At 40.1% G+C, this 72089-nt stretch overlaps 1 protein-coding gene across 8 annotated transcripts; it reads left to right on the plus strand.

The window, feature by feature from the left end:
• Positions 1–12392: 12392 nt before the first annotated feature.
• SLC35B3 (solute carrier family 35 member B3) lies at positions 12393–47441 on the plus strand. 8 transcript variants are annotated; one of them, XR_006279015.1, is made up of 11 exons: positions 12522–12640; positions 21201–21482; positions 23461–23582; positions 25936–26090; positions 27897–28004; positions 32286–32383; positions 39793–39885; positions 40290–40401; positions 40550–40705; positions 45260–45329; positions 46783–46848. XR_006279015.1 is itself a non-coding variant. In XM_038391602.2 (10 exons), the coding sequence occupies exons 2-10, from the start codon at positions 21282–21284 to the stop codon at positions 46931–46933; spliced, it is 1110 nt and encodes a 369-aa protein (XP_038247530.1). In that variant the 5' UTR covers positions 12393–12537; positions 21201–21281; the 3' UTR covers positions 46934–47441. The 8 variants fall into 8 exon arrangements, 6 of the variants coding, with proteins under 6 accessions (XP_038247530.1, XP_038247529.1, XP_043364280.1 ...); XM_038391602.2 differs by lacking the exon at positions 40550–40705 and having other exon boundaries at positions 12393–12537; positions 46783–47441; XM_038391601.2 differs by lacking the exon at positions 40550–40705 and having other exon boundaries at positions 12439–12640; positions 46783–47441.
• Positions 47442–72089: the final 24648 nt, after the last annotated feature.

Raw genomic sequence — 72089 nt, forward strand, 5'->3', positions numbered from 1 at the left:
CTTTCGACTCATCGGGATGGTTTGTCCCTGTAACCTCAACAGGGATTCCTTGAAATACAGCCAGCTCTCCTGGACTCCCTTCCCCTTCATGTTAGTCCCCCAGGGGATCCTGGCCATCTGTTCCCTGAGGGAGTCAAAGTCTGCTTTCCTGAAGTCCAGGGTCCGTATCCTGCTGCTTACCTTTCTTCCCTGCGTCAGGATCCGAACTCAACCAACTCATGGTCACTGCCTCCCAGATTCCCATCCACTTTTGCTTCCCCCACTAATTCTACCCGGTTTGTGAGCAGCAGGTCAAGAAAAGCGCTCCCCCTAGTTGGCTCCCCTAGCACTTGCACCAGGAAATTGTCCCCTACGCTTTCCAAAAACTTCCTGGATTGTCTATGCACCGCTGTATTGCTCTCCCAGCAGATATCAGGAAAATTAAAGTCACCCATGAGAATCAGGGCATGCGATCTAGTAGCTTCCGTGAGTTGCCGGAAGAAAGCCTCATCCACCTCATCCCCCTGGTCCGGTGGTCTATAGCAGACTCCCACCATGACATCACTCTTGTTGCACACACTTCTAAACTTAATCCAGAGACACTCAGGTTTTTCCACAGTTTCGTACCGGAGCTCTGAGCAGTCATACTGCTCCCTTACATACAGTGCTACTCCCCCACCTTTTCTGCCCTGCCTGTCCTCCTGAACAGTTTATAACCATCCATGACTGTACTCCAGTCATGTGAGTTATCCCACCAAGTCTCTGTTATTCCAATCACGTCATAATTCCTTGACATCACCAGGACCTCCAGTTCTCCCTGCTTGTTTCCAAGGCTTTGTGCATTTGTATATAAGCACTTGAGATAACCTGTTGATCGCCCCTCTTTCCCAGTATGAGGCAGGAGCCCTCCCCTCACAGACCTTCCTGCCTGTGCTTCCTCCCGGTATCCCGCTTTCCCACTTACCTCAGGGCTTTGGTCTCCTTCCCCCGGTGAACCTAGTTTAAAGCCCTCCTCACTAGGTTAGCCAGCCTGCTGGCAAAGATGTTCTTCCCTCTCTTCGTAAGATGGAGCCCGTCTCTGCCCAGCACTCCTCCTTAAAAATGATAAACAAAAGAAATAGTGAGGAGTGGCACCTTAAAGACTAACAGATTTATTTGGGCATAAGCTTTTGTGGGTAAAAAAACCACTTCTTCAAATGCATGGAGTGCCAGATATGCTAAACATTAATATACCCCGTCGTGCTTCAGCCACCATGCCAGAGGCCATGCTTCCATGCTGATGACGCTCATTAAAAAAATAATGCGTTAATTAAATTTGTGACTGAACTCCTTGGGGGGAGGGAGAAAATGCATGTCCTCTGGTCTGTTTTACCCACATTCTGCCATATATTTCATGTTATAGCAGTCTCAGATGATGACCCAGCACATGTTGTTCATTTTAAAAACACTTTCACTGCAGATTTCACAAAATGCAAAGAAGGTACCAAGTGAGATTTCTAAAGATAGTTACAGCACTCGGCCCAAGGTTTAAGAATCTAAAGTGCCTTCCAAAATCTGAGGGACAAGGTGAGGAGCATGCTATCAGAAGTCTTAAAAGAGCAACACTCCGATGCGGAAATTATAGAACCAGAACCATCAAAAAAGAAAATCAACCTTCTGCTGGTGGTATCTGACTCAGATAATGAAAATGAACATGCGTTGGTCTGCACTGCTTCAGATTGTTATCGAGCAGAACCTATCATCAGCATGGACACATGTCCCCTGGAACGATGGTTGAAGCATGAAGGGACACATGAATCTTTAGCGCATCTGGCAGGTAAATATCTTGCAATGCTGGCTACAACAGTGCCATGAGAATGCCTGTTCTCACTTTCAGGTGACACTGTAAACAAGAAATGGGCAGCATTATCTCCTGCAAAGGTAAACAAACTTGTTTGTCTGAGCAATTGTCTTAACAAGAAGTAGGACTGAGTGGACTTTGTTTTATTTTTGAATGCAGTTTTTTGTACATAATTGTACATTTGTAAATTCAATGTTCATGATAAAGAGATTGCATTACCGTACTTGTATTAGATTAATTGAAAAATACTATTTTTTTAAAACAGTGCATATGTAACGCCGACAGACTCCAGTCGTCCGCAGGTAGGATCGAACCGGGGACCTCTAGAGTTTAGTGCATGACCCTCTACCACATGAGCTAAAAGACAATTCCCTCTTAGTTAAGGCTGTAGAGCAGACTCATTTTATTTCTCTCTCTAAGTGGTCTCAATACCGATAGATGGGATAGAACACCACACCCAGGCAGTGTGTCGGTTACACACACACTTGTAATCAAAAATAGATATAAAGCGAGCACTGTACACTTTGTATTCTGTGTTGTAATTTAAATCAATATATTTGAAAATGTAGAAAACATCCAAAATATGTAAATAAATTGTATTTTATTATTTTTTAACAGTGCGATTAATCTCAATTAATTTTTTAATCGCTTGCAGTCCTACAACAAACCAATAATAGCTTTGCTTTGCCTTATTTGCTACCCGTTGACTAGGATGTGTGCAGTTGATGAGTTTATAACATTTTATAACCAAGGAATGAGAAACACACAAGCGATGAGAAATATGAGTGAATGGTTTTGAATCTCAGTACTATGTCATTTAGTCCCTTGTAAATTACATTTTAGGTATCAATTTCTCTCCTTAAATGCAAATAATTTAGAAACATATGTCATTCAAAAACATTCACTCACACTTTTCATTGCGACAGGTTTCAGAGTAGCAGCCGTGTTAGTCTGTATTCGCAAAAGAAAAGGAGTACTTGTGGCACTTTAGAGACTAACAAATTTATTAGAGCATAAGCTTTCGTGAGCTACAGCTCACTTCATCGGATGCATTTCATCGAATGCATCCGATGAAGTGAGCTGTAGCTCACGAAAGCTTATGCTCTAATAAATTTGTTAGTCTCTAAGGTGCCACAAGTACTCCTTTATTTTCATTGCTTGCCTGTTTCTAATCCCTCAGTTATAACATGGTATGAACCCATCAACTACATACATCATATTCAATGGGTAACAAATTAACTAAAGCAAAGCTATTACTGGTTTTTTCAACCATAGGCATATACAGAATGTTCATATCAAGCCTATGATATGCACAAGTTAGGATCTGGCCCAGGCCATGTGAATTTGGCATTCTCTATCCTAATCCTAATGGACAAAAATTCATATCACTAATGCCACCTTCTCCGTTAGCACCCTTGCTAGCAATTTCAGCAGGGAGACCAAGAAATGAACATGCGCAGAGACTGAGCTAACCACTTATCTCTTGAGTTGGCATTTCCAAGCCAAGAATGAGGCACACTGGTTGACAGTGTGGGAACTTGCAGAGCTTTAATACTTCCACTGCCGTTGCTTGTGCTGTACAATATCCATTTTACAAATAAAAAGAGAACTTTGCTCTCCAGAGGTGTGAATACAGTGACTTTCATAAACCCTAACTTCGTTTTAAAAAACTATAAGAGAAAATGTAATTTGCTTTCTGGCTTTATCAGTACTCTATATCTGTGTTCATATTGCAGACAGCAAAAGCATCTGTGAGATCAATAACAAACATCTTACTTGTGGTTCACACTTGGACTCCATTTAAAGAAAACGTCCTGCAGCATATGCCTATTTTACCTTACAATTTCCAGTTTGGGTGAAATTTTCAGAGTGAAAAAATAGTATGTTCCTAAAAGATAGACAGGGCACCGAAGGTTTGTTCTTATATGACAATGTACAAAATTAGGCTGATTGTTCATTTTGGTCTAAAGTCTACATTAAAAGAATGTTAAAATGGCAAAGTCAAACACTCAAAAGTTAGGAAATACCAGAATTTAGCTTGCCTGTGTATCCCTCCTCATCCCAGTCTCCCTCTTCTGCACCAGGCTCCTAGTTCCAATCCGAGCCTCCTGGCCTAGCCAGTTCCAGTCTCTAACCCCCTCAAGGCTTCTCATCCCAGCCCAGCCAGTCCCAGTTTTCCCCCATAACCTGCTCCACCAGCTCCCAGTCTGCCCCCAACAGGTTTCTTCTCCCAATCTGTCACCCATCCTAGGTCTGGCTCTTGTCCCCTCTGCAATTGAATGAGAGTTTCCTCTCCCATGCTGCATGAGTGGCAAAAGCAGGAGAATTGAGAGCATAGGCTAGTCTCCCTGCTCAGCACCTGCACCTGCACCCTCTGGATAAAGCAATATCAATAAAGATTAAGTCTTTGGAGTCATAGTACAAAGTGTCAGACAACCTTAACTATGGGGGTGGGGAGAAGTCACTACCAGTTCCACATCAAATACACATTGATTTATTAGACTTGTTTGATTCAAAGAAAAAAAGCCTTTAAAATAACATTTTAAATATAAAAAATTAGAAAAATATTTTCCAAGCAGTACAGCAGTTAGTTACATAATTTCTAAAAACAAATTAATTTCCCACATTTGAAAATGTACACCTAATCTCTTTCTCAAATCAGTTTGCTATTGTAGATTGACAGCTTAGAGACATATTCTATGCAACACTGCAGCAACTACTAAACTACCAAACAAAAGCCTCTATACTACAATTATAGTACTTTAATAACAGTTTAGGTTGAGTCTGGTCACACAACATCCACCTAATATCTGAAAAGCATAGAAATAAGTAAAGGGAAAAGACATGTGCGCTCTCTTCTACTTTCATAACACCTACAATGCTTTTAATAATGCACTTGAACCCTCCATAAGGCTTTTGCTTCCATCTCCAGCAGTATATACCCCAATTTCATCAATCTTGCACTTTGGTGCAAATCCTTAACAGTTCTCATGTGTTTAAATTAATTAAATCAGATCAGCACATCTGTTAGACATTCCAGGCATTTGGGAAGTTCTTCTGTTTTAACACTGCTGAAGTCATTAAACCTTCCCCTAAGCCAGTGCTTTTCAAACTATCTGATGTGGGGAACCGGCAATTTTTTTTCCCAATTTGCGCGAAGACCGGCAGCCGATGCCTGGCGGACCGGCACAAGTTGGCAGATCACCACTTTGAGTAGCACTGCCCTAGGCTACAAGAGTATTTGGCCAGAGTCCACCTCTCTCTCTTATTCAGAGTCCATCTTGGTGCCCAACCTTACAATTATGGCTAAAAGGTCATAAAATACTCTATAGACAAAGAATACCTACATATAACTGATAGAGCAATCAGCACAGAAGAAGTAACCATGTGGACAAAGCACAGATCCTAGAGTATTTCAGGTTTCAGAGTACCAGCCGTGTTAGTCTGTATTCGCAAAAAGAAAAGGAGTACTTGTGGCACCTTAGAGACTAACAAATTTATTAGAGCATAAGCTTTCGTGAGCTACAGCTCACTTCATCGGATGCATTTGGTGGAAAAAACAGAGAGGAGATTTATATACACACACAGAGAACATGAAACAATGGGTTTACCACACACACTGTAAGGAGAGTGATCACTTAAGATAAGACATCACCAGCAGCAGGGTGGGGAAAAGGAGGAAAACCTTTCATGGTGACAAGCAAGGTAGGCTATTTCCAGCAGTTAACAAGAATATCTGAGGAACAGTACGGGGTGGGGTGGGGTGGGGGGGAGAATTACCATGGGGAAATAGTTTTACTTTGTGTAATGACTCATCCATTCCCAGTCTCTATTCAAGCCTAAGTTAATTGTATCCAGTTTGCAAATTAATTCCAATTCAGCAGTCTCTCGTTGGAGTCTGTTTTTGAAGCTTTTTTGTTGAAGGATAGCCACTCTTAGGTCTGTAATCGAGTGACCAGAGAGATTGAAGTGTTCTCCAACGGGTTTTTGAATGTTATAATTCTTGACGTCTGATTTGTGTCCATTCATTCTTTTACGTAGAGACTGTCCAGTTTGGCCAATGTACATGGCAGAGGGGCATTGCTGGCACATGATGGCATATATCACATTGGTAGATGTGCAGGTGAACGAGCCTCTGATAGTGTGGCTGATGTGATTAGGCCCTATGATGGTATCCCCTGAATAGATATGTGGACAGAGTTGGCAACGGGCTTTGTTGCAAGGATAGGTTCCTCAGTTAGTGGTTCTGTTGTGTGGTGTGTGGTTGCTGGTGAGTATTTGCTTCAGATTGGGGGGCTGTCTGTAAGCAAGGACTGGCCTGTCTCCCAAGATCTGAGAGAGTGATGGCTCGTCCTTCAGGATAGGTTGTAGATCCTTGATGATGCGTTGGAGAGGTTTTACTTGGGGGCTGAAGGTGATGGCTAGTGGCGTTCTGTTATTTTCTTTGTTGGGCCTGTTCTGTAGTAGGTGACTTCTGGGTACTCTTCTGGCTCTGTCAATCTGTTTCTTCACTTCAGCAGGTGGGTATTGTAGTTGTAGGAATGCATGATAGAGATCTTGTAGGTGTTTGTATCTGTCTGAGGGGTTGGAGCAAATGCGGTTATATCATAGAGCTTGGCTGTAGACAATGGATCGTGTGGTATGATCTGGATGAAAGCTAGAGGCATGTAGGTAGGAATAGCGGTCAGTAGGTTTCCGATATAGGGTGGTGTTTATGTGACCATCGCTTATTAGCACCATGGTGTCCAGGAAGTGGATCTCTTGTGTGGACTGGTCCAGGCTGAGGTTGATGGTGGGATGGAAATTGTTGAAATCATGGTGGAATTCCTCAAGGGCTTCTTTTCCATGGGTCCAGATGATAAAGATGTCATCAATGTAGCGCAAGTAGAGTAGGGGCATTAGGGGACGAGAGCTGAGGAAGTGTTGTTCTAAGTCAGCCATAAAAATGTTGCCATACTGTGGGGCCATGTGGGTTAGAAGAGTACCCCCCCCCCCGCTGCTGGTAATGGCTTATCTTCAGTGATCACTCTCCTTACAGTGTGTGTCATAAACCCATTGTTTCATGTTCTCTGTGTGTGTATATAAATCTCCCCTCTCTTTTTTCCACCAAATGCATCCAATGAAGTGAGCTGTAGCTCACAAAAGCTTATGCTCTAATAAATTTGTTAGTCTAAGGTGCCACAAGTACTTCTTTTCTTTTTAGAGTATTTCAGGTTTCTTCCAAAGGGGTTACAAAAAAAAAAAAAAGAGAGAGAGAGAGAGAGAGGCAATCCCATTAAAAAATTGCAAATGGGGGGGGGGATTTTTTAACTTTTATTAGTCTCTCTGCATCTTTTCATTTTTCATTACATTTGTTTTTAAACAACTGATTATTCTAGTTGTATTAAGGCTATCCAGCAAGGGTTTGTGCAGCTTTGAATCCCAAAGCAGAAAAACAACTAAGATGAAAGAGAAATGAAGATGTTTCTTCACCTGAATGTTGCATAGCTCGCTACATTGATGACATCTTCATCATCTGGACCCATGGAAAAGAAGCTCTTGAGGAATTCCACCATGATTTCAACAATTTCCATCCCACCATCAACCTCAGCCTGGACCAGTCCTCACAAGAGATCCACTTCCTGGACACTACGGTGCTAATAAGCGATGGTCACATAAACACCACCCTATATCGGAAACCTACTGACCGCTATTCCTACCTACATGCCTCTAGCTTTCATCCAGATCATACCACTCGATCCATTGTCTACAGCCAAGCGCTACGATATAACCGCATTTGCTCCAACCCCTCAGACAGAGACAAACACCTACAAGATCTCTATCATGCATTCCTACAACTACAATACCCACCTGCTGAAGTGAAGAAACAGATTGACAGAGCTAGAAGAGTACCCAGAAGTCACCTACTACAGGACAGGCCCAACAAAGAAAACAACAGAACGCCACTAGCCATCACCTTCAGCCCCCAACTAAAACCTCTCCAACGCATCATCAAGGATCTACAACCTATCCTGAAGGACAACCCATCACTCTCACAGATCTTGGGAGACAGACCAGTCCTTGCTTACAGACAGCCCCCCAATCTGAAGCCAATACTCACCAGCAACCACACACCACACAACAGAACCACTAACCCAGGAACCTATCCTTGCAACAAAGCCCGTTGCCAACCCTGTCCACATATCTATTCAGGGGATACCATCATAGGGCCTAATCACATCAGCCACACTATCAGAGGCTCGTTCACCTGCGCATCTACCAATGTGATATATGCCATCATGTGCCAGCAATGCCCCTCTGCCATGTACATTGGCCAAACTGGACAGTCTCTACGTAAAAGAATGAATGGACACAAATCAGACGTCAAGAATTATAACATTCAAAAACCAGTTGGAGAACACTTCAATCTCTCTGGTCATTCGATCACAGACCTAAGAGTGGCTATACTTCAACAAAAAAGCTTCAGAAACAGACTCCAACGAGAGACTGCTGAATTGGAATTAATTTGCAAACTGGATACAATTAACTTAGGCTTGAATAGAGACTGGCAATGGATGAGTCATTACACAAAGTAAAACTATTTCCCCATGTTTCAGAGTAGCAGCCGTGTTAGTCTGTATTCGCAAAAAGAAAAGGAGTACTTGTGGCACCTTAGAGACTAACAAATTTATTAGAGCATAAGCTTTCGTGGCATCCGATGAAGTGAGCTGTAGCTCACGAAAGCTTATGCTCTAATAATTTGTTAGTCTCTAAGGTGCCACAAGTACTCCTTTTCTTTTTGCGAATACAGACAAACACAGCTGCTACTCTGAAATATGGCAAAGGAGAAGACTATGAGATCCTTTGTAAAACAATTACAAATAAACACTGTTTAAACACAAATTCAGTAATGACTTTATATGGATATTTCCTATTCATGTATTTTGTAATTCCTTGCTCTCTACTATGTTACCAACTCTCTTAAGGTTATCACAAGTCTTGTGATTTTGGGAGTTTGCTGGAATTAGCTTAACTGGGAATCTCACCTTTCATTAAAATAAATAAATCCTCATGCTTGCAGAGAGAATAACCCTAAATGCTCCAACACCAGCAAACAAATAAAAAAATCCAGAATTTATTATTTTTAAATCTCATGATTTTTTTTGAATACTTAGGATTACCAATACTGTCTTCATGAAACTTTAAGGACTCCCTCCTGTGAAGCATTAATAACCTTGGGAACAGCATTAATTAAAATGTATTTAACATGAACAACACCCAAACTACCTTGTTTTCTCCTTAACTCTCTGGTTCCTATTAATCTATGCCCAAAACAGGCTTACTTGATGATAAGAACTCCCCCCTCCCCCGCATGCATCTGGAGCTAATCCTTTAAATTTGGCATAGCTCAACAACTTCAGTCTAAACTAGCTCTTGTGTAAGTAGCAACATCTTTTTTTTCAGCCAGTAAAAACCAGCCTTGTTTGTTTTTAAAATAAAATAGCACATTGTCACAGACCTCCTGCAGAATCCCATCTTGATATGGATTATTATTTACTTTGTGTATTAATTTTAAAGTAATTCTATCTAATCCATATTTCCCCGTGACAGTGTTTCTAGATATCTTGTTTTGCTTTTTTGTGACTAAGGTAATTCTTCTAAGCAGGTATTTATCTGTTGTTTTTTATCCTCAAATGTATGTGCTCATTTGTTTGCCTTTTGGTACCTTCATTAAACTGCTTTTCAAAGTTTGTATTGCTTTACTGTTTTTTGTTTCATGTAATAGCAGAGAAGCCTGATGCTCTCTGAATAGCTAATTATATCTTGTGACTTTTGTAAAAACAGCCTCATGTTGGTGATCTATTATCTGTAATAGGATCCTCTACCCCTCTTCCATGTATTCAAATCTCAAGGGGAAAAAAAAATCTAGTTAATCATAACAAAAAACTGCTTTAACTTTACTGAAAAACCGCTGAGCCTGTGGCAGATAGGTAGTAAGTAACTTAACATTTTCCCTCATCCTATCTTCAAAGCTCTGTAGGAGTCTCAGAGCTATTATTTATTTCTGGTGGCATCTACAGCATATTTACACACAGTAAGGAAAGACCTATTCTCACCATCAGGAGCTCACAGTTTAAAGCCAGACAAATAGAGGAAAAGTGGCACAAGATGAGATCACTGTGTTGACTAGCTGTTTTAGTGATACCTTATGTTAATGCAACATTTCAATCAGGAGATATAATCTATTCCCCATTAGCTTTAAAAAGCCACATCTGAGGCTTCTTTCCTCCTCCAACAACATCTCTCAACGAATGAGCATGGCTGTCTTGACTTTTTTTGCAGTGTTGTAGCCATGTTGGTCTCAGGGTATGAGAGAGAGAAGGTGGATGAGGTAATATCTTTTATTGGGTTAACTTCTGTTGGTGACCTGAAGAGTTCCAGGGAGCTTGAAAGCTTGTCTTCAACCAGCAGAAGATGGTCCAATAAAAGATACTACACCTCACCCACCTTTTCTTTCTAGGAAAAGTAGCTAAAATTAGGCAGGTTTTAGCTAAAGTCCTAGTGAAATCTGAGCTTAAACTAGACCTTTTTTCTACCATAGGTGCAGGATTAACAGCTGCTTACCTTGTATGCTAGAATTGAGCTGAAGATGTTACTCTACACCTATGCTAGGGGTATGTCTTTGCCAGAAAAGGGAGGTTTTACAATACTTATAATCAAATCCTAGTCTAGAGAAGGAAACATGGATGTTATGGTAGTTTTACAGCAGACCCTCTATTTCAGGGGTTCTCAAAGTAGGAGTCTGGACCCCCCCAGGGGGTCACAAGGTTATTGCATTAGGGTTTGCAAGCTATCAGTCTCCACCCCAAACCCCACTTTGCCTCTAGCATTTATAATGGTGTTAAATATATAAACAAGTGTTTTTAATTTATGGGGGGGGTGGCACTCAGAGGTTTGCTATGTGAAAGGGGTCACCAGTACAAAACTTTGAGAACCACTACTTTATTTTAAGAACTAATTGGGGATCACGAAATTCATAAAAGTGAAAATTGCAGTAGGTACACTACAGAACTTGCAGTACATTACCCAGCATTGCATAATTCTCATCCTGCACAACGCTGTGAAGCAATTTCTGATGCACTGAAGGAATCAGGAGATAAAGGGCTGTCAACATGTTCCTCATCAACATCGCTTTTGTTATGGACATAGGCTTGACCCCGCCCTCTCCTGCCCCTGCCCTGCCCTCATTCCAACCCCTTCCCCAAAGTCCCCACCCCAACTCCACCCCCCTCCCTGCCCCTATTCGATTCCTTCCCCAAATCCCTGCCCCGGGCCTGCCTCTTCCCCATCTCCTCCCCTGAGTGTGCCATGTTCATGCTCCTCCTCCCTCCCAGAGCTCGTTATGCCACGAGACAGCTGTTTTGCAGCAGCAAGAGCTGGGAGGTAGGCGGAGGAGCGTGGACTTGGCATGCTCAGGGGAGGAGGCGGAGGTCAGGTGGGGCGGGGCGAGGAGGGGAGCTTGGCTGCTGGTGGGTGAAGAGTACCCATTAATTTTTCCCATGGGTGCTCCAGCCCCAGAGCACCCACCGAGTTGGCGCCTATGGTTATGGGATATTCCCCCTCCTCCCCTGCAGTTTGGAAAAATGGTTCATAGAGTTAGTGGTTTGTAAGACTGGTGTTTTTAAACTCAATACCTAACTGGGTGCGGTAAACCCTAGGCCTCCTCACAATATATATTCACCTCGACTCGCTACACTAAACTAAACCTATGCTGGGAATATACAAGGAGGTGGATCTCACTTAAAAAACAAAAACAAGTGAACCACCCCTTGCCTCCCTAGTCCAGACAAAGCTGGGGGGGAGCCTTGCCTGCATGTGGAGGCACAGCCAGAGCAAGGGTCTGAGGGTCCTGCACAGGTAGGGTGACCAGATGTCCCGATTTTATAGGGACAGTCCCAATATTTGGGACTTTATCTTATATAGGCGCCTATTACCCCCCACCCTTTGTCCCGATTTTTCACACTTGCTGTCTGGTCACTCTATGCACAGATAACACTGTGGGGAGCAGCCAGACACTAGGCCGTGTGTCCAGGTACAGTGCTAGGGCACTGGCCCGCCCTGTGTGTGTGGTGGGGGAGGGGGGTGGGGTCTCCTTACCCGCTGGGTGTTCCTATATGGGGTTCCCCCATTTGTGAGGTCACCTCTCTTGGGGGTTCCTATCTGGGGTTCCCCCCAGGTGTAAGGGTCTACTCTTCTAGGGGGTGTTCCCATACAGGTCTTCTCTCTTGGATGGGGTGAGGGGTCTCCCGTTCTGGAGGGGTTCCTATATGGGGTCCCCTGTATGTGTGCGGTGGTCTCCTGTTCCGGGGGGGTTTCCTACACGGGGATCTCCTCTCCTGGAGGGGGTTTCCTCTATGGGGGCTCCCCGGTGCGTGGGTCTCCTCTGCTGGAGGAGAGTAAGGGGAGAGTCCCCCTGTGTGCGGGGCGAGGGCGAGGGGGGACGCTCCTCTCCCGCGCGCCCTTGGCGGCTCTTCCCTGCGCCGGCCGGGGCGGGGACAATGACACGGGGCCCAGTCCCGGCAGGAGAGCGCCGAGCAGACGGATCTCATTGGCTCGATGCGCTCGGCGCTCGCACACAGACCCCATCCCCCCCCCCGCCATTTTCGGCGCCTAGGGGAGAGGAGAGCAGCCGCCGCCGCCGCCGCCGCGCCCCCTCCCCTCCCCCGGGGCGCGAGCAGGTACTGCCCCCTCTCCCCCCCCCGGGGCGTGGGCGGGGCCAGGCTGCTTCCCGGAAGGTGGCGTGGGCCGGAGCCGCTCGCTGGGGGGGCCATGAGCGGAGCGGTGAGACGCGGCTGGGGAAGGGGCGCGGCCCAGCCTGGGGTGGGGGGGTCCGCTGGGCAGTTGCCCCCCGCCCCCGGAGCGCCGGGCGGGACGAGCCCGTGCGCAGTGAGACGCGGCCGGCTCCGGGGCCCCAGGGGGGGCGGGCGCGTCTCCCTGGGCGGGGCCCTCGGGTCCCCGCCTCGGCGTCCCGCGGTGACACCTCCCGCCCAATTACTGCGCTTCCGGCCGGGGCGCGGGGGGTCTCTCGGTCCAGGCCTTGCACCGCCTCTGTAAAGGCTTCATCTACTCGTGTGCCCCAAGTACCGCCCCCAGGCCTAGAGCTAAAAGACACTGGAGGCGCTAAGTGGTTTTGGTTTCCTCGGGTCCTTTCTGGATTTGACTCCACTTTGCATAGGAGTTTCAGTGTTTCCCCTCTACTGTCAGGCCGTTTCTTCTGCTCTGTGACCATCTTTCCCATAGCAGCAAGGGAGAAAAAAAAGACTTTGAAGAATGAGGAACCTGTGACTTAAAACATATACAGACAGGAGGGAAGTGAGGGGCAGGTATATTACTTGAAACTGCTTCTGAGTTTTTTTTTCTATAATGGACTACGGCTGTGTCTACACTAGAGACCTTACAGCTGTACCTATGCAGCTTGAGCACTGGAAGATCTCTCCTGTGTAGCTGTTCTGTGCCAATGGGGGAGAGAGAGCTCCCCCTTGACATACTTAATCCACCCCCAGCGAGCAGCAGGAGCTATGTCCATGGGGGTGGCTCACCTGCTGACAAAGCGCTGTGCACACTAGCATTTATGCTCGTGTAATTTATGTTGCTCAAGGGGGTGGTATATTCACACACCTGAGCGTCATAAGTGGTAGTGTAGACATAGCCTAAGTATCAAGTTGACAGTGTCTTTAATGCAGTGGTGTTGTAGTCATGTCGGTCCCAGGATTTTAGAGAGACAAGGTGGGTGAGAAGAAAAGGAGGACTTGTGGCACCTTAGAGACTAACAAATTTATTAGAGCATAAGCTTTCGTGAGCTACAGCTCACTTCATCGGATGCATTTACGAAAGCTTATGCTCTAATAAATTTGTTAGTCTCTAAGGTGCTACAAGTACTCCTTTTCTTTTTGCGAATACAGACTAACACAGCTGCTACTCTGAAAGGTGGGTGAGGTATGTCTTTTGTTGGACAAAATTCTGTTGGTGAGAAAGAGAAGCTTTTTAGCCACACAGAGCTCTTCTCGAACCTGGACGTGAAGAAGAGCTCTAAGTGGCTTAAAAGCTTCTCTTTCTCACCAACAGACTCATAGGGTCAAAAGGGACCAAAAGAGTAAACAGAAGATGGTCCAATAAGAGAGAGTACCTCACCCACCTTGTGTCTCTGTCAATCTAAGGCAGACACTTCCAAAAACGGTATGCTGCCCCTCCCTCTGATCCACCAAGACACAGAGAAGATGATAAATGTCTTCTGCCCCCCCCCCCCCCCCGGCCTGCATAGATATAGAAAAAGAAACATCATTTTTTTTACTGATTTTCATTTTCAATAGGTGCTCCAGGCATGTGGTTCTCTAACTACAGTTGCAAATGTTAATTATGCACTAGAGCTTAGTTTAAGGTCTCTTATTTTTAGAAGGTTTAGCTCAGCTTTGCTTCTGGCAAAAACTTGCCTGAGGATATTTTATTTTAGCAAACCATTTGTGCAAGAGGAAGCATTTTCATTTTAAATAAAATTAAGAGTCAAAATATGGAATGTTAAACATGTAGTTTGGGAAAGCTTTTACTCCTGAGAGAATTCTGTGCCAAAAAAATAAATATTCTGCACAGTATTTTAAAATTCTGCGTATTTTATTTTACAATTAATGTGAAGGCTCCAGCATGGCAATAGGAAACACAGGCCTCCACAGAGGTAGGAGATCACCCTCCACTCCCAGGACACGGATTTAATGGTGAGGCTGCACCAGACCCTGACACAGCCCAAGGCCTGGTCCTGCCCCTCTGTGCTGAGTGCACCAAGATAGTGAAAGAGAGGGACACAGTCTTGCACGCTGTCTAGCCCTGATCCAGGTGTGGGGCAAGCAGGCTCAGCCTGGCAGGATCTAAGTGTGGAGGGACTGGGATGGGGGAAAATCCAAGTGTGGGGTGGGAGGGTTCTGTGTGGGACAATCTGGGGGTGAGGGTAGATCTATGGGGGGGGGGATCTGGATGCTCATGGGCTTGTTGCGGGTTCCAGCTGCAGCCGGAATGGGACTCTGTGAGGGGGTCCAGGTGAAGGTGGTTTGGGCTCTGTAAGGGAGGGTCAGGGTGTGAGGGTCTGGGTGCAGCTGGTTGAAGCTCAGTGGGGTGGGGTGCAGGGGGCTTAGTGGTCTGGGGGCTGGTCTGGGGGTCAGGATGCAGGGGGTGAGACTTGATGGGGTGGGAGTCCGGATGCACAGGGATTGGGCAGGGCGGGAGCAGCTCCCTGTATAGTGACCCTTCCCTCCACAGCTGAGGAGCAATGGAGGCAGGAAGTGAGGGTGGGGAACAGAGCTTCCTTCAGCAGGGAGAGGTTTCTCCTGGCCCCGACCACTCCTTGCAGGGGAAGAGGAAGTCTCATCCTTCCCAGCGCAGTTGGGACTAGCAGCTGAGCCTAGCACAGGGTAAAAGCCAGCAGCTGTGGCATCCCCAGCTGGGCACCTCCCCTCCCGCACCCCCTGCAGTGATTTACTTCTCAGTCAGCTGTGCTGGGCGCCAAAACAACACGCCTGTGCTGCTGAGGAGGGGTGCATGATCGTTCTTGCGGCTTTCCTTTGCTTCCCCGTCAGAAGTCATTTTTCTGTAGAGAAGCAAAGAATTCTGCCGGGGACATGAATTCTGCATGCACGCAGTGGTGCAGATTTCCCCCAGAAGTAAGCATCTCTTAAGCTTGTAAGTGGCATTTGTAAAATTGCAGTTCTGTTGCTCATTAGTACATAAGGTGGATCACTTACTTTGAGTATATGATGAAGAATGACACGTGATATTTTGCTTAGAAAAAGAGTTGCTGTGCATGTTTTTAGAGAAATATATTTCAGAAGAGTCCCATTGTCTATAATAATAGTATTTGGTGGAGAATTTGTTTCTCATCTTAGTGTTAGGCACTGTAGAATATTCCTTTATGATAACATGTTCTCAAGCAAATAATTTAACACAAAAGGGAATTTTATACAATCTTCTTTTAAATAATGTATGTAAGTGGAACGAACACTTTCTCACTAACTCTAGTATCCTTCATGAAAGTTTGTTCTCTCCAGGTACTAACAGTATGGCTATTTTAAAGTAGTATTTAATCTTTAAATCCAAAACTCAGTAACAGAATACATATTGCCTTAAATTATTAGAAAATAAAATATTTTAAAAACAGCTCTTCTGTTTCCTTTTTGTGACCTAATTTCAGGGTTCTGTTTCTCTGCTATTGCAATTGCTGTTAATATCTAAAGCAGTGGTAAAGGATGTAGTTTCTGTATTGTTATAAACAGCATAGCTATCATGAGATTTGCAGAAAGTAGTCTTTCTTATGGTCTCCTGCACCTCTGAAATTCTCTTAAGGCAAAATCATGTTTGTTCTGGTGCTCTTTAACATCGTGCAGCACATGCCTGAATAGCAGCAGTAAATGTGATTAGTCATAACTCTGTTTGGATCAGGCCAGACAGGAAGCTTTCTGTACAAAAGTAGACATTTATGCAGTCCACTACTGTTCGCTGAGAGACTTAAGGAAAAGAGACATTGAAAATTGGACTCCTTGAACTAGTCTAGTATCCTGGCTCTTGTCTGAACATATTACATCCTCTGTGGTCCAGTTTGGGCAGGGAAGTGAAACTAGGTGGGATTAGTTGGGCAGCTGCTGCTCTTGCTGGGAAAGGCCTATGTACACATATGGAATCTATAGAAATGTAGGACTGGAAGAGATCTCAATAGGCCATCTAGTCCAGTTCCTACACTGAGGTAGGACTAATTATTATCTAAACCATCCTTAACAGGTGTTTGTCTAAACTGTTCTTAAAGACCTCAAGTGACAGAGATTCCACCACCTCGAGGTCAGCAGTTGTCAAACTTCATTGCGCTGCGACTCCCTTCTGACAACAAAAATTACTATACAACCCCAGGAGGCGAGACTGATGCCTCAGCCCCTGCCTGAGCACTGCCACCCTGGGTGGAGGGGGCCAAAGCTCAAGCCTCACCGCTCTATGCAGGGGCTGGGGGGATAAAGCCGAAGCTCAGGTCTTCAGCCCAAGCAGGGGGCCTGTAATCTGAGCCCCACCACCCAGGGCTGAAGCCCTTGTCTTGGCTTCAGCCCCAGATGGTAAGGCTCGGGCTTTGGCCCCAGGCCCCAGCAAGTCTAACATCAGCCCTGGCGACCCCATTAAAACGGTCGTGACCCGCTTTGGGGTCCCAACCCACAGTTTGAGAACTCCTGCTCTACGTAATTTGTTCCAATGCTTAACTAACCTTACAGTTAAGAAGTTTTTCCTAATATCGAACCGAAATTTCCCTTTTTTCAATTTAAGCCCATTACTTTTTTTCCTGTCCTCTGTGGATAAGAATAATTGTTACCCTCCTGTTTATAATAACCTTGTACATACTTGAAGACTGTTACCTCCCACCTCAGTATTCTTGTTCCCAGACTAAAACCCAATTTTTCAATATTTTCTTGTAGGTCACGTTTTCTTGTCTTTGAATCATTCTTATTGCTCCCCTCTGGACTTCCTCCAAATCATCCACATCTTTCCTGAAGAGTGATGCCCAGAACTGGACCCATTACTCCAGTTGAGGCCTTATCAATGCTGAGTAGAGTGGAAGAATTACTGCTTGTGTCTTTCTTACAAAATTCCTGCTAATGCATCCCAGAATGTTGTTTACTTTTTTTTTTTTGGCACAATGGTATTACATTGGTGACTCATTTAGTTTGTGATCCACTTTAACCCCCAAAATCCTTTTCTGCAGTGCTCCTTCCTAGGCAATCATTTCCCATTTTGTAAATGACTATTCCTTCTTAAGTGTAGTATTTTGCATTTGTCCTTATTGAATTTCATCCTATATATTTCAGACCATTTCTCCAGTTTGTCAAAATCATTTTGAATTCTAATCCTGTCCTCTAAAGTGCTTGCATCCCTTCCCCACTTTGTATCATCTCCAGATTTTATACGTGTACTCTCTGCCATAATCCAAATCATTTGTGAAGATATTGCATAGAACCAGACAGAGGACTGATCCCTGCAGGACCCCACTCAATATGCTCTTCCAGCTTGATTGAACCATTAATAACTATTCTGAGTAGTTTTCCAAGCATTTGTGTACCCACCTGATAGTAGATTCATCTAGGCTGTATTTCCCTAGTTTGTTTATAAGGTCATACGAGACAGTATCATAAGCCATACTAAAGTCGAGATATCTCACATTCTAGGGCACCCACCCCTACCCTTCTGTGGGCTCAGGGCATATCCCTCTTCAGGTTGGCTGGACCTTTTCCCAGCTAAAAGAGCCTTTACACAGTAAATCTTTAACTTGAATTTATTAGCAGTTGATCAACAGAACACACACCAAGCATACAATGGCCACCACTGCTGATAAAGCAGGCGATCTCTTCCTGCTGGTCAGTTGGAATCGGATAGTCTGTGGCTCCAACTTTTGCACAGAATGGTCGTGCAGGGTATTGAGTTTTGGCAGCTTTATTCTTGGGCTGTGTCCTGGAATTGGGTTCCAAAGAATTTCTTCTTGGAGCCCAGTTTATATAGTCAAACTTTGGTTAAGGTATAGATAAGCAGGACCTATCGTTTAAAGTATTACGAAATAATGTTATTTGCTAATCTTAATACACTACTTTTTACATACTAGAGTCAGTTTAAATTTTGCTAAATCAGTTATGCAACAAACAAAGGAGAGAACTAATTAAAGGTCAAACAAAAGGGAAGTATAGATTTCCCAACTGAAACTGCTGATAAGAGGTTCTGCCAGACAGTGTGTTATCTTGCCAAGTTTTCCTTTAAACATCGTAATGTCTTTCTGTTCATCTGGTCACTGTTTCTGCTATACTTCCCTAGGGTTAGAATTCTTTCTTAACAACCTGATATGACATTGTTTTGGTGTCATTTAGACGGAACATGACTCCTTATTTTTAGCTAATGGCCGCTGCTCCTTTCTGCAGAAAGGCCTTAGACTACATCATCTACCACTTCCCCCTTATCCACAAGGCTTGTTATACTGTACTGGTGTCATAGCGGAGGGAGTGGGAAGCAAGAGAGATTGACAAAAAGAGGTCAACTAAGACAGTGGCAGTGCATATTAGTTTATAAATGCCTTCACACTAAATTATTGTCTGGGCATGAAGTTTAGACTGAGTACTACTATATAGCACACTATTCCTCTTCTGGTGAAGATAGTACCTCATATAACTCTTTAATTATTGGTCTGTGGAGTTAAGAGCAGAATTGACTGACTGACTCCTGGAGGGAGTCTCATTCAGTTTCCTTTAGCAGGATAAATGATTGTCATAAAGGAGCACTGGGAAGGTGGGTTTTGGTAGATACTCCAGTGAGAAAAAATCCCGTTGGGCTGGAATAACCAAAACACCAGTCTAGGTCAATAAAAATTTAATTACTGACCGTGGGCTGAACTAGCTGTTGACCTGCACCTAAAAAGTGCAGCAATTGACTAGGAGCAGCAATTGACCAGTGGAGTTAGCTTGAGACTGAAAAATGCAAAATTAGCCTCAAACTTCAGTTATCGCATACTTCACTGAAGTGAAGAAAAGGATGATTTGCCTACCCACTCCAGTACTCTGCTAAATTCGTTCTCTTTGGCTGTACTCATCCAGTTATGCCTCATCCTACAATTGGAGATGAGTGCATGTGACTGATAGTGGTTATAAAACTTTGGATCACCATATTCTTGTCATGTGATCATATTTGAGACCTTGGTTGTTCCTGGACAGTCACTAAGATTTTTTTCCTAGTCTGCACAACCTTTTTCCTGAACATTAACAGGTAATCTCAAGCAAAAGTGGGAGTTGGAAGCAAAGGGTAGAGGGGAAGATTCTTTCCAGTTTCACAGTTAGGCTCTGCATATAGAAATGGATGTATTGAGCGTGCTGCACCTTATCATGCAAATAAAGTAGACTAGCCATAATCGTAGTACCTCTGCACCAGTACTTTCAGTGTGATCACAGTAATGGGATCATCCCATGACAGCATATTCTGTTTTCATGCCTGTGAACATTGGTATAAGAGGGCTGGGTTTGGCCCTGTGCTGAATGCTTAACCTGATGTGACAGGTTTGTGCAGCATTGCTTTCTGTAGGCAGTAGAACAGGGGTGGGCAAACTACAGCCCATGGGCCGGATCCGGCCCATCAGGGCTTTGGATCCAGCCTACGGGGATTGCCACCCCTGTGGAGCCGCAGGCCCCGTGCTGCTGCTAGAAGCAGCTGACACCACGTCCCTGTGGCCCCTCAGGGGTACGGGGGCAGAGGGCTCCACCCCCCGCAGCTCCCATTGGCCGGGAACAGGGAACTGCGGCCAATGGGAGCTTCAGAGGAGGAACCCACAAGTGAGGGCAGCGCGGGGAGCCCTCTGCCCTGTCCTCCCCCAGGGGCCACAGGACGTGGTGCTGGCCGCTTCCGGGAGCAGAGGAGCGCAGGGTCAGGGCAGGCAGGGAGCTTGTCTTAGCCCCATTGCATGCCGCTGCCACCCCAGAGCCACTCCAGGTAAGTGGCGCCAGGCCGGAGCCTGCACCCACCCCCTGCTGCATCCCTACTGCCCCAACCCCCTGCCCTGAGCCCTTTCCTACACACCGCACCCCTGTTCCACACCCCGCCTCCTGCCCCACCCCTACATTCATGGCCCTGCATGCAATTTCCCCACCCAGATGTGGCCCTTGGTCTGAAAAGTTTGCCCACCCCTGCAGTAGAAGGATTGATCCCCACTTTAAGCAAACTATTTTTGAAGGATTTTAAAGGGTATTTAACTTTTTATACGTTTCAGAAAAGTAAAATATACTAATAAAAATCAGACTTAACATTTCTCCAGATCAGATTTTCCATCTCTGTGTATGTCTGAACTATGGAGGCTATACTAACATAGCCCCATAGTGGAGACACAACCTACAAAAGGGGTTTTTTTTGTCAGTGCCGAAACACCACCTCCCCAAACGACAGTAGCTAGATCAAGGGAAGCATTCTTCCGTCAACATAATCCCCAGTGTAGACATATCTGTGACAGCGTAGCTACATTGGTCAGGGGTGTGCCAACAACATTTGCAAGTGTAGACCAAGCCTCTGTATAAAGTACTCATGCACTAATTCTTAGCACTAGTGCCATAATGTTATCATTGATTCTACCTCTTGCATTAGATCTGTTATGCAGACAGTAGTATCATAGGGGAGACACATGTACTGCACTATTGTGATTTTTAGGAATTCCCATTAAGTATTGAAGTTGAGTTGTAAAATGTTTCCATGTGCAATTTTTTGTCTGAAGCAATTTCATTAAGTTTCATATTTTGTATACTGTTTTAATTTTGGAATTCCATACTCATGTGGCCTCTCTCACTTTTATGATTTCTTTCAGCTTCCAAACAAAGGACACAAAAAGAGAGAGGAAGAAAAAGGAGAAGATTCCATTGACACTGAATGCAGCGAACTAGGAAACATGGATCTGAAATTCAGCTCCTCAAGGAAATATATTTCGATCAGCGTACCTTCCAAATCGCAAGCCATGTCACCTCATATCAAATCAGTAGATGACATAATCGTTCTTGGCATGAATCTCAGCAAATTTAACAAACCCACTCAGTTTTTTATTTGTGTTTCTGGAGTTTTTATGTTTTATCTAATCTATGGATATTTACAGGTAAATTCTGTATTTATGTTTTATGCTAGTACCTCTGTTTCTTTTGTTGAACAATATTCAACAATGTGTAGCTTGATTGGTCTAAAAATCTGTCCTAATCTATACATTTTAAAAAAACTACATTAAAAGAACATTAAGATCACAAAGTCAAACACTGAAGTTAGGGAAAAAATAGTACATGACCATATCATTAAAAACTATAATCATAATGCATCTACAGAAGAGGATCTAATTAAGGATGCATGTACTACCTTAATTTTTTTCTTATCTTTTGAGTGCATGACTTTGCATCTTTAATTTTCTTAACATTATGTGATTTTTCTAAGTTTTTACAAAAACAAACTGAAAAAACAAAAAAGTTACATTGTATGGGACCATAATGACCACATGGGTCATCATCAGGGTTGAAATCTTTAGGTCTACAATATGGACTTCTGCCACTTCAGTTAACTATTAGTAGGCTGTTATCCTTTCTGCACATTCACTAGAGGAGGATGAGATGCACGGTGTGCTAGTGGGCTTCACAGCTGTTTTCTAAACGGCAGAGGAATTTTAGGACTCCTGTATCCTGGGTTTTGTTCCCTCTTCTGTAGGTGAATGTTCTCTAGTGGTTACATACCTTTCTGCTCCTGTCCTCCATCTGCCAACCTGATTCCTGGGAGGAGGGGTTTTGTTTGTTTTTTAAAATCTCCTTCCTCTGAAGCATCAGGAACGGCTACAGCTGGAGATAGGACATTGGGCAAGCTGAGACTGGGCTCTGAGGTGACAACCACCATTCTCTCTCAGGTGCTTGCCTGGCTGATTCTTGTTCATATGCTCAGGGTCTAACTTGTTGCCATATGTGGGGTTGGGAAGGAATTTTTCCCCAGGTCAGATTGGCAGTGACCTTTAGGGGTCTCTTGCTGTCCCTTGCAGGGTGTGGGTTTAGGTTACTTGCCAGGATTATCTCCTATATTTTACTTAATTTCCCTGCCATTATGGGGGGCTCAAGCACTTGTGCTCCTTTGTCCCTCCTGTTTTCTGCCTGTGGCACATAGTAGTCTAGTCTTTTATAGGCTATAATAGTTTGGTCTCATTTCAGTTGTTGGATTTAGTGTGCGGGTGTTGGGGATGATGTAGATGGCCTGTGATATACTCTAGGTCAGACTGATGATCTGGTGGTCCCTCCTGACTTTAAACTCTGACTGCATATTTTTAATTCCTGCTCCAAAGTCTGAAGGTGCTAGAGCTTCTCACCAAAATAATGGTAGAATTTTTTATTTTTTTTAAAACATTGGCAAAACATTTTTCCCAACCTTATTCTCATAGCTGATGGGAAAACTTCTGCTGAAACTTAAACAGTCTGAGGAAACACCTGACATGGAAAGTTGCAGCCCAAATAGTTAAATCTGGCAAAGTTATTAGTAATTGAAAACAGTATCTTATAATGGAAGGTATCAGTTTTGCTGCCAGCTCTGGCTAAAATGGATACATCTGCATAATTCTTTAGACAGTGTGTATGTTTTTCCATAACATAATATTCTCTTGTTTTAAATGTCTGTAGATTCCTAAGAAATTAGAATTACCAGTAAATTTGTCTTTTAAATAAGTTAATGTTAACAATTTGAACTTAATCTTTTATGGGTCATTTGAGAGTGCTGTCTAGAAACAGTCAAATACTGAGTAAAATGAATTGAAAACCAAGTTAAAAGCAGACACAAAGCCCTCTCTAATTCGAGATGAATGCTTATGGGCCAAATTCCAATCACTGATGAATCACTTTAATTCAGAGGAATTACACCAGCAATATATGTGGCCTTCTTTTTTCAGTCTTTAAATGCTGCCTCTCCAATACTTCTAAGTTATGAATACTGCTTGTACTCTCTACTTATTGCTTTGCAACTTAAAAGCATGAGAATTGCATTTTCACATTGAGAAAATAGGTCTGCTAATTAAGTTTTGATTTAACAGTTTGTGTGTGTGTGTTCTGTTTTTATAGGAACTGATATTTTCAGTGGAGGGCTTTAAGCCCTTTGGTTGGTACCTTACTTTAGTGCAATTTGGGTTTTATTCCATTTTTGGACTAATAGAACTGCAGCTTATTCAGGATAAAAGGAGACGGTATGTATTTAAGTGATTTATCCTTTTACACATTTAACTTAGCATGAGGCAATTAGTTTGATAAATCTGACTTCCATAATTTGTGTATGAATATTGCTGTTATTTCACAGATAGTTGAGTAGATTTGTATGGATAGTGATAAGATAAAATGTAGTATGATTTGATGAGCGGATTCGCAATTGAAGATATACATCACTGTTTGTTTTCAACTATATACTCATGTCCTTCGTTCCTATTTATTATGCCTGACTTCTGTTGTAATAGTGAAATGGACCACTAGCTCCAGTGGTTGACTTAAAAAAAATTACACACACACACACACACAGAGAAAAGTTTTAGGTATTCTTGATGCTTTGTTAGGTACCTTTTAAATTAACACTCCCATGTTAATGACTATCAAGATATGATGCTACATATTTGAGTGTCCAGGTTAATATACTATGTTATTGTGCTACATATATTTTTTTCAGAGGTTGAAGAACAAGTACACTAGTATTATATTGTATGCACTGTACTATGTAAGCAAAAGGTTAGTGTTTCAGGTTTAGGCCTTGATGCTGCAAAAAAGTATGGACATGAACATGCTTAATTTAAAGAACTGTAAGCAGTCCTATTGAGGTCAGTGGGAGAACACACAATGCTTAAAGCTAAGCAGATGCATAAGTTTCTATGGGATCAGGACCTTAGGAACTTTGAAGTTGGTTGGAGTTGCAGCTGTTTAGGCCAGTCCCTTTCACTTAGCTTACCTTTTTTTTTTTCATTGTACTTTTCAGTTTCATTTCATTTTTTTCAGATGCACATTACACACTTTCAATTATTTATTAAATATAATTTACAGAAGTATTGATAGTGACTCCATAGTTAGTTATGTTGAGATTTGCACTTAAAGCAGTACTGAAATCTGTTTCACACTTTTCTGGCTGAACTGAGTAGCCAAATTTGGCACAACTTTATTAGGGCAATTGCATTTTCTTTATAGTTGTTGAGGAAAATATTTACTAACTTTTTTTTTTTAAGGAGAACATTTAAAAATAAACCCTCTTCCAAATTTTGCTTTTTTTTCCCCTTTACAATTCTTTGGGTTCTATAGTATACAACCAGAGTCTCCATATATTTTTTCTCTCTCTCTCTCTCTCTCTCTCATCTCAGAACAGTCTGTTTTTTTACTTTTAAAATTATACAGGAGTTATTTTTCCCCCCCAGTTCTTCCCACCGATAGTGATCCTCAGCTGCGATCCAATATATTAAATTTTTGTTCATGGTACACTTTTCAGTTAAACATGCATTATATTTTAAATGCTGACATTCTAAATTATAGACAATATTTCTAAAATGAAGTCAGATTTATCAGGTTACACAGAACTGTTAATTTGTTAAGCTTATTTTTAAAGAGACAATATCTTTGACAAAAAAGTAACCACCTGTAAAAACTGGTGAAATATCCTTCTAACTATGGTACAGAATGCATTGTGAATAAGTCAAGGGTTCCAGCAAGACCACTCCTCTTCACTGTTCCCCTTAGCTGCATACAAAAAATTCAGTAAAGTTAGCTGCATGTGTTTGTACAGCATGGCCTTTGGTGCTCACTTCGAACTTAGTGCTATAATGATTTAAAATGTACATGTGCAAAGTGTAATTGTCAGCAGGTGATAATGCGCCACATCAAAAGCAGTATTCACCACGATACTCAAAGGCACTTCTCAGGGTATTTCAAGGCCAAATCTCAACTTTGTCTTCATCCATTTCTCCAGAGTTATAAAAAGGCACCAGAATTACTTCGTAAACTGAGGATATGTATTTTTTCCCCCATTTTCTGCACACACAGAAATGGGAAAGCTTTTTGTTTAAACTTCACAAAGAAATTCATAGAGATTTCAAAAAGTTACAAACAACTAAAAATGGAGGTGGTTGCAAGAAAAACGGTTATACAGTCAGAGAAAGGTGGTTAAGAACAAACAGATTCAGGATTGTTCCCAGCTTCCGGTGTGTTTTTATAAGTCACTTAACGCCTTTGTGACTATTTCCTTTCTGTGAAATAGGGATAACTCAACATCGTCCATCAGGAATTAAGTCCTTTAACAGTTGTGATATGCTTTGTAATCCTTAAATAGAAGGCACTATAGAAGACTAAAGCATTATTCATTAGACCCAGTTGAAAATGGAAAATTTCACTGAAATTAACAATTACTATAAAAACTGTTGGAGATGAATTTTTAGTGAAAGTTTGACCCATTTTTCAGCCGGTTCTATTATTAGTGTACCCTTTCTTCTAGCTTCTCCCAGTATGAAAGTCTCACCTATTAAAAATACAATATGCTCATAATACCAAGATTCATACATTTATATTTTGCAGAATCCCAGGGAAAACCTACATGATAATAGCCTTTCTAACTGTAGGGACTATGGGTTTATCAAATACCTCCTTAGGATATCTGAATTATCCTACTCAAGTCATCTTTAAGTGCTGTAAACTGATTCCTGTTATGATAGGAGGAGTCTTTATACAAGGTATGCACTGTTCTTACTATTAAATGTTCTTATTAGAAGATAACCACATAAGGGCCAAATCCTGTATTCCATTGACTTAATGGAAGTTTTGGGTAGAGCTGAGCAGGAAACAGTTTTCCTGTCGGGGGGTGAACTGCCCATAAAATGTAGCTTGTATCAAAATCATTTTTTTCCAGTATTGACCTTTTTAAACAAAATATTTTACTATAAATTAACTTAAGTTTCTAAACAATGTAATTTTGAACCCCCAAAAAACAGAACTTCTCATGTTGAAAATGCCTAAATAGGATACTTTGAGAAATTTAAAAAATCATTTGAAATGGGAAATTTGTCAAAAGAGAACTTTTCCCACAGAAAGTTTCGGTTTCAACAAATCAATAATTTTGACCTCCCAAAAAATGAAATTCCCAACCAGCTCTGGTTTGGGTTGCTCAGAGAATACAGGATTAGCCTCTAAAATTGTATTTAATGCTATGATATACCAGAAGAGGTTCGGGATGGTGAATCTGACTGAAGCTCATAACTCTGAGCATGTAAATAAAATACATAGCATATTTCAATATTTTGATAATCCTCATAATATATATTATGAAAAATTCTCACTTTTATCTGTAGATTTGTTGCTACTCAAAGTCAATAAGGGTACATCTGTACAGCAAGCGCCAGTGAGCCTGAATCAAACAGATTCGGGCTCACGCTATGGCACTAAAAGAGGTGTGTAGATGTTGTGGCTCAGACTCTGAAGCCTTGAGAGAACAGGGGAGGGTTTCTGCATGGCTATTTTTAACGCTGTTATGCGAACCCGAATCTGTCGACCCAGACCCTGACATTTGCTGGCACTCACGGTGTAAATGTACCATAAGATTCTCCACATGGCAAAGGACTACAGAACTGAGCCCAGAATGTAGTATTCCTATTACTGTAGTTTTGTCTTGTAGTTACAGTGGAATATTACACTTTTCAGTATTGAGACTGAAGCAATAATAATAAACCAGTTTCAAGAAGAAAATCAAATATTCAAATTTATACTAAAATGTAAATATTGTATGTGCAACTAACAACTCAGGTCTGTCTCAATTAAATCTTCTTGTCATTTAAATTTGGAGCATTCAGTTCTCTGTAGGTAATATTTTTATAATGCCTTTGGATTATATAGTGCTAGGTTCTTGAAAGCTGAGAACAGTTTAAAATGTCTGTGTTAAACAGTTATTTTCTGGCCGCTTACATGCTGCACACAGCCCCTTGGGAAGGAATGGAATATGTTATTCAAATGATATTTTCAGGACCCCCCCAAAATACAGCTGGCTGCATTGCTAAGTTCTAGAACAACAGTTCCCAAACTGGTCTGCTGAGCCTTTGCTGGTGTTCTACAAATAGCTGGCTGACCAAATGGTACTGGCTCTCCTTGTTTCCCTCTGTGATGTTACATTAAAGATAACTAAAATACATCTGTAAATCTACTTTTCCATGTAAATTATTGCTGTAGTTGCCAAAGAGATGTGTAATCACTTTAGGGGAGGAGATGTGGCCTGTGCCATTTTGAATGGTAACAGCTATTGCTCACAAGATTTCTCTATGGAGATGTGGTATGTACTATGAAAAAGTTTTTGAGAACTGCTATTGTAGAGAGTTGTAGCCAGGCCTTCTACTCAAATATTGGAGGGAGAACATTAGGTCCATATGTTTTGGTGGCATACTGAATGAGAGCTTTTTTTTCCTTTGTCTGCCATTCCCTCCTAAATAAAGGGGAGTTAAAATTAAGACTATTACATGGCCTTATTTTTTGTTGTTTGTATTTTTGTATAGGAAAACGTTATAATATTGCAGACGTGTCTGCTGCAATGTGTATGAGTCTTGGCCTAATATGGTTTACTTTAGCTGACAGCACAATCGCACCAAATTTCAACTTGACAGGTAAAGCAGCATTCATTTTACTTTATGGTTTAATCATTCTTATGTTGCCTAGAATGAGCATTGCATAAAAGCGGGAGCCTTTGGTGGTACTGCCTTAGAATGTCATAGTAAAAAGGTAGATTTTGTTATATCATTTTACCAGCAGCACTACAGCTGAAATAAGAGACACTATCATTCTAAGCCTTAGTTCTCAAGCACTTAAAACTTCCCCAGATATTACCCTTGGAGCTGAAGTATCTCTGGTGGATCTCAGTCCAGAAGTAAATATATCTTGAGATGTTTGATAAAATTCCATTTGAAATACTTTAAATAGAATAAAAAGTGGGATTTTTTAAAATTTTTTCAGACTTATTTCTTGCAGCTGGTAACTAACTTTTTTCTTTACCTCATATTTGCTATAGATTTAGTCCTCAGTGAGAACTAGTGTTCTTGACAGACAATTTCTTCATGTAAGTTAGAAATAGCAGATGATATTTTAATTGATGTGATACTTCATAAATTCCTATCTAAAATTAAAAAGGAAAAAAAATCACTATGCATTCATTTTTGTATAAATTAGCGAAATCAAAAGGAACTTTCACTGGCCCACTAAAAAGCACAGCAGATCTAACCTTGGGAATAATTTCAAGTTTCTTCCTTTTTCCCCTGAGCTACTAGAACTGTCTAGAAAAGTCGTTTTTTTAAATAAAGACAAATTTGCTTATTTTCATTACGTTCTTACTCAAAAATGACTTAACCATTTTTGCACTGACACTCAAACTGGAAAAATGTCACCTGAAAGTTGAATAAAGTTATAAGTGACTGAAAAAGGCTCTTTAAATGGAAACAGTCAACTTTAATTCAGTGCTTCATCTACACTATCTTGACTATATATTTTTGAATAAGCAGTCATCTCAGTTTGCACTTGGTGTATTACAGGGCTTCAAACTTTGAAATCAGCATTAGCAAACTCCAACAGAAAGGTAGGGCCTCTTCAGATTCCATCTTAAAGTGGAGTGGACTATTGACTTTGATATCCATCACCATTAAAATCCCTGGAGACCAGCAAGTCTGTCAGCCTTTCGGTTACTTTACATGCTGCTACTTTAAAACTGCATATGCTTTCTAGAGAGTACAGCTCTGGAAAGCATACCTCACAGTGGAACTGCACATATGTTCTTAGGATTATGTAAACATACTGCTTCATATTTTACTAATTTTACAATGACATTAAAACAATTCTAGTGCAAGATTGTTTGGTGTTACACATACTTAATGCCCACATCGTGCAATTTCAAGTTGTTTCATGCAGTAACCATGAATGTACAGTAGAAATTTAGAGCTGTCCATATTGAAGCTGTATTTATTTCAGGGGATTCAGATGAGACATAGTAATTGTTTGTCAATTCATTGTGGGACCTTCATTCATACTAGCATTTGTTGATCCTAAAACAAAAATGAGCTCCTTTTTAGGGAAGAAACCTTTCCTTTTCAGAAATGTTATCCATCTAGTGTTGAGTGGTGCTCAAATAGTAGTGATGTCTAAACTCAGATGTTTATTTAGTCTTGTCATTGTTTTGCTATGTTGGCGTTATAATGCTTGTCACTTTAGTGGTATTACAACTGGAAAAAATGACTTGCTACCTATCTAAATTATAGGATCTACCGTATACAGGTACATAGTGGAACAAGAGACTAGATATGTAGTTGAAGAGACATGTATTTGGAGTACAACATGTGGCTATGTTCTTTTTGGCACCCACCAAATAAGTATATCCCAGGAAAAACACATTTAGGCATATGTTCTTACTGAGGTTTTTAATGGTTAAAAGCTATTTTTAAATGATGTTCTTTAAAATCAGATTTTAAAATGTCAGATTTTTATTTTTAAATTTGTGTGAAAATATCTTTCTACAAACTGAAGGACTGAGGACCATGTTGGTCCTATCACCTTCAGTAATTTGATGCAAGTACATCTTCGGTATGTAGTCTGAGTATTATCTATATAGGACAACAAACAGCACTGCTTTTTTCCTTTATAAGGCATTTAGGACCCATTTCAACCAAAGATCTATCTTGACACATACAATATAAAAGGATAAAGAAAGACAGGTTTAAAGGGTTAGGGCTGAAAAGAGAGTCTTCTTTCAGAAGACTGGGTCTGAGTTCTTTCCTTTTCTATTGTTTACCTGCTGTGTAAACTGAGCAAGTTACCTCTCTGCACCTTCCTCCCATCCTGTCTCTGTCCAGGTCATAGATCTAGTCTGAACTGGGACTTCTGCAGTTTAGAAGCTGGATATTTTATTTTATTAGCTGAACGATGGAGGTAGGAGGCAGCTTAGTATATTTCCTAAAAAGTGGGCTTACTTCTGACGTTACACCAGTATAAATCAAGAGTAACTCCACTGAAGCCAGTGGAATTAACCTAAGAATTTTCTCACTATGTAATTTGATGTACCTTGTCCTTTAATAATTTTATGTAATTTTTTTCTCTGCAAAGCGACTGCAAACTGAAGAAAAGCATCATAAAGGTGCCTCTATGAAACAGAATATATATTGACATTTGAAGTGTATGCAAATCAGAGTGAAAAGAAAAGCGAACTATAGACTTAAGCTTCTTGCAGCTTTCAAAACAATGTTAACTTTTTACTCTGCAGTGTAACTTTAAAATGACAAATTCCTAAGAATTCATTGTCTTATGACATCGCCAAATTGCTAGTCACTAAATAATGTCACATTTCCTCCTTTATAGTGGTTTATAATAATGCATTTGTTAGAAGCACTTACACACAAACTAGTATGATTTTGATCTGGAGCTTTTCTTTTTACATTCATGATTTAATCAAAATTCTTTAAACGTGCACATTGTCAAGGGCAAATCTATTTACATGTCACAGTTTTGCCTAAGGAAGCAAAACTATGCTGAGAGGTTAAACGGAACAAGTAATCTTTGCTGTCTGATACGAATGTTACAAACATAAAACCTGAGTGGATTTAAAGCATCAGCTTTAAATAAAACTATCGAATTATGAGATTAAACTGGCTTATGTGCACTATCTTATTTTATACTGGTACACCCATATTGGCATTGTAATGGATTCAATACATCCATTACAATGGATTCAGATTGATAGAGTATGTAAAAAAATTTTGTTTAAAAAGTCATATAATGCCATATAAAGTCAAACAGTGCCCCTAGATACCTGATTGAATAGATTATAGATTCTTCCCCTTCTGATTGCTTCCTGGTGGTTAGAAAATGGCATAGGCCCAAAATTGTAGCATGGAGGCAACTTTATAACTAAATTTAAGGAAATTAGGAACTTAAAAAGTTTTCCAATTCAAACAGTCCCAAGGATCAATCATTTCTCTTTCTGGATAGGAAAAGTTTATTCCTTCCTTAAAGTATTTGTACTGGTCCAACAAAATCTCTACCAGTGAAATATGAAATCTTAAGTAATGTCATGCTGATTAACCTACTTATTTCCTGTTTTTGCTCTCACCATTCACTTACGATGGTCATGGTATAAGAAACAAAATAGAAAATGGACATTACTAACTTTTGACATCTTGTGTGCTGCTAATTAATTTAATGTTATACTTTTATCAAAGATGGGATTCCAACATGTTTTCATACAGTATCTAGCATTAATACTAACTCTTGGAATGGCAGAGATATTGGTTGGTAAAATAGTGAAAGAATCAAAGTTTGGAAATTAGTTGACTTGTGATGGATAAAGAGTTATTAATTTTTGTTGCTGTTAAGCTGATAACATTACCTGCCATGCAGTGAGTTTGTTGTGGCCAAGTAGTGCAGCATATACATAAAGGCATACGTTCATCTTGTACCTGAACAGCACCTAGGCAAATAAAGTAAGTTCAGAAAATTGAAAACCTTTCACTGTGAATCCCCTTGCTTTTGTTGTTTTGTCAGTATTTCTGTGTTTTTCCTTTTTTGTGTTTATTAAATATACTGCTTTTGTTATTTTTTTTTCCAACAGGACACACCTGTTTTATATGAATAATATTCAGCATTAATTTGACCTTAAAGTTTAATAATTGTTACTTCTTTGTAGTTCATGAGAGCCCAGATGTCTATATCAGGATTTGGTGCCCCGTGGTGCTGATCTGTGTAAAACAAACAATTCCTGCCTTCTAGAACTTAAGGTCTAAACTAGTGTAAGCACAGTGAAAATTGTTTGAGTTTGCATCTTACACTACACCTATCACTACAGGGTGAGTGTAGAATGGCATTTGTCTTATTAATTAATATTGTTTTTCCCCTTTTTCTTGTGTTTGCAGGTGTGGTCCTTATATCCCTTGCTCTCTGTGCAGATGCTGTTATAGGAAACGTGCAGGAAAAAGCTATGAAGTTGCACAATGGTTCCAATTCAGAAATGGTAAATATCCAAACACTTTAATCTAGTGTTCTATCACACAGATCAGTGGCTCTCAACTTTCCCAGATTACTGTACCCCTTTCAGCAGTCTGATTTGTCTTGTTTATCCCCCAAGTGTCATCTCACTTAAAAAGTGCTTGTTTACAAAATGTGAGAAAAATACAAAGGTATCTCAGTACATTACTGAAAAATTGTGTACTTTCTCATTTTACCATATAATTATAATATAAATCAATTAGAATATAAATATTGCACTTTTCAATGTATAGTATATAGAGCAGTATAAACAAGTCGTATGAAATTTTAGTTTGTATTGACTTCATTAGTGCTTTTTATGTAGCCTGTTTTAGAACTAGGCAGATATCTAGATGAGTTGATGTACCCCCTGGAAGACCTCTGTGTACCCCCAGAGGTACACTTACCCCTGATTGAGAATCACTGACAGACTATACCAATACATATGGAGTTGGAATTTTCTCATGTTAAGAAATATTCTACGCAAGTCAAGATACATAGATTAAGTTTTGGTTTGCCATTACATGATCTATTTATCATGTATATAAAAAGAAAGCGCTTGTGGTGCACTATTCATTTTTTACCATCAAAAGGTACACATTTGTGTATATTATTAAATAAAACAAGTTTTGAAGTTGCAATAATTCTCTCCTGTCTATACAAATATTATACAAAAATAGGAAGTATATCCTTTGTTTATTCTGTTCTGTATAACTGAAATCAATGGAGGGTTTTCCATATAATTAATGACAGGTTTCAGAGTAGCAGCCGTGTTAGTCTGTATTCGCAAAAAGAAAAGGAGTACTTGTGGCACCTTAGAGACTAACAAATTTATTAGAGCATAAGCTTTCGTGAGCTACAGCTCACTTCATCGGATGCATTTGGTGGAAAAAACAGAGGAGAGATTTATATACACACACACACACACACACACACACACAGAACATGAAACAATGGGTTTATCATACACACTGTAAGGAGAGTGATCACTTAAGATAAGCCATCACCAGCAGCGGGGGGGGGGGGGGGAAGGGGGAGGAGGAAAACCTTTCATGGTGACAAGCAAAGTAGGCTAATTCCAGCAGTTAACAAGAATATCAGAGGAACAGTGGGGGGTGGGGTGGGGGGGCCATTTACAAAACACACTTTGCTTCTCTACAAAAGAAAAAGGACACTAAGCTATCTAAACTACTATATGCCACAAGGGGCCACAACAATGGTTCCCGTAACCCACCCAGCAATATTGTTAATCTATCCAACTATACTCTTAGCCCAGCAGAAGAATCTGTCCTATCTCGGGGCCTCTCCTTTTGCCCCTCCACCCCCACGAACATGATACAGTTCTGTGGTGACCTAGAATCCTATTTTCGACGTCTCAGACTCAAGGAATATTTCCAACACACCTCTGACCAACATATTAACCCACAGAGACCTTCCTGCCAACACTACAAAAAGAAGGATTCTGGGTGGACTCCTCCTGAAGGTCGAAACAGTAGCCTGGATTTCTACATAGAGTGCTTCCGCCGACGTGCACGAGCTGAAATTGTGGAAAAGCAGCATCGCTTACCCCATAACCTCAGCCATGCAGAACACAGTGCCATCCACAGCCTCAGAAACAACTCTGACATCATAATCAAAAAGGCTGACAAAGGAGGTGCTGTCGTCATCATGAATAGGTCGGAGTATGAACAAGAGGCTACTAGGCAGCTCTCAAACACCACTTTCTACAAGCCATTACCCTCTGACCCCACTGAGAGTTACCAAAAGAAACTACAGCATTTGCTCAAGAAACTCCCTGGAAAAGCACAAGAACAAATCCGTACAGACACACCCCTAGAGCCCCGACCTGGGGTATTCTATCCGCTACCCAAGATCCATAAACCTGGAAATCCTGGACGCCCCATCATCTCAGGCATTGGCACCCTGAGAGCAGGATTGTCTGGCTATGTAGACTCCCTCCTCAGGCCCTTCGTTACCAGCACTCCCAGCTATCTTCAAGACACCACTGACTTCCTGAGGAAACTACAGTCCATTGGTGATCTTCCTAAAAACACCATCCTAGCCACTATGGATGTAGAAGCCCTCTACACCAACATTCCACACAAAGATGGACTACAAGCCGTCAGGAACAGTATCCGCGATTACTGTCATGGCTAACCTGATGGCTGAACTTTGTGACTTTGTCCTCACCCATAACTATTTCACATTTGGGGACAATGTATACCTTCAAATCAGCGGCACTGCGATGGGTACCCGCATGGCCCCACAGTATGCCAACATTTTTATGGCTGACTTAGAACAACGCTTCCTCAGCTCTCGTCCCCTAATGCCCCTACTCTACTTGCGCTACACTGATGACATCTTTATCATCTGGACCCATGGAAAAGAAGCCCTTGAGGAATTCCACCATGATTTCAACAATTTCCATCCCACCATCAACCTCAGCCTGGACCAGTCCACACAAGAGATCCACTTCCTGGACACTACGGTGCTAATAAGCGATGGTCACATAAACACCACCCTATATCGGAAACCTACTGACCGCTATTCCTACCTACATGCCTCTAGCTTTCATCCAGATCATACCACTCGATCCATTGTCTACAGCCAAGCTCTGCGATATAACCGCATTTGCTCCAACCCCTCAGACAGAGACAAACACCTACAAGATCTCTATCATGCATTCCTACAACTACAATACCCACCTGCTGAAGTGAAGAAACAGATTGACAGAGCCAGAAAAGTACCCAGAAGTCACCTACTACAGGACAGGCCCAACAAAGAAAATAACAGAGCGCCACTAGCCATCACCTTCAGCCCCCAACTAAAACCTCTCCAACGCATCGTCAAGGATCTACAACCTATCCTGAAGGACGACCCATCACTCTCACTGATCTTGGGAGACAGGCCAGTCCTTGCTTACAGACAGCCCCCCAATCTGAAGCAAATACTCACCAGCAACCACACACCACACAACAGAACCACTAACCCAGGAACCTATCCTTGCAACAAAGCCCGTTGCCAACTCTGTCCACATATCTATTCAGGGGATACCATCATAGGGCCTAATCACATCAGCCACACAATCAGAGGCTCGTTCACCTGCGCATCTACCAATGTGATATATGCCATCATGTGCCAGCAATGCCCCTCTGCCATGTACATTGGCCAAACTGGACAGTCTCTACGTAAAAGAATGAATGGACACAAATCAGACGTCAAGAATTATAACATTCAAAAACCAGTCGGAGAACACTTCAAGCTCTCTGGTCACTCGATCACAGACCTAAGAGTGGCTATCCTTCAACAAAAAAGCTTCAAAAACAGACTCCAAGGAGAGACTGCTGAATTGGAATTAATTTGCAAACTGGATACAATTAACTTAGGCTTGAAGAGAGACTGGGAATGGATGAGTCATTACACAAAGTAAAACTATTTCCCCATGGTATTTCTCCCCCCCCACCCCACCCCCCACTGTTCCTCAGATATTCTTGTTAACTGCTGGAATTAGCCTACCTTGCTTGTCACCATGAAAGGTTTTCCTCCTTTCCCCCCCCTGCTGCTGGTGATGGCTTATCTTAAGTGATCACTCTCCTTACAGTGTGTATGATAAACCCGTTGTTTCATGTTCTCTGTGTGCGTGTGTATATAAATCTCTCCTCCGTTTTTTCCACCAAATGCATCCGATGAAGTGAGCTGTAGCTCACGAAAGCTTATGCTCTAATAAATGTGTTAGTCTCTAAGGTGCGACAAGTACTCCTTTTCTTTTTGCATATAATTAATGTACTCCAGGTTTAATAAAAATATAATATGTTCCCTTAGTTTGAATTTTGTATTTTGTCCATTGATTTCAATGTTTTTAAAAATCCCACTCAGCACCTAAATACCTTTAAAATTCTGGCCATCAGCGACCATCCATATTATAGTGCTGTAAATGTAACTAAGAAAAACACAACTGTGGGACTAGTAGCATAACAGTGAAATCTGAAATTGTATTGGCAAATTACATTTATAGGGGAGAGCAAGTAGACAGGGGAGATCAAACCCCAAAAAACACTAGGCAGTGAGTTGACACTACTGCATAATTGCCCCAGATAATATGGAAAGTAGTCCAACATTTAATATTTGTATTGCATATATACACATGCATATTCTAACACCTGATGTAGTCAAGATTGTCCAGAGCTGCTGAAAAACTGACAGAATCCTAATGGACTTCACATCGTAACTGATTTAAAAAAAAAATCCAGAACTTTGAGTTAAACTACCCTTTCCATAAGCAGTGTAAAAAAACAGACTAAACATCAAGAGTGACTGACTGCTGTTAAAGTGAAACCACAATGGTACTGACACCTTTTATTTAAAAAAAAAAAACACTTCTGAAATAGAGTTAATTTTCTAAAGAGCAGTGACAATCTTCAGATTGACTTGACAAATGTTATTCAGTCCCAAAAGATACAAAATGTGATGCATATAAAACTTAGAATAAAAGACCCAGCAGATGCGGCTGAAAAGTTTAAAATGATTGGAGAACTTCTCTGAACTTTGATAAAATTTACATTATATATAGATATCAATAGAGGCACATCTATTAAAACTTCATCTCATCAGAGTTTAGTAATCTATCCTCAGTTCAGAACAGAGGCACTATGTAACCCCATTAGAAATTATTTTAGAAAATAATCAGAGCTTGAAAATTAAGTGCCTTTATAATAATGAGCAGTATGGGATTTTGAAATTCTTATGAAGCCCAGAACTCTTCATTGATTTTTGAAGCAATAATCAGCTCTTTTTAAAATCCTTGTCCTCCTAAGTGCCAACAAGATTTGAGGAAAAAATGATTCTCAATACAAAACATTGGTAAAGATTAAATAATTTTGGTAATTTTACCATTATATACACTTACTCTTTTGTTGCTACATAGGAAGACCATAGCAGAAAGGGAAAAATAAAACCATCAGGGATATGAACAAGTTCTACCAGGTAAAAGAACCTGCAGCTAATCAAAACAACAAATGTCTAGTACTAGTGAAGTGAAAGTGTGAAGTAACTTAATGCCAATGAGCTCAAAAAAAGAGTTGATGTTCACTGGCAATAAATACACATTAATAGCCAACCCCTTAATCTGTTAGTCAAAATGAAAATGTTAAATATGGTTCTGAGAACTCTTTGTGGGTTTTCTTCCCTTAGTGGAATTAATACAATTTTCATAGTAGACAACAAGGCCAGAGTAAGCGGACACTTTTTTGGAGTTAACCTAATTAAAAAATATTGCTATTGCTGGATTTTATTCAAACTGATCATTAAAATTTTGTGACTTTGGCAGTGTATACTTATCCGTTTACTTCAATAGCATATTTCAATACATATTTTATAACGCAAAACATTTTTTCTTCAATTACATTTGCTTTTTCAGATTGTATTCAGTGAAAATAATGATGCCTATAGTTAAGATTCCCTAATACTTTGTCATAGGAACAGTGGCAGAAGGATCTAATTACTAGAGAACACTCCCCTACAAAAGAACCTATTATTCCATGTAGTCTCCATATTGATTTGCTGTCTAACAAATAGCTGTGAAACCCACTGGCAAAATATATGTCTATAGATGCCTGTAGTGGCAATTCCACATACAATATAACAGCCTTCTACTTACACCAGTTACTCCATTAGCTACAGTAGTAGAGGATTGTGCTGATGTCTTACTGGGGGGGAATGGTCAATATGGTTGTACATGATGATGAAATTTGTTTTTCTAATTTAAGTTTTTAAAGAATTTAGGAAGAGGCATCCAAAAAGATGTTAAAAAAACATTAAGGTTGTAAAGTCAAGCACTCAAAAATTAGGAAATGCAAGAATTAAATTTACCTGACCCCTTTGTACATATGCATAATAATATCTTTTTGATTGCATATTTTTTTTTCACAGGACATCTGCCTTGTTCTGTGCACACACTGGACGATGCTTTGGGAATCGTTCGAGATTGTGTAATGTATGAATTTGTTGTCTGTAGGACCTTTGCCTCATTTGTTGAGGAAGTTGGAAAGTGTTTAGTGAGTGAGGCAGGGGATTATTGTAGGAAGAGAAAGGACTGTCTCATGGAGAATTGGATTCTGTCCCTGCTTCTGTCACCTGGTGGGCGGGGGCATGGTAGGACAGTGAACGAGCAGGCTCCAGGTTGAGAAGATGGATACTGACGGTTCCTACCTGCTCCTTGGCCCCTATCCTGGGCACTACAGCCCCTCCAGTTCCTGCTGTTGCCTTTGCCCTCGCACACGTACATGAGTTTATTGAAATATTTCCATTGTGGAGATACTAACCTCCCATTCCTGCCGCCAGTTCTACCACATGGTTCCTAAGATGGGCAAGTTGCTTAAACCAAATTATTCACAATGGCCACTAATTGTGTGTTACATGTTTTCTCAATGCCCAGCAGGAGACATGTAGGGCAAGATCTGAAGGAGTGCTTGAGCACTCACAACTGTAACAGAAGTAGGAGCTATGCTATAAATGCGGAAAATATTAAGTACTCTAAAAAATCAAGACCTTGGTGTCTGAAATTTACCCTCACAAAATTAGTGAACACTTCTGATAATTTTGGTCTTAGTCTCTGTGTCTTGTTTCCTGATCTGGACAATGGGGGGAAAATGCCATCTCATCTCACAGGGGCTTTGTGAAGATAACTCATTAATGGCAGTAAATAACAGAGATACTATGAGATTATAGTAGAAAAGCCCATGAGGAAATTAATTCTGTATTCAGTGCAGTGTTCGGATGATGTGCAGTAAATACACAGGGCTACACACCAAATGATGAAGATAAAAAGAAATGTTAAATAGCTAGCCATTTAGTGATCACTGTCTATCCTTCTCACTAAATGAGGCAGGGGTTCTGTGGAAAAAATAATGTGGTCATGTAAATTAAAGACTGTCATAATGCTCATGTTCAAGCAGACTGAATTAAGGTTACACAGGCAACCTTAATTCTGGCATTTCCAAATTTATGAATGCTTGGCTTTGTTAACAATGTAGTTTTGTCTATGTAATTTATAAGTGTATTTACTTGGAGTTTTGTAAATTAAAAATAGATAAACTGCATGTATTTATAATTATTCAAAGTTTTACTTAACAAAATTCTGAATTCGAAGTAACTGCTATCTCTTTTAGGTCTGGCCTGAGGATATTAGTAACTGACTTCCTGCATATGAAAGATTTTATTTTCTGTGGGGTGATGGTAAAATGGAAGATCAAGATCCTATTACCCACTCTCACTTTTCATATAGTTACTTGAATACTACTGTTTGAGGTTGTTATGTGACACATATTGGAAAGCATTTAATTTTCTACTTTAATTGTTTAGTAGAACTAGCTAATATTTTTATTTTAACTGTTCCAGGTTCTGTATTCCTATTCAATAGGTTTTGTGTACATTTTATTGGGATTGACATGCAGTAGCGGATTAAGCCCTGCAGTAACATTTTGTTCAAAGGTAAACACATTATCTTTTTTTAAAATAAAAATGTTTAAATAGTTGTGTACTGAGGACTCCTCACTGTAAAGATTATTGTTAATATAGTGTGACAAGTCTTACTGTTCTCTCTCAACACAACTTTCTGATCTGGAGTACAGGTAAACTTGTCTAATTTACAAATTAATCCTTTTTTTAGTCCTTGATTAATAGAGTAGGTGAATTAAAAAAAGTCCCATAGCAGAGTTCATAATTTTATTTTTCTATTATTTAATGAAAATTAAATAAGAACCTTTGCATGTATGCATTGCTGAACATCTTATTATTGCTCACACAGTTGATTAAAGTCTATAGTTTTATTTCATTTTGCAACACCTCAGGGTTTGTTTTGCATTTTCCTAACAGGTTTTTTGTTGTTGTTGCAGCATCCAGTTCAGACTTATGGTTATGCATTCTTTTTTTCCCTGACTGGATATTTTGGAATATCCTTTGTTCTAGCATTGATTAAAATCTTCGGTGCCCTTCTAGCTGTAACAGGTATGAACAAATTACATATTTAGTATTTTAATATAAAAAGAATCTACTCCTATTTTCCCATTTAGGACAAAGCTTGTGAGAATTGTTCTTGCTTCTACTCTCTGAGCTGATTTATCTGAGTTCATGTAGCATGACTTCTCTATTGCAGTATATTTGGAAACCAAGGTTCTTTCTAACCCAGTGCCTTCACCTAGAAGGGCTTTGTGCACAAATATATGAACATCAGGAACCCTGCTAGATACATAAACAATACACTTGACAGATCTGTGGAATCAGAAATATACACCAAAATATAAGCAAAAAGGTAAGACTTATTTGGGACAGGGAAGAAAAAGTGTTAAAATAAAATGGGGCACAGATGTGCAAGAGGCAGTATCATGCTTCCTAAACATAAAATCTCAGCCTCAGAAATTCCAGGAAGTGTTTCTACATATATTCTCAATAGATTAATGTAGTGCACTCTGTTTAAGACCTTGAACCTTCAGACATTTATAGTTAGATGCCATTAAGGCAATAGTAAATGTACATTGCAGGTTTGGTGCAAAAACAAAAAATCAAGAGCAGCAAATTGTCTTTTCAACCCCTGCAGTCTTGCTTGTTCATTTGACAAGGATAACAAAATATGTTGAATTGTACATATCAGGACTTAGATTAGAGATACAGGGCACCTTATCCTATCTGACTTTTATTATATTAGTTTTGATTTGTAGCTTTTTTTTTTTTAACATATATAAATACAAAATAAGTACCGGTCCTGTGCTCTAGGCACCCTTGACAGCCATTAAAAATACCATCTATAAATACAAGTCCAACAGTCCATCTCCTTCATTCAGAAGTTTAAACAACAACCAGTCAAGTTGAAGCAAAAAAGTCAGAACAATACTCTTCCCTCCCCACAACACCAACTCACCAGTTCCATTTTACTACATCCACCACAAAAGCCTGTGTAAACAAATGGGCTTTGAAGCATGCCCTGCTGGTCAACAGATAAAAGCTATTTTAAACCAAGGGAGTGTGTGAATTCCAAAGCTGAATATCCTGCCACCACCTGTGTCTCTTCCAAACCAAGGAAGTTGCTATTTGATTTCTTAATAGCAGATGGAAATCTTACTGTATATATGGAATGCAACCTGTGCTGGGAGGTATCAGACAACACCTTCTATCAAAGATGCAGATAAACTCTTTTTTAATCTTCCAGATGCTTTGCCCAACCTTGCAGTGTTACTCCCATCTTGTTCCACATAGTCCTTATATATGCTCCATTTTCTACCAGATGCTTAGTATGGCACATGACTGCACCAGGTACGTCAGAAGACGGTTATACTGTGCTGTGTCATCAATATACTGAAAGTACTTAAGTAATTATTAATGCTTCTAAGAGCAACATATATGCAAAGAACAAGAGGTGACAAGATGGAATCCTGGGGACTCAAGAAGAGATTGTTCTAAGGAAAGAAGATACCCAATACCATTCTCTGGGAATGCTCCACAAGAAAGGAAAAAAGCCACCGTAGGGTCCCTTGTCCTGCCTGGGTACAAAGGTACAACATCTTATGACCTGTAGCATCAACAGTATCACTGGTCTCGGGATCAGTAGTATTGATGGTATCATCTACAGATGACTTGGACACTTGACTTCCACTCATTGGCAGGAGAGGATATGCTAGCACCACTCATGCAGTCTGTATCCATATGCAGGTCAGTACCCAGATTGACAAGTATCAAGACGATCTGTGGCAATGAGACATCTATGACCTAGATAAAAATTCCAGTCTCCAAACCACTGATTCCATCCCAAGTAGTATATCAAGAATATGCCCAGCTACATATGCTGAGTAGTCAATCATCCGGGATAGTTGTGTGGTGAGCATGAAAATCTTGAGCCAACTCAGAAGATTTGCCATCTACATAAATGTTGAAGTTACTAAGCCCTTAGTGCCACAGCAGCAAGGAAAGTTACCTGCTTATGCATGAACTTTGCAGTGCCGCAGGGTGATGTGCACACTAAAAATAGTGCAGTCTTCACTCAGTCTTGGAACCAACATACAGAATGTGCTAGCAATGAATTTTTTTCTTCCCCTTGCTCGGAGAAGAGGAACTGCAGTTTAAAATAATGAAAAATGATGAGAGCTAAACAGATCCTACATGAAACACTGGACACCAGTACTTTTTCCAACAGGAAGTATTAATTTAGTCCAGTGATTTTCAACCTGTGGTCCACAGAGTATGTCTAAAGATTTCCAAAGGGGTCCTCACCTCCATTTGAAATTTTTTTAGGCATCGGCAAATGTAAAAAAAGATTGAAAACCACTGATTTAGTCTATTAATGTTTTGTCTGCCTAACATACTTAATAGAGGATGATTCCACTGACAGGAGTAATATATTTTACTTATCTATTTGTTTAAGCTTTAAATAGTTTCTAAAATCAAATGTATTATCAAAATGGAGAGTATGACAAACCATGATTTAGGGGTTATCTGTACTAATTTACTGTGGCTTACATCTGTGTTCACTCAGCCTTCATTATTGAGCTGGTCATAATATTTTAGCACATAGTGTTACTTTAATGTAGTATAACTAGCTACAGCAAAATTACATCTCTAAGTGAACATTATTATCCTGTGCGATCGTGACCTTGCAAGTCAGCAATTATAGAAGCTGCTTGCATATCAAGGTTGTCTCTGATTTTGAATGGGAAGGGGGAGAAAGGACCTTATTAGGGTGTCTCAAAATGACTATCAAGTTGTCTCCAACACAGACAAAAAGTCAGGAGAGATTTGGGTTTTCTTCTTTCTATATTCCTATTTCCAAAATCCTTGTAAAATTAATGCTCCTTGTCATAATCAACTATGACACACAGGTAGTCATACCCAGAGCTGTTTAAAACAAGGGAATTGTTAGACTTTGAGAGCGTAAAATTTCATTTGGATATATTTCACAAGACTAAATTGTGTGCCTGATACCCCTGTAGTTTATATAGATGTAATAACTGTGTGTCAAAAAGAGTTACGTCAGGCTTATTTCTACCTCAAGTTACCCCTTTTTATAACTACAAACATCAGTCACAAGGGATTGGGGGATGGGGGGGGGAAGCAGGAGGATGCCAGGGAACTTCTTTCTTCCCTTCCCTCTGCCCCCAAAGCTGGTTTGTGTAAGGTAATGTTCTTCTTCATTTACTGTAGTGGAAGGGAGAATATGGACAATTTTGACTTAAAATATTAATTGTCTAATTTATTATACAGGATTTTAATCAAGTTTGCCACTCTCGTAGTTTGAGTTTTGCTTTTTTAACCAAGTTCTCTATATGCATTGATTTCAAATGAGCACAGATGAGAGGAGTTGTTTCATGACAGTTTTTAAAAAAAGTGTATTTTAATGTGGTAAAGAATGCTGGAATAGCAAAACCTTCCCAGGAATTCTTGTGCCTGACCTTGACAGTCTTAGCACTCTACTCCTTTCTACTTTGCTTGTAGCAATGGGAAAATGTTTACCATGCCTTGGAAGAGCATCCTATTCATTACTGCCCCTGACTACCCCCATCTTTCCCTTATTGGGCAAGAAGGGGAAAAGAGTTTAATGAAAACTGTATTTCTATTAGCAGAATGAGAAATTATCAGACTTAATTGGAAAAAAAGAGAAAGCACTTAATTTAGAAGGAAGTGGTTACATAAATATTTTAATTAATAACTGATTTGGTGAAAGAACAGAAATAATAGTACTTAGAAAAACCTCATGTAATTTAACCATTTAATTATTCATCTAAACTTTTCTAATTAACTCATTTTTATTCCTTTCATTTTTCATGTAATTGAAATTATTTGATGTGCATAAATGTCTTAAAATGTAAAGATAATTACTAAAAAAAGTTGAGATCAGGTGAAGATAAAGCAAAGGTACAAGAGAATACTTCTGTCCATGTTAATCCTAGTTTTAAGAGAACACTTGTGGAAAAATTTAAGATTCATCTGACCATCTATGAGTGTTATTGTTGAGTAGTTTCATATTTGACTACTATATAAACAGTTATGCAGTCAGAACATGAACATATAGACTAGATAATTCAAATGATATTTCAATGCAATTTATGGAAGTTGTGTTGAATTTTGGTGTAACCCAGCAGGTTATAGTTTTACCTAATTGGATTATGTCCTCAAACTACAATTCAGATTTTCTTTAGTGACAAGATCACAGGTAGGCAGAGATTAGTGAAATAGTACATGTGGCCTTCTGAAATCCATTGTCATGTTCAGTGTCCTGACCAGAGTTATTTCTCTGTACTGAGGCCTGCTGTTATGTAAATAGTTTCAAAACAGTTAAGATGCAAATACTTATCCCTGTCAAAATAAAACCAAAAGCAAGGATCTATGCCGGTAGATTCTGACCAAAAGAAAGAAAGATTGTAATAGTAAGTATTACAGTATATCCAAGTCTTAACATTTTTAAACTTAGTTTTGTTTTAAAAATGTACATAATCTAGTTCACAATTTCTACTGGCAGCAGTTTCAAAGATGGTTTATCACATTCCTGTGATACCTGTGATCTGGTGAGTAAAGTGAGCATTGGGATAAATGAGTCCGGTTACTTTTGGAGTAGTAGGAATATCTTTACTGGTTTTGCTACATAGATGCAAACCTCACTTTGGATGTGCTGCATCAGTTTCAAACCAGGAGAAGCCACACCCCTTATTTGACACTGGTTGAGTCATCTACCAATTTGCACCAATGAAGCTCACCAATATAAATATCCCTGCTACAGATAGGTCCTTAATTACCTAGTTTATTAATATATCTTAATAACAGCTTTAGTTGGATTATAACTAGATCTAAATTAGAGTTAACCATTGTTTTTCTTCTGCAGTAACAACAGGAAGAAAGGCAATGACCATTGTGCTCTCTTTTTTGTTCTTTGCAAAGCCATTCACATTCCAGTAAGTATCCAATTGTCCTTTTATGGCTTGTGTATTTCATAAAATCAGGTTCTTGATCGCTGAAATTGAACAACATTACCAGTTAACCATCAAACTGTTTGAATAGGAGTTTCTTCCCATTTCTATTACAAATGTTTGAAAGTTGTTGTAAATATTGGCTGGTTTGTTGATTGTTATGTCAGAGAGAATAATTTCATTTTTCCCCAAAAACATTAGAAGACAAATCCATTGTACATATTGGGGGTGGGTGGGTTGGGGTTTTTTTTTTTTTTTTTTGGATAGTTTAAGAAAATCTTACATAACATCTAGCATTTTCCTGTTAATTAGCTGTTTGGGGGCTTACTCTGGAGAGAAAACTTTGGCTAAAGAACTGTACTCTTTCCAATAAAATGATGTAGTTTTCTCCTTGTATAGGGCTCAACTTTGAAATCATACCCAATATACTTTCTTATAACTAACCTTCTGTTATCTTAAAAAGAAAAGGAGGACTTATGGCACCTTAGAGACTAACAAATTTATTTGAGCATAAGCTTTCGTGAGCTACAGCTCACTTCATCGGATTATCTGTTATCTTGACCATTAACTTGCAAGTTAGTTGGCAATATTAACATAGCTTTTTATTAAGGGTTTTAGAACATTTTCCAAAAGGTTTACATTGATAAATAAGTCTAAATGATTTACATAAAGTCTAATTACTTCTGGTTTGAAACAAAATAGCATTTAACTTTGCCATTGTACTTGTAACAAGTTGTACTGGAGGAATGTAAGCAAAGCTTTCATCCAAATGCCCAAAATATTTACATGTAATTTAGTCCCTCTGAAAAAGGGAAATCTTTAATTTAAAAAAAAAAAAGCCACCCACCACAAAGCCTAATGGTAAACAACAAATTTTGATGAGTGAACAAAAAAAAAAGGTGCTGAAGTCAGGCAATCCAAGATAATGATGGAGAAAAGAGTCCTATGTAGGAGCAGTAGTCATAAAATACAGCTCCTATAAACATGGGAATGTATTGCGGATTGAAGGTATTTTATTCATAGAGGTAAGAACCATTACAATTATTATAGCTTAGTATAAGTGGACAGGTTTTGTCAAATAAATTCCCTTCTCCAGCCTAATTACATAAGAGGAAGGAGAGAGGATAATAAAAATTAAAGATTTAAGCTAACACCTTGACTGGGTCTTATCACTTGCTTTTCTCTTATTAAGAAAAGGAGTACTTGTGGCACCTTAGAGACTAACAAATTTATTAGAGCATAAGCTTTCGTGAGCTACAGCTCACTTCATCGGATGCATTTGGTGGAAAAAAAACCACTCTTATTGGAGACCATCTTTTAGATTGTCAACTTCTTGAGGCAGAGACTATTTTTGTCTTGTAGAATGTGAGGCACATCATTGGCACATTACAAATAAACTGTTAATATTATGATTATTTTCCTCTTTTTCACCCTTCAGGTACGTGTGGTCAGGTTTATTAGTTGTCCTGGGTATATTTCTGAATGTTTACAGTAAGAATATGGATAAAATCAAGCTGCCTTCACTACGAGGTCTTTGCAACAAAACTGTGGAAGACAGACAGACAAGGACGTTGTCACAAACTGTGTAGACAGTGGTTTTATGCCATGTCTTGAATCTGACTTATTTTATTGGAACAGTCTTCACCTGGTTCACTTTCCAAAGGGAACATTATTAAAACCAAAGGAGCTGAAGGCACATTGTCGGCTTGCAGATGATTTGACATGAACACTTTTATGTGAGCCTTCTCTTCAGAGCACTTGAATTCATCATAGGTGTTATATACCATTGTCAGAAGGCATTATCAAGCCAATGAAGGAAAGCAACTCCTGGCAGACTGCTGAAAAGCTATGTTCCAAATGGGGGACAGAAGAACATTAATTTGGGCATTTTTATCATATCAGATGTGGCTGATTTGAGATTAGTGGTTCTTTCTTTTTATTGTTGGGCTGGGATTATTTAAAAGTAATACTGTATTAGCACTTAATGGAAGCTAATCAGCAACGGATTGACCAAATTGAAATTTTAAAGTTGGAAGAGGTAGAATACAGTATGTCATGATTTTTCATTTTAAATAAAAATTCAGTTTAAATTCTTGATGAGATTCTCAACATTGTACATTTGTTAATATAATTGGCATTTCTATTGAAATCAAAATCTGATTAATGGTTTAAATTTGAGATTGAAAGAATCATGATTTTTTCCATTTCCCTCCACCTTTCAGCTTTTAAAAATTAAAGAGTGCACATAGACATTGCTGTTAATCCCAATGTAGAAAAAAAAAGTACCAAGATCTGTGTCTGCTTGCAGTACTGTCTCACCATCAGAGAAGTTGTCTGCTACTTACTGTACTGGTATAAAACAGTGAGTGAAAATTCTAACAGCACACAGGTTAACATTATTTCTCTTCACTGTCCTCAAATTAAAGCTTTAACTCCAAACATAAGTAGATGACAGTGAGATTTCTCTTCCAATGGACAGAGTGCACACACACACAGGGTCATATTGATCAGGAAGTGTGGGTAAATGAAAGACACAGGGATGGATTCAAGGGGCAAGCAACAAAATTAACACCACCCCTCCCCATTTTATCTGCCCATACTCTCTCTCATAGCAGGTATTTAATTGGGTGCAGTGTGGAGTTAAAAGATCCCACCATAAAACCAATAATTCAGCTCACTTCTGAATTCTCTCACCCATCTCCCAGGAGCTGGCCATCCCCTTGCTGTCTGGAAAGTCTTTTCAGCAGTTAAGCATGCTCTTCCTCAGCACTGGCTACTTTCAATTTGTGATGGGAAAACATATTGGATGGAAAAAAAAAAGTGGGCAGAGATTGAACTATTCCAAAATCTTTTGGGTTTGTAATGTAAGCATTAGTACATCATGTAACGGCAATCGTTGTACATTAGTTCTCACCATGGAACTAGAAAATACAGTCCATCAGGGAAGAACGAGTTACTTTCCCGACTGCGCTTCTCATCGGCGCTCCAGCCCATCCCTCCTGGTATTGCCAATGTCTGGTGGTATGTTCTAGATAGATGTCCCTTGACCACCTGATGGCATCCGACATCATGAGTTGCCCCATCAGCTGAGCGTAGTGTTAACCAATTCCAGTTTCTCAACACTCCTTACTGGTGTCCCATGCGCTCAGGGCTCCAATGATCAGCATGCGAGTTTGAACCTCATAGCCCCTAGCTCTCAAGGTGTTGGCCAGAGGAGCCTATATTTCCAGCTTTTGAGATTGGGTGTCACAGAAGGAAGTAGCCTGTTTTAAGAGGGAACTCTGACATCCACCATGATCTTCTTCCTGTCCTCGTTGATGATGTCTGGGCACAGTTGTCTGTCCATTCCAGGGATGGCGGCATTCACGGCGACTTTCCCTACAGGTGGCGGGATGACTGACTAGGCAATCTTGGATAGCATAGCTGCCAGGCTCTGGAATGGGGCTTGCAGCTACACCGGACATGAGGTAGCATCTCTTTGGCATAGCTGCACTTCCTGCATCGCTTGTTCCAGTTCCCATGGTGGAAGGTCCATTCAACGGAATGCAGTTGAGCCAGACCCTGTGGATGAACCAACAATCAGCAAATCGGGTGAAGCTGCCCCCAGGGAGGAAAAAGTGGTTGCTAGTGTCCCATTTGCATGTCACCTCAAAAGGCCTTCCTGTGGTCTGGCTTCCATTTCAGATTTTCTGTGTACTGCCAGTGGAGGGAATCTTTCAAGGTCCTCCCCAGCATGGTTCTAGCTCTTGGAGTGATCATTGTGCACTCAGTGTTCTTCACCTGTGCCAGTGGCACCAGCATTCTCAGCTCCTGGTGTTCCTCACACCACATCTAGGGGCAGTCGATACGCTTCTCCAGTAGCATTGCAGGCATGAATCCAGAACAAAGCAAAGTCTCTTTCCTCCCCCCCTTTCAAATTCATCTTCCAGGGAGCCGCTCAGGATAGCAGCATCTTGCTTGGAGAGGGTCCTTCAATTCACTTCTTGATGACATCCTGCATAGCACTTTCCACGATGTTCGCTAACCGTGGCATCTGGGCACATCAGAAGTCATGAGTGATCATTGCAACATCACACAGATCACCCATATGAGGGACATTGGCGCCACCCTGCCTGTGCAAGATGTACACCAGTTCATTTCCGGTCCTCTGAGGAAGAAATATCCATGTCTTCACTAGCTGTCTGCTTTGTTAAGAGGTAGCTTTGCCATGGCAGATCCCCTTAAGACAAATGAAATACAGGGGATCAGGAAGGTATTGATCTGCCATGGTGCTAGCAGGGAAGAGTCCATCCTTGCCACATCTTGTAGGATCTCTCCAATGATATCCTTAGGTGTCTGCTGGATGCGGAAACCCATGGGCATGCTGAGATGTTGGTATGCTTTCCCATCCTTGAGGAAGATCATGAGTTCACCCTGGATCTGAAACTGTGTTGTCTAGACAGAGTCCCTTCTACTGCCATCAATATTCAGAAATGCACACTTCCTGGTATTGAAGCAGTCTCATCCAGTTGGCAGCCTGGTTTGAGGCACATCATGCATTTTTTTTTTTTTTTGGAGACTCTCAGGGTTGTTTGTGATCAGGATCAGATTGTCTGCGTAGGCCAGGATATTCACTCAATGAAACCGCCTAGACCACAGAAGATGGCTCTAATGAGTGGTTCCATGGCTAAGTTGAAAACAATGGGGCTGAGGGGACAGTCTTGCTTCACGTCACTATAGATAAGAATTTCAGGCGTCTCTACTTCCATGCAGCGGGTGGTGGTGGTGGTGCAGCCATCATAAAGTTCCCGGACCGGTTGGTGAAAATTCAGGGCATCCTGAACTCTCGCAGTGTGGCAAAAGTGTGCTGGTGGGGCATCGATCCGAAAGCATTAGCCAGGTTGAGCCACGCTGTGGGACATTGCTCCCGTGCCCTCCTGGCCGTGTGAATGGCAGTCTGAAGGATGAAGTTGTGTTCATAACAGGCTTCATCTCATGCGAAGGCTTTCTGGATTGATCTAATGGCTCCTTCGTTCACTGACCAGTCTGTGATCCTAGCCGCGAGGAAGCTGGCGTACAGTTTGTACATGATGAAACAGAGAGATGGGTCTCCAGTTGCTGGGGTTATCTTGCTCACCTTTCTTGTAGATGAGCACCATCATAAACTTCTTCCAGGAGCTGGAAGTACAGCAGAACTGTTTGCATTTGTTGAAAACGGCATTAATACCAGGCAACTGGGTCTCATTTTTTCAGGAAGTAATAGCGAATGCCATCTTTCCTGGGTATGTGTTTTTGATCTTTGTAAGTCTGGTCATTACTTCCTGTGATGTAAAGTCTTGTTCCAGGTCCCCTGCATAGTCAACCTGGGGTAGAGGATGAAGGCACCCTGGAGGCTGCACTTCATTTTGAGCTACAGGATCAAACACACCTTGAAGTACGAGAATAGTCTCTTGAACGGGATTGCGCAGCAGGATGAGGACCCATCTCGAGTTTCTCGCTCATAGCCTTAGGGCAGTTTGACCGGTAGAACTTCTGGATCCTGCTGCTTGATCGTAGCAGCAGCAAATGATGTTCCTTCTCCTGGCTTCTCTGATGACGTTATTATGGCCCAACACAGGAGTTCTGTGAGCAGTTGGTGTGTTCTCTTGAGTTCCCTTTCTCATAGATACAATTTCTGCAGACCGGTCTTTAGTGAGTCTGTCTACAAGGAGGTCTAAGTCAAAGGAGGCTGTCCCCACCAACTCCTCTATCCAAGTGGCTTGCCATGGTGTGGCAGCTCTTACTGAAGGCTTTTGCTCCTCTGGCTGCTCAATCTCCACAGGCTCATGCTGGAAAATTGCTGTGGAATTAACCTGTTGCCTCATTTCCTCCCGGTGTGGAGAACTCCTTTTGGCCACTCTTGAGGCGGGATCTCCGGTATGACGACAGTGTCTTCCCTTACAGATTTTAGGGCAGCACTGGTCTTTTTAGGAAGGACAGTTTTGGAGGCACCAGTACTGGCCGTTTTAGGGATGTGGTCTTGAGTGGGAGTTTCTGGAACTATGCTGGTCCTTCTGTGGAGGAGTTCTGTCTGGGGTTTTTTTTGATGCAGTGAGACCTTCTAGGGGCAAGGTCTCGTTGGGTGGTCTTGGAAGCCATGCTGGTCCACCTAGGTTGAAGTCCCATTGTAACTCTTCACAGTCTGCTTTAGACTTAGCTACCTGGAGTAATTTTATATAATCTGCAACCTTTGCCCTTTGTTCATCCCCTTTCTCAGATCATTTACGAATATGTTGAAGAGCATAGGTCCCAGTACAGATCCTTGAGGGACTCCGCTATTTACCTGTTTCCATTATGAAAACTGTTTATTCCTACACTTACCTTTTAACCAGTTACTGATCCATGAGAGGACCTCCCCTCTTATCCCATGACTGCTTAGTTTTTAATAAGAGCCTTTGGTGGGCAACCTTGTCAAAGGCTTTCTGAAAGTCTAAGTACACCACATTAACTGGATCAACCTTGTGCACGTGCTTGTAAACACTCTCAAAGAATTCAAGTATATCACGTTGCTAATTCTCAATTTTATTGAGCGTCTCATATTTGATAAAAAGAACAGGAGTACTTGTGGCACCTGAAGACTAACAAATTTGAGTATAAGCTTTCGTGAGCTACAGCCCACTTCATCGGATGCATAGAATGGAACATATAGTAAGAAGTTTCTTAAACTCCCAGCTACTGGACTCACAACATTGACTGGTTGTGCCATACATAGGGGGCTGGATGAAAAGGTATGGAGGTGACAGAGAGGAGCCTGAAGATGGTGACAATCACTAGCCCATCAAATTTAAGATTAAGAGCCAATCAGAGAATTTGAAATAAGTTCAGATGTATTTTTTTCACTAATCACAGCTCTTGTTCCAGCTATTTCCCAATGAGGGCAAGTCATATGCCAAGTTTACAAGGGAGGGGGGAAGTTTCCAGGTATTTAATTTTTTACCAATTCTGGAAAAAAAGTTTTCAGTCTTCCTTAATTCAAGAACAGGTGAATGGATTCTCCTCAGATTTGATGAAAATGTTTAACTTTTGGGTGGAGACCAAGAATGGAAGAGGTGAGTCCCAAAGGAATTTCTCAGGAATTTTTGAGCAAGTGAAACCAGGGTAATAGAATCTTAACTGCAATGTTCTCTGCCTCAGTATAATCTGGTGGTTAGTGTTACTGATTTACTGGATTCTTTATCTGTGCCTCAATTTTTCCATCTGTAAAATTTGAATAAAGAAATTTTAACAAAGGTCAGTAGAGTCCTCAAATGAAAATTACTATATAAATATTAATTGTATTCTTGATGCATCCATACATCTTAAATCAGTCCAATCACAATTTCTAACTGAAATTAAAAGATACAGATTGCAGTGACGAATGTTCTTATCAGCATTTTGTCTGAAATTTCACCATTTGGTAACGGTTTGTAGTGTTAATGGAATTAAACTGAATAACTTTCTTCTCTATTTCATACAAGATTGAGCTAGTGGATTGCACATTAGAAAATGTACAGTTTTTTAAAGAATTGCTTGCTTTATATTATAGGTATTCTGGAATTTGCAATATGTTCTCTTAGACTAATCTTGTTGTGGGTTTAGAGTTGCTAGAGCAAGTTAAAGGGGTTTTTTGGGGGGGGTTGGTATTTTCATAGGTGTGAATTTTAATACCAATCCTCTGTATATAACTGAGTTATGCAAGGGCAAACTTCACAAAAGTGAGAGAAACCCATAATTTGCCACCAGTCATGGTCTCTTTCAATTTCATGGCTTGTAGTCAGAATGCTACTTATACTATGGTGTAGTGACATTAAGAGAATATTCATTTCAGTGAGTTGCTATTTTATAATGAGCTTTATAATGCAAGTGGATAAGAGAAATTTACACACCTTCAAGTGTTCTTTATTTAAGGCTTATTTTTTGGAACATTCCCTCCTATATGCATGTTGTTCATAAAATGGCATTTTATATCAGGTCAGTAAAGCTGATCATTTGTATTGCATTAGAACCTACCAGACTCAGTCAAGGTCTAGAACCCCATTGGGCTCAGCACTGTACAAACAGAACAAAGAGATGGCCCCTATCTGAAAAAGCTGACAATCTAAGCATTAAATGAATGAAACTGTTTCCCACTTTCTCCCCACAGAACTTCCTTCCCTGTAGAGGAGGTTTGAGATGTGTGGACTAATCCTAAAAAATGACATTAGATAAAATGGGATTAAAGAGAATTCTAAACTTCAGGTGGCCTGGGTTCCTCAATCAGATCTGGGCGCACAGCCCAGGCACACAGGTCCACTCAGACACCACTGCAGGACTGGGGCCCAGTTCTCTCAAAAGAGATTACAACTGCTATGGCTTTCCCATGTGAGGCTGCATTATTGCATTTCCTGGGCACCTTCGTATGCCAAAAGTATTAAAGTAACTGATAACCATTAACTCGTTTCTTCAGTCATCTTCCTATGTCAGTTCTGCCAAGGTATTAATTATTCTTGTGTGTGTGTGTGTGTGTGTGTGTGTGTGTGTGTGTGTGTGTATATATATAAACCTATAAAAGTTAACTTTCAAAATATCATACATTCAGCATTTTGTGACACCATCATAGATGAAGTCTAGGTAACATAGTAGGTGGTGACACTTAGTCAGTGGCTAGTTTTAATGTAATATTTAGGGATACACACTCCTCTCTCCGATTGTTGCATCATCTCCCATCACTTCAGTGATGCCATGTCCTCCTCTTAAATCACTGCCATTGTGCTGCAAGTTTTAACTACTACTACTTGTCTTTTAGACCCTACATAATCACACAGTCCCTGCCTCTAACTTTGACTTGGTGTCCTTTCACATTTTCTAGTCTGTGTCAGTGACAGCAGCTTTGATGTCGCTTTCATTCACTTTTCCCACAAGTGTTTCCATGCTCTCTTTCATAGAATCATAGAATTAGAAGGGACCTTGAGACTATTATTTAATCACCTTATTATCTTCTAGATGTTCGCAAGTTGATTGTTTAATTATTTGCTCCATTATCTTTCTGGGTACAGAAGTTAAGGTGACTGGTCTGTAATTCCCTGGTTTGTCCTTATTTCCCTTTTTAAGGAGTGGCACTATATTTGCCCTTTTCCAATCTTCTGGAATCTCTCCAACATTCCATGACTTTTCAAAGATAATCACTAATGGCTCAGATATCTCCTCAGTCTGCTTGAGTATTCTAGGATGCATTTCATCAGGCCATGGTAACTTGAAGACATCTAATTTGCGTAAATAAAGTAATTTCATATTTTCCTTCATGCTTGGAATGCCCTCCCCAAACCTGTTCACCAATCCATGTCCTTAGTCTCATTCAGTCTTTCCATAAAATCTCACTTCTGCCATTTTGCCTGAGACAGAAAGATAGTAATACCCATAGAGATGAGTGTGTGCCTCACTGATCGGTGTTGTTTCCTTCTTCCTTTGCTCCCATGCACAAACCATGCTGTGTGTTTGACCATTCCTTGTTTAGACATGGCGTTTTTTTTTCTTGGCCATGGCCATGTTTATATTTGTACAGCCTGGGGAGCTGGAAAAATAAAGCCAAAAACTTTACTAGTTGGGTCAGAAATTAAATGAAGTGGTTCTTATAGTGTAGGTAATTGCTCAATTTGTTAGATGAAAGACTTCGACTCATTTTCCTAATACTATAATCTTAATTTTCATATTTATATAGTTCCTTCTACTTGACTACCCAAGTGATTTACCATCATTTTTAGTCTCTCAGTATCATGGTGAGGCAGAAATAAACCTTTATTTTTCTGCTGCGGAGGCAGAGAGGTTGTGACTTGCCCAAAGTTGCCTGTTCTGTGGTGAATTGGGACTAGAACCAATACACGACTCCCCATTCCTATGACAACTTAAAGATTGGCCTTGGAGAGATTTGAACATCACCATCATCAGCTCAATCCTATTGTATCTAGATATTAAAAGGATTTCTAAATTACATGCAACTTTTGAGTCCAAAATGGAATAACGGCCTTAATTTTTAGTCAATCCTTGACTATATTTAGGGGAAGGAGAGGAAGTAGTAACAGAAGAACCATGAAGTATTACAAAAATAAGAGGATTAGGGTCACCTGGGCGCTTGGGACCCCTGCAACGAGCATGTGCTGCGGACCTGTGGGATCGGTCGACGCTACGCAGGGCTCATGCGGCGCCTCATGGTCTCGGACACAATCCGATAGTCCAGGGATATCTACATCAAACACATCACCGGCCATCGACAGTACCAGGAGGTGTGAGCTGGTACAACATTGTGCATCAACTATGGGAAAGGGACTGAGAGACTTTTTTTTTCATACGAACTGGAACCATAAACTCACTGAACATTAAATCCTCAAATGAGGGTAGATCCATCCTCATCATCATATCCACTCATTATATTCCACACCTGAACATAGCCATTATATGGACAACATACCCCCATATCTCAATGTCTGTACTTTGACCCATTAAACTTTTACCCCCAATCGGGGAGATTGCAGATTATGTATTCCTTATGCCACCCACTCCTAAACTGAACTTTGCACCCCTTGATAATCTGTATGTTATTCCCTGATAACCAGAAACTTCTATGCCTAAACTCTGTACCGTTTTCTTTTTACTTCAACATTATCTTAATAAAATTATTATATCTAGTAGTTCAGTACAATCACCTTTCCAAGCTAAGGGCAGCAAGTGGTGGCATCTTGGCTTCTTTCAGCTTATCCTCACAGCAAGAGGATACAACATTATGCCTTTGGCATGCACACATTAGAAGGATGAGTCAGCATTTCATCACTGATGCTTCGAATATGTGGGGCAATAAGGAAGAGTTTTTGCCCTTTTGCATGAAGCAGCAGGAAGTGGGTCAGTTTCTTCAACCTTCCCACTCTGATTCAACTAAAATGTCACATCTTCCAATGCTCAGTTCATTTTGGCAATGCTTTAAAGCCACACTTTAAAAATCTAATCACTGCCACTTTCATTCACAATTTTTTTAAACTAATTGGGATTTGTGCAGACCAGGATTCTTAGTAAATCTGTAGTTATTAGCCTTTTATCCTCTTCTTGGTGTATTCTTGAGATGCACTTACAAAGTGTTCTCTGCTTATCTTCCTCCATTTGCTCCCTTCTATTAATCTCCCACTTCAGCTGGATTGGTGACCTGTTATTTCCTCAGCCTTCTGTAATAAATAATGGCAGATGTCTAAAGCCTCATCACAACAGCAAATAGGGTGGTATATAACACATCTGCTCAAAATTGCCACAGCAGGGAGGGCTGGCAGTCCATCCATTACCTAAGTTATTTCAGGCAAAAAGCTTTATTTTTGTCCTCTGATATGATGAGGCTGCAACTAAAAAAATCAGTTACACATTGCAGTGCTGACCACAGCATTGTCTAAATACCTTTAAAATCTGGACCAGAGAGACTACTTGTCAGTAGACAGGCCATTCATCTAGTTTTAATCCAGAGACTCCGGCTTGTCTAAGATTTGCCCCCCTTTCAGTACTGAGACAAAAACAGGTGTGGTTTTGTCCGATATCAGATGGAGAAATGCCATTTTGAAGATCATCCCATATCCGGCCGGCATGACTTCGTGCACCGATCCCAGTATTCTGGGGATGCATGAGTAGCCACCCCACTTGTCAGGTAAAGAACTAATTAGTGTAACTAACTAGCTGGACACCTCCTGGACTATTATAGAATTATTCCCAGAACATTCATGTGAGATAGGCAAGTATTATACCATTATACAGATGGAAAACTAAAGCATTGAGATTAAATGACTTGGCCAAGATGCTTCAGGAAGTCTAAGGCAAAGCCAGGAATTGAATCCATCTCTCTTGAGTACTAGTCCAGTCTAAAAACTGCAAAAGCATCTTTCCACAAGGGGTAAGGAGCTATGTGTGTAAGGGAGGTAGAATCTAGCTTCTGTGCTAACATAGGCGAGTTCTCACTGATTCTTTTCAAACTATTAATACTGAACTATCAAAAGACCAATATCCTGACAAGTTGCACATTGCTCTGACTAAGCAAGGGCATACCTTATTTCTAGAATACTGGTTAATATAAGATGCAACTTTTTATATACATTACCCTAATGATGGATCAGTACAATTCATCTCTGACCAATTCAAGCAAATGTGATTCCATTAGGTTTAACATGTGAACCATATCCACATTTTTCCATCTCTAGATGAATAGGAATCAATTGTGTGTAGACATAATGCCCTTGCTGATGCTTTCTTTGTAATATGTGGAATAACTAGAGTTGAGCAAGTAATTGATAAATTATTTTAACTGAATTTTTGCCTGTTTGCCCATGGAGTACTGGTATCCAAAGGCAAATTATGGTTTACTAGAATTTCTTATTCAGAAGTATTTTAATTACACCTCTTACAGATTGTTTTTAACTATGGATTGATTACTAATAGTTCTGAATAGTTGATGCTGTTGTGATTGGTTCAGCTAAGTCAACTGGTATTATTTGTTTCCCAATTCAATGTCATTTTTTAAATTCTGTTTCAGAGAACACTTGTGTCTACAGCTTTGATACCCTGTACTAAGCGTGGTACATAAGTGCTGGAACTAGGGGTGCTTTGAAGTGGTTTCTATCATATCCAGGGTTTACAGTTTGGTCCAATGGCTCTCAGCACCTCCACTATAAAAATTGTTCCAGCACCCTGAGCTGCTAGGAATACAGTACTCAGATAAAGGATTTGATAATATTAGAGCTGGCTGGAAAATGGGTTTTTCCCCCCCCCATGGAAAATTTCATCTTCTCTTCAAAACAATGAAACCTGAAAAGCCAAAAATGGTCATCTAAAAGCCAAAAAAAAATGAAAAAATTTGTTTTCTGACAAAATACTGAAATTTCTTAAAAGCACAAGCACTTTCCTGAAAAATTTTAGTTTAGTCAAAACCTGCTTTATGTAAAAAAAAGTGTTTATTGGAAATTTTCAAACAGCTCTATATAACATGTAATCATGTCTTTCTGCAGATGACAGGCATCAGTTAGCTTTGGTTTGTCTTTGTATATGCTATTCTGATTAGCAATGGGGAGGGACCACTGCATGGGAACCAGTCAACCATTAAGGGAGGGAACTGAAGTCAGTGTGGGGAGTGGAACTTCTCCCTCATCCTACTCACAGATTTCACCCATGACCATTAAATTCCATTCAATCAGATGTTTCCGTACATTTCTAGCATTGTACATACAAATGGAGTTTGTAGATTTACACAGAGCTCAGTGATGTCAAATCTTTGCAGATTTAATCAGAAATAGCATGCTTCACAAACTAACATAAAACCCATTGACACAAGTAAGTAGCATGCAATGCAAGTCTGTTCATTTCACTGCATTGAAGATTGGTATTAAGACTTCTATTTTCCTTTCAACGTAAGAAGAAATTACAAGTTACACCACCCAACCTCCTATCTGTGATTTCCTGTTGAAAGGAAAGAGCTGGTATTATTATGCAGCCCAGGAAGAACATCTGTCCTAAAGAAAAGTAAAATTAAAATACTTGTCTTAATAGATGAAGTACCAGAGTCCTATTACCAGCTCATATGTTTAATATGCAGAAAACAATTTTTTATGCAGCAGAACTAACAGCAATCACTTTTAAAGAGAAATATTTTAAATACAAATTGAGGCCCAGGGAAATTGTTGAAAAACAAAAATGGTACAAGTTATTATGGAGGCACCGGTCGCTTCTCCATAATTAAGGTTGAATTCTGTTTTGAATTTAAAGCACGGATTCTGCATCTTTGCTTTGTATGAAAAAGACAGGGTATCCTCCCCAGTTTTACAGCACTTTCTGAATACAATTTGATTTTTTTGGAGAATTTATAAAATAACCCCATTAGTTAGTGTATTTCTTTAGAGGTTCCGTGGCTTCATACCAGCTTGGGTTTCAGTATTTGATAGACAACCTATGGCACTGCTGCCTCTAGTTCAGTGCAGCGCTGCCAGGGGAACTGAGTCAGGAGCACTGGGGAAGCCCTTAAAGCACAAAGACATTGAGATTTCAGGACTGGGCTCTCACTTTACATAGCACCAGACTAGCACAGCCCACTGCACCAGTAAGTCAGCTGCAAATTAAAGAGTCAAATTCAGCCTGTTTTGCCTGATTTGCATTGCTCTTGCAATGCAAAACAGGTGTAACCCCAATTTAACTGGCTGCTGTGCACTGTCTTGCTTGTGCTACTGGCGGTCTTGTGAATTTATCCTGAAAAGTTAGAATTTTTTTAAATGACTTTAGATTGATAGAGTAGATCTTCAAATAATTAGAAATATTACACAATAGCATTCTCTTTGGGTTTCTTGTTGAGTGTTTATGAAACGTTTAATAATTTAATATACCTAAGGAAATTGCCAGGCAAAAAACTTAGTTAAAATGGAAGTAAGGTTGAGATTACGCTTGATATTTTGTAATTTAGGAGTTACAGAATGTTTCAGGGATATTGTAGATATCCCAAAACAAAGCACTACAAACTCTACCCTCTAGTGAATGAGGGAGGAGCAGAAAATATGAAAAAAGTCTGTCCTTAAAAAAATCAGTTTAATCTAATCTGGGACCTAAATACTAAAATGTTTTAATCATATTTGTGTAGTTATAGTTATCTTTTCAAGACAGATTCACCAGTATAGAAAATCAACACATCACTACAGGGCAAAGGTACGGTTGTTTGGGTGCCTTAACTACACGTTTTACTTTAATTTCATTCAAATGCAAACATTCTGCATTTCCTAAGTTTATAATGCTTGGAATTGGGATAATATATACCCTTAATTTTAAGTTGCATGGAAATCCTTTAACAGCAACAACTGCAATACTTATTACAGAAGTGCTGAGCAGCCCCCATGTGGTAGTCCTTATACAACCCCACAGTAAAAGCCAGAAATGCTTATAATGTAAATAAACAGACACAAATGAAGGGTGGAAGAGAAAAATATTATTCCCATTTTACAGATGAGGCATAGAGATAAAACGTTGCCCAAGGTCACACAGGAAATCTGTGGCAGAGCTGGGAATTGGGTCCTGAACTTCCCAGTCCCAGTCTGGCACTTTAACATGATTGCCCTTCCTCCTCTTCTTTACTCTTACATTGTGGTGTCATTTAGTTAGTTCTTTTATGCTATAGTTTTAGGACACAGTACTGCATGCTTTATTCCCATCAGCAGAAAGAGGGATGTGAGAATTTCATTAGCTTGATAACCACTCTGGGTCTAGGTGATTTAAAATGAAAAATGTAATTTAAAAATACCTTCCAGGGCTGCCCTGGTGGCCCAGAAATAGTGCTCTGAATGGCCATGCCAGAGACCCCAATTCATTTCACAGCCTTTCAATCCCCCAGCTGCCACGTGTACTGAGTAGAGTCCCATACGCTCTTCCACAGCAGGCAGAAGGGTGGCTGTGACAAGAGCTGAGCAATTACTTTTTAAAGAAAAATGCATGGATAAATTCTGGCTTGGTTAGTGACTACTCCAGTGGTCATGACCCCTAGGCTGAGAATCCATGCCCTAGTGAATGAGTTATGGATTAGAATGGTCATGGAAACAATGGATTTTATATTTTATAGAAAGCAAATTTCAGAGTTCTAACCCTGTATAGTCAAAGTAATGCTGATTCTACAAGTTCCATTCATCCAGTCGGAACAAAAATGTATCTGACTTATGCATCCACTCAAAACATCTAGAACACCTAATATTTGCACCTAACCACTTGCAAATGAGCTTCAGACCATGAATTCTTCAGATATTTGGCAAATAATTTTGAGTAAATACATTTAAGAAAATTATGTTGCATTTGTTTACAATTCACAAACAGAAAAAAAGAGGTGAAATTGATCCAAAAAATTGTTTCTAATTATTTGCCTAGCTCTAGCTGTGATGTGGGGCCTTGAGGGAGGGAATAGTTTATTTTAATGTGGGATTATGCAAATTCATGTTATAACTTCTCAAAACTAATATGTATCTATAACTGTGAATCTTCTTTAATAACTGCCTGTCTTCCTTGCACTGCATAAAACATAACCATTTTAAATCCATATTTTGAAAAATGAAGTACGTGGCATCACAGACTTCATTGTCATTAAAAAGGCCTGTAAACATATAACACAAATACAGACATTTGCTTCAAACTGTAAATTATGTTTGATTATATAAGGGGAGAGTTTCAAAACAAAGGACTGTTTAGGCTTACTAGCTTTCAGTGGGAAAACTGTGCACCTAATCTCCCCTCATGCCTTTGAAAATCCCCCAGTAAAATACAACTGGTCTAATGGGCCATGATAAATGGCAATAAAAACATGGGGTTAGTTACAGTGTGTTAGTCAGTAGGAAAAAATGGAGGCACAGAAGCAAGAATCATTACTTACATTTTTATTCTGATACAGCCAAACATGACTGGGGCCCCATTATACTGGGTGCTGTACACATGATGGAAAGGTGGTCACTGCCCCAAACAGTTTATGTCAGGGGTAGTGACTAGACAGACCATGGGCCAAATCCAGGCCACCAGATGCTTTTGAACAGACCATGAAATCTTTTTATTAGATTATCATCATTGTTATTGCAGTATGAAAAATGTTTCTCTGGAGTCTGGACCTTGACTATACCTTGACCAAGATTTTTGGACCTTGACAAAAAGTAACTGATGACCTCAGGCTTATGGTCTAAGTAACAAACAGACTTAAAATAGACCTAGTCTCTCTTACACAGCTGGTCGAAAAATTTGTAATGAAACGTTTTTCCATCAGAAAATGCCGATTCATCAAAACTAAAATAGTTTGCGGTTTTGACAGATTTCCATCATTTTTTTTTCAAATTGGAAGAACAAAATTTGAAATCTTCAAAACATCCCATTTCAACATTTTTAAAAGCTTTGAATTTGTAGTTTAAAAAAAGGTCAGAACTGAAATTAAACTTTTCAAAACCATCATAACATTTTGATTGACCCAATATGATTTTTTTTCCCCACATAGTCAATTCATGGAAATTTTCATCCCAAAATTTGATATCAGAACATGTTTCAATCTCAGAAATTCTGGCAGAACAGGAAAACATTTCCTTCCCTGGTTTATCTTACTTCTCTCTTTCTAATATAGTACTGCTGGATTAATAATTCATAATGAAAATAATCAAAGTCTTTTAGTTGTTAGAACATAAGATCTGCAGGGCAGGTACCATCTCTGTTACAGTGCCAGTAAAATCGGGGCCTAGCCACTAGGTGCAATACAAATAGAAAATATTTCACACACACACACACAAACAAACACACACCCTCCCCCTCAGTACTTTTCATCTGTAGACCTCAAACTGCTTTACAAAAGAATGTAAGTGTATGTACACATTTTACAAATGGGGAAACAGAGGCACAGAGAAATGAAATGAACCTACCTAAAAATCCCACAGTGGATCAGTGGTGAAATTTGGAATAAGACACAGAACTGCTGGTCCAGTGCCTTAAGGAAGCATCAGTCCCATCTCAATAAATGTGCATGATCTCTATCTTTCCCCCAGTCATATTGCATTTTTAAAGGGTAATTTTTAGTGACAGATTAGCAGCATGAGAAAGGATAGGAGGGAAACATTTGATGGTCTCACATTTTTGTGGATCCTTCGTTGGTGCTGAATTTTATTAAAAAAACTTTACCAAGAGCGACAAAAATACAGCATCTAGTTTGATGAGTTAACATGCTACTCAGGACCAGTTTTTAAACGTACACCTACCTTCCTTTTCCCTCTTCCAAGCTGTTATGAACACCCTGCCCCATGGTGTTTTTTGCACAGATAAGTTATCATGCAGTACACTAACTTCTGGCAAAGTGCAAGACAGATCCTCAGCTGGTATAAATTGTTATTGAGCTGTGACAATTTACACCATCTGAAGGTCTATCCAAGTTTTGCCATTGACTTCACTGGGAGCAGGAGCAGACCCTCTATTTCTAGCCTTTCATTAAGGTACAGAGCAGCAGCAAACTTCCCAGCATTCCTTGCCCTATTCTTTGTCAATTTAGAGGCAGCACTTGTGTGTTTGTGCCGTAAACATTCATCACCTATTCAGTTCAGTTGCCTTGTCAGCCATACACACACACACACTCGCACAGAGTGGCAAAAAAAATTAGCTCCATACACTTCATTCATGTCAGAACTCAACAACTTTAACAGAGCAAATATTCTGCAGTCACTCATGAAAAGAAATTTTTAATAATAAATATCTAACAATTAATGGGCTGGTAGCTGCTGTTGTCTTCAGGGCATAATATCTAATTTCCTTGCAATGTTTCATATCCTTACTTTTCACGCTGCAACAGTCTATCATTAAAACCGAATGCAGGTTTCTATCACTTTTATTTATTTTTCAAATCAACTTATAAATCAGTGCCAGGCCTTGTTACAGATGAGTTCCAATAAATTATCAGCTGTGGACAAATTCTGAATGTTAAACATTCTCTGTTTCCTCCCTCTCTTCCACTTACTGTGCTCCTATGCAGCCCCCTGGGCCTCCTGCCACAGTACTGGCAGGATTTTTCCTCTGAAGTAGAAAAGAACCTTGCTTCTTAGCTACATGCTATTTTAATAATGTAAATAGGTATTTATAGTTCAGAAAAATATAAATACATAAAGGAGCAGTTTTACACTAGATGCAACAATATTTACCTTTCTGAACTTTACTGATATTCCTTCTTGCTAACAGAGATCCATTTTTAACTCCCAACTATTTCTTTATAAGGTATCTTAATTCTGTTACCAAAATGTCCTGTCACCTCCAGAGAAGCATCTCACAAGCGTTGTCATGGGCTAATGACAATTTTTACTCAACTGATTCATCACTTTTAAATTGGATTGTTGCACCTCACAATTTACTGCTCTTAGTGACATGGGGTTGCCCATTGAAGTTTATTCACAGTTTTGCCACTAGGCTGAAGAATGTACAGTAAACACTCTCTCTTTATCCTAATGGGAAACTGATCTTCACTGGGAAAATGGGCTTTAAAAATATCCTGGATTGCAACAGCCTAAAGCAGTCACATGACAAAGCAGTAAATTACCATCATCACTCAGTCTGGAGCTTCTATTCAAGCATGTGACCTTATGATCACAAACAATACAGATCAAAGTGCCAAACACATTTGAGGGTGACACTAAGTACCCCTGTATTCACACCCTACACACTATTGTAATAGTCTTTGTACAAAATAGGCCTTGTGAGGTATCATTTGAAAACTAATAACTCACGGATCATTAATATTCTTGCATGATATATGGATGCAAATATGTATTAAGAGTTATGAATACATGCTAGAATTATGGCTGTAATGCATGTGTAAACCAAGTATATTGGGGAGTTGTTAAACACATCTATCATAAACAAAGGAACGTGTGTTAACCTCAGTTCACATATCAGCAGTAAACAAAGCCATCAAGCTAACAAAGGGTGGAGGCAAACCTCAACTAACAAGTTGGGAAGAAGATAGTCTGGCATCTACACCCAGCAGGAAAGAGAAGCTAACGATACACTGGTGATTAAGTTCATTGTGAAATGTTAACACTATGTAAGGCATTATGAATACTCATTGATACTAGGTTATACAGTCCATTCACAGCCATCTACGTGTCTCCTATGTAAATTAAGCATAGTGGCATCAGAAACAATGGAAGCCCTATATACACAGAAATCATATAGGGGAATGGGAAGCCCACAGGAAGGAACAACAGTAAGAGGTCACTCCGACCTCTTGAAACAAAGTCATTGAACTTTGGGATTCAAAAGCAAGAACAAAGCCATTTTGGGCATTCATCACTAGACAGACAAGAGACCAGAGTTCTTGCAAGCTGAGAAAGATAGGTCCTTCAATCAAGAGGGACTTGAAGTCTCTGGAACTGAATATAGGTGAGAAACCTGCTGAGGCGAAGATCTTTCACTTAAGATGACCAGGGAAGCCAGCACCTTGTACTTTTGTGGAAGATCCTGACTGAGAGAAAGCTAGCCATGGCTGGGAAGAAGAATGACTGGTGAAAGAAGCCATCTTGAACAAAACCTGTATTTTACTAGCTTAAGCTTGAGACTTTTAGGAGCGTATTTGGTTTGTTTTATTTGTAACTCCTTCTATCATCATTCCTTATATTTGAACTCTCTTAATCCTATGTATATTTTGTTAATGAATTCATAAATTAATTCAGTGCTGTGCTTAAAGGGAAGGGTATATTTATCCCCAGTTAAGTTAATAAGATGTGATGTGTTTTGGAGTCTTTATAGGAACAAATCAACTGTATTATTTTTGTGAGCTGTCCAGGAGAGAGGCGGACATTGCGGAGCACACAGTTTGGGGGGAATTTGGGACTGGGAGTGCATTGGGGTCACCTTGCTGGTTGTAACCCAGGCTGGTGGAAGCCAGAGTGAGAGCGTAGACAGGCTGCTAGCAGGTCAGAGCTGCTGAACCAGGACTGTCTAGCACATGGACACTCGAGGTGTGACCTGCGTGCTGGTAGGCTGGTTGTGAGTTATAATGGCAAAGCATTGAGACACACAGAAGGTTACAGAGCAGATGGTGACAACTGCTCACTGGGTCTAAATTGCGCCACCCCCAAACACTGATATGACTGAGACAATGAACTGAAAAACCAGAGATGTTGACTTAAAATCCATTTTATAATGCTCAGCTCCCTCTTTCCCTCTACTTTTTTCACACTTCCTTTCTCCATCATACCTCCTGGCTGTTCTAAACTTATTTCTGTTCCCTCTGTTGTACAGATCTGCATTAATTCTCCTGCCAGACATGTTATGTGTTCCAAACCCTACAGCCTGGAAAACTTGGTTATATTTTACTTTTAAAGATGCAAATGGTATCTAACCTGTTGACTCAAGCATAAAAGAAGCAAAGGAAAATAAGCCAATTTGTTTGTTTCTTTAAAAGAAAAAAAAGACACTCACTGGTTATTTCAACAGGTGATATTTCTGGGCACTCCATCATAAAAAAGTGGCAGTATCCTCATGGTTAAATAAGTGTGCTTATAAGAATATCTACCCTACTTGTTAGTTGGCAGACAACCCAAAATTCAGAGGATATCAAAGTCTACAACTGAGAAATATTGGATTTTTATTTGAAATGTTACATCTCAGCATAGTATGATGACAGCTGATGTAGAAGATTACATAAGGCTCAGTCAGGAGACATTTCAGAAAAATACCACCCACCTTTCTTTGACTCTACCGCATGGAATCATTTCTATGATAAGACTTTCTATGTTGGACAAAAAAAGGCAGAAAAAAAACTATGGAATGATTCAGCTGAAAACTCAAATTAACCTCAGGAAGGAAACTGGAAAAATTTAAAGGCGAAGTTGCAAACAGGACAAAATAATTTATTTAGAGAAGGGCTCTAAATGACTACACTAACAAGTATGTAGCAGTTGTATATGCTGTTTTATGCTCTTTCAGTTTCAATCAAACTTGCTCATCTGTTCATCATACACTGCCCACTACTGGCACTCACTCTAAGGACAGGTCTACACTATGGGGTTAAATTGACCTAAGTTACGCAACTCCAGCTACATGAATAACGTAGCTGAGTCGACGTACCTTAGGTTGACTTATTACAGTGTCTACACTGCACTGGGTCAACGGGAGAAACTCTCCCATCTACTCACTTTATGCTTCTCATTCCAGTGGAGTACTGGAGTTGACAGAAGAGCAATTGGTGGTCGATTTAGCGGGTCTTCGCTAGACCTGCTAAATCGACCCCGGTGACTCGATTGCCGCAGCATCAAACAACGGTAAGTGGAAACAAGCCCTAAGAAAATACAGTCCAGATAAAGTCAGTGATCAAAAGAACACAGTGAATTTGAACAAACATTATAACCCCGAGAGGGCATCAGCACCTTCCTGAGAGGCCTGTCAATGAGAAAATGTTATGTACTCTAGAAGGTGATAGCTCTTCTGTTTGACCTCTAATAGATCCTAATGTGACAACATTAGCATAGAATGATTTGACTACTAAAGTCACTCCCTTTGTAACTCCAGTCTCTGCCCCTTTCTCAATGCTATGTCTGGCATCCACCATATTCTGGCAAGATAGGCTCCCAGCCACCTTTCCACAAATTCCTCCTCAAAACACACTGTCCTGAAGCTAGTTAGTCTTAATCCACACCTTGAGCGGTACTAATATTCATATAAAAAGGTAACTATGCATCTGATTTGTTGTTTCTCAGGTCTCAGATTATAACCTCCTCAAGGCAGGTATCTTGCTTACTCTATGTTCTGTGTAGGTCTGCGTAGTTCGGTAGTGCACAACATATACACAAATAAGCATAGATGGACCACAAGGTCTTCCCATCTCAAGATAACTGTTTCTAGAGCACAGGTATAGATAATTCACAGTATCACTCACTAATCCACTCATATAGATGACTGACAAAAGGATTTAAAGTTACCAATGACTACTTAACCAGACAGTAAAAAAAAAAAAGCTGCTGGATGAACTTCCTTGTGCTGTTCTGACCTAATAAATTTAATTGAGCCCATTTACACTGTTAATGTGATATGAAAAGCTGTCAAGAATATGGAGTGAGCTGGGAGAGCACAGCTCACAGTTTTTCTTTGGATGCGTATTTTAACTGTGGTCCCAAAGATGAAAGGCAATTGCTTTTTCATAACCCTGCCTAGATGAACTACAAATAGAAAGGGAGAAAAACCTTTTTCCATTCTTTCCAGCAGAGACTTTTTGCATTTATTTCCCTCAAGTGCATGGCTTCTTTAATAGAACTGATAAGAGTGCATAATTGAAGTTTTATACATTTAAATTCTGCAATGGGTACGGTAAGAATGTTTGTTCTACCTACTATGCACTAAACCCTTAGGAGGAATCAGCTGGCACAGGAACCAAGTAGCAGGGCATTAGAGAACATGGGAAATACATGCAAAGGATCATCAGAGGGATGCTGGCACTCATTCTAGGCAGCAGTCCCAATGTTTTCTGCCACCCTCCTACTATAACACCTCAACATTAGGCAGATGATTGCCTATTACAGTGTGGATTTTAGGGGCAAGTTCTCCTCATTGTAACTGTGCAATACACCCTTGACTTCAATGGAGCCACACCAACTTACATCAGCAGAAGATAGGGCCCACTATGGAAAGGGTAGAAAATGTCACAGATAAATATGTTGCCAGCCAGCTATGGTCCACAGCTACTAGCATGTTATTTTATTTTATTAAAACCAATAGTAAAAGGTTCTATAGCCATATAAATAAGAAGAAAACTAAGAAGGAAGAAGTGGGGCCGCTTAATACTGAGGATGGAGCGGAGGTTAAAGATAATCTAGGCATGGCCCAATATCTAAACAAATACTTTGCCTCAGTCTTTAATAAGGCTAAAGAGGATCTTGAGGATAATGGTAGCATGACAAATGGGAAGGAGGATATAGAGGTAGATATTACCATATCAGAGGTAGAAGCGAAACTGAAACAGCTTAATGGGACTAAATCGGGGGGCCCAGATAATCTTCATCCAAGAATATTAAAGGAATTGGCACCTGAAATTGCAAGCCCATTAGCAAGAATTTTTAATGAATCTGTAAACTCAGGAATAGTACCGAATGATTGGAGAATTGCTAATATAGTTCCTATTTTTAAGGAAAAAAAAGTGATCCAGGTAACTACAGGCCAGTTAGTTTGACATCTGTAGTATGCAAGGTCCTGGAAAAAATTTTGAAGGAGAAATTAGTTAAGGACATTGAAGTCAATGGTAAATGGGACAAAATACAACATGGTTTTACAAAAGGTAGATCGTGCCAAACCAACCTAATCTCCTTTTTTGAAAAAGTAACAGATTTTTTAGATAAAGGAAATGCAGTGGATCTAATTTACCTAGATTTCAGTAAGGCATTTGATACCGTGCCACATGGGGAATTATTAGTTAAATTGGAGAAGATGGGGATCAATATGAACATCAGAAGGTGGATAAGGAATTGGTTAAAGGGGAGACTGCAACGGGTCCTACTGAAAGGCGAACTGTCAGGTTGGAGGGAGGTTACCAGTGGAGTTCCTCAGGGATCGGTTTTGGGACCAATCTTATTTAATCTTTTTGTTACTGACCTTGGCACAAAAAGTGGGAGTGTGCTAATAAAGTTTGCAGATGATACAAATCTGGGAGGTATTGCCAATTCGGAGAAGGATCGGGATATTATACAGGAGGATCTGGATGACCTTGTAAACTGGAGTAATAGTAATAGGATGAAATTTAATAGTGAGAAGTGTAAGGTTATGCATTTAGGGATTAATAACAAGAATTTTAGTTATAAGTTGGGGACGCATCAATTAGAAGTAACGGAAGAGGAGAAGGACCTTGGAGTATTGGTTGATCATAGGATGACTATGAGCTGCCAATGTGATATGGCTGTGAAAAAAGCTAATGTGGTTTTGGGATGCATCAGGAGAGGCATTTCCAGTAGGGATAAGGAGGTTTTAGTACCGTTATACAAGGCACTGGTGAGACCTCACCTAGAATACTGTGTGCAGTTCTGGTCTCCCATGTTTAAAAAGGATGAATTCAAACTGGAGCAGGTACAGAGAAGGGCTACTAGGATGATCCAAGGAATGGAAAACTTGTCTTATGAAAGGAGACTTAAGGAGCTTGGCTTGTTTAGCCTAACTAAAAGAAGGTTGAGGGGAGATATGATTGCTCTCTATAAATATATCAGAGGGATAAATATAGGAGAGGGAGAGGAATTATTTAAGCTCAGCACCAATGTGGACACAAGAACAAATGGGTATAAACTGGCCACCAGGAAGTTTAGACTTGAAATCAGACGAAGGTTTTTAACCATCAGAGGAGTGAAGTTTTGGAATAACCTTCCAAGGGAAGCAGTGGGGGCAAAAGATCTATCTGGTTTTAAGATTCTACTCGATAAGTTTATGGAGGAGATGGTATGATGGGATAATGGGATTTTGGTAAGTAATTGATCTTTAAATATTCAGGGTAAATATGCCAAATCCCCTGAGATGGGATATTAGATGGATGGGATCTGATTTACTATAGAAAATTCTTTCCTGGGTATCTGGCTGGTGAATCTTGCCCATGTGCTCAGGGTTTGGCTGATTGCCATGTTTGGGGTCGGGAGGGAGTTTTCCTCCAGGGCAGATTGGAGAGGCCCTGGAGGTTTTTTTGCCTTCCTCTGTAGCATGGGGCATGGTTGACTGGAGGGAGGCTTCTCTGCTCCTTGAAGTTTTGAACCATGATTTGAGGACTTCAATAGCTCAGACATGGGTGAGGTTTTTCATAGGAGTGGTGGGTGACATTCTGTGGCCTGCGCTGTGCAGGAGGTCGGACTAGATGATCAGAGTGGTCCCTTCTGACCTTAGTATCTATGAATCTATGTTTAAGCTCCCTTCTGTAGGCACAGGCCTTTTCTTTTCAGAAGTACAATCCTTGGATGTGCTCCTGTGAAAACTTCTGACCTATTTATATTGCCCCATAGCCTTGGTGTGAAGAGGTCTCAAACTGATAAGGTGACGAAAAGCCAGTAACACCCAACAGTCCAACTTTTCTTCTGCTTTGACAAAAGATCAACCTTTTCAAAGTGGATGTTTAGAGTCAGGTGCTCAATCCATATTTAGGCACATAAATACAAGTGGCCTGATTTCTAGTTCCATGTGCTCAGTATCTTTGAAAATAAGGCTACTTAAATAGATATTTATGCATTCACATTTAAGTCAGATTTTCACAATTGTGCCCTATATGAACATTTAATCAATCAATTCTTTTCCCAATCATCAGTACTGTCTATGTATATTTGTGTTGCATGTGTAGCTATGTTTTCTAGTAGTAGTTCAGGATGCCTGGGTTCCCTCCCCAGCTCTCCCACTGACTCAAAGTGAGGTTTAGGGCAAATCACTCTACCACAGTTTCCCCCATCAGGCATCTAGACACTATGTCCTACAAGACCTTAGACAGCGAGGGGCTAATACTGACTTCACAGGAGTGCAGTGAGGCACAATTAATTTGCAGAGTGCTTTGAGTTGCTTGAATGGAATGCACTGTAGAAGTATATATTGTTGTTATTTCAAATGAACCCCTTTCATTGTTCTAATGAACACGGCCTGTGTCTGGCGAAGACCGCTTTCAAATCTTTCTAGATGAGAGTTCTATTAAAATGCAAACAAATAGGTCACACTATTCTTGGAGCATAACTCTTTAGCATGTTAATGACAAATTCACAGTAGTGGCCCCTATGTGCTCTAGAGAAATACAGGTTTTGGTCAGCACTTAAAAAAAATGCAATAATAAAATGTGTCACTCAGGGAAGATTAAGATTGTCACAAGAGATAAAATCAAGGAGTTGGCTTACACAAATTCACCCTTCAGGGTACCAAATATGGATGCACTATAATGTGGCCATTAGTATAGTTGTGACACTAAGCACGCCTGTATTCACACCCTGCATACTTTGTACAAAGATTATTACAATAAATAGGCCTTGTGATGTTTCATTTGAAAAAATATAACTCGCTGATCATAAATATTCTTCTGATACGTGTACACAAGTGGTATTAAGAGTTATGTATATATTATGGAATTAGATCATTGTGAAATATATGTATTAACACCATTTAAGGAATTATGGATACTCAGATATTAGGCTGTACTATCTGTCCAGACAGGAGGAAATATTAGGCTGTACTGTCTGTCCAGACAGGAGGAAATATTATAATAGTATTTGTATGGAACACATT

Source organism: Dermochelys coriacea, chromosome 2 (assembly GCF_009764565.3).
Source record: "Dermochelys coriacea isolate rDerCor1 chromosome 2, rDerCor1.pri.v4, whole genome shotgun sequence".
In the NCBI taxonomy this organism is placed as follows: Eukaryota; Metazoa; Chordata; order Testudines; family Dermochelyidae; genus Dermochelys; species Dermochelys coriacea.

Coding starts and splice junctions, on each gene's coding strand:
- SLC35B3 (XM_038391601.2), top strand. Junction 39,886..40,289: donor CAGTAACATTTTGTTCAAAG/GTAAACACATTA, acceptor TTGTTGTTGCAG/CATCCAGTTCAGACTTATGG. Junction 40,402..45,259: donor TGCCCTTCTAGCTGTAACAG/GTATGAACAAAT, acceptor TTTCTTCTGCAG/TAACAACAGGAAGAAAGGCA.